General features: G+C 35.4%; 1 protein-coding gene and 1 long non-coding RNA gene across 4 annotated transcripts; both read left to right on the top strand.

Moving 5' to 3' along the window:
• The first annotated feature begins 17735 nt into the window (after positions 1-17735).
• On the top strand, positions 17736-41243 carry shcbp1 (SHC SH2-domain binding protein 1). The gene is made up of 13 exons (NM_199843.2): positions 17736-18043; positions 18533-18745; positions 18831-18946; positions 19058-19266; positions 21324-21419; positions 22149-22379; positions 22691-22868; positions 25504-25624; positions 29548-29679; positions 31409-31527; positions 31786-31872; positions 34733-34874; positions 40415-41243. Exons 1-13 carry the CDS (start codon positions 17866-17868, stop codon positions 40756-40758), a joined length of 2166 nt encoding a protein of 721 aa, NP_956137.2. The 5' UTR covers positions 17736-17865; the 3' UTR covers positions 40759-41243.
• A 14329-nt stretch (positions 41244-55572) lies between these two features.
• Positions 55573-66415, top strand: LOC141375110 (uncharacterized). 3 transcript variants are annotated; one of them, XR_012382604.1, is made up of 4 exons: positions 55573-55710; positions 56365-56571; positions 62790-62945; positions 64234-65334. It is a non-coding gene; the product is annotated as an uncharacterized lncRNA (long non-coding RNA). The 3 variants fall into 3 exon arrangements; XR_012382602.1 differs by lacking the exon at positions 62790-62945 and having other exon boundaries at positions 64234-66415; XR_012382603.1 differs by lacking the exon at positions 62790-62945 and having other exon boundaries at positions 64182-65531.
• The last annotated feature ends 5674 nt before the right edge of the window (positions 66416-72089 follow it).

Raw genomic sequence — 72089 nt, 5'->3', positions numbered from 1 at the left:
CACTCCTGCCATTGCCAAACCTCGGTTGCAATGGTGCCAACATGAAACTTGTATTGTTCTCTAATGAGTTCACCTTCATTGTCTTTACCTTTTCATCTAGAAAGGTTACAGCAAGGAGAGGCCCCAAAAAAGCATACCATACATACTGTTGTGGTACAGTTGACATATGCCCAGAGTGTGAATATGTGATGGTTTGGGGTGCAATATCATGGCATTCCCTATACGCCCAACACTTGTGCTAGATGGGTGCTTCACTGCCAAGGACTACCAAGGTATTCTGGAGGACCATGTGAACCCAGTGGTTCAAACATTGTATTCTAAAAGCCGTTCCATGTATCAGGATGATAATGCACTAATACACAAAGCAAGACTGTAACAGAGTAGTTTAATGAACATGAAAGTGAAGTTGAACATTTCCCATGGCCTGCACAGGCACCAGATCTACATCCCCAAACCAGAAAAAGTTTAAACAGTATGGAAAACGCAAATGAATATAAGAAATTCGTCATTTCCTAACTTACTTTGACTTGTATTACATTGCTGTCAGTATAAACAGTGCCAGAAGTGCCATCGACTTCTCTGGGCATGGAGGCATCTGGGATGGACCATCACATAGTGGAAATGTGTACAGTGGTCAGATAAATCAGTATTTTAGGATAAATGTACATGGTGTGTTCCAGACCAAAGAAAAAAGGGATCATCCCGTCCACTGGTGTCAAACTCAGTTCTTGGAGGGCTGCAGCTCTGCACGGTTTAGTTCCAACCCTAACTAAGGCCGTACTCACACTAAGTACAGTTGCCTCGAACAGGGCCAAAGCACGCTTGTCCCCTCTTCCGTCTCCCCCGACGGAGACACGTCATCGATGCTGCGCTGTTCAGTAAGCACTCTCGCTCAGCACAGTGGAGATTTCTCTAGTTATATGGTTTCAGTTGTTTGATATGCAGTGACATGCAGTCAAATATTTCACCAAACAGTCCTTAGGGATGCAGTGACACGCAGTCAGATGTTTCGGCGAACAGATCCGCCAGTTTTGGCGCTCATAAACAATCATAAAGCCCTTGTGCTGCAGGAATGAGGAGGTTTACTAAAGGTGTGCAGCTGTCCTGCAGTGAGGCGTTTGCGTATTTAATAAACTACGGCAGTTTGTGTTCATTAAACAGTAAGAATGATTAATAAATCCAAATGAAACAGTCACTTAAAAGTTACGTCTCGCTTTCAGTTTCAGGCTTTGGCGCGTTTTGCACTCACACTACAAGTGTACCGCGCCAAAGCCCAAATGAACCACGCTCAGGCCCACTTCTTCCAACTGGGCCAGGGCCGGCCAAGAGAACCGTGCCTGAGCCCGATTCTGTGCATTCACACTTCTCAAACGATCCGGGAAACAGGCCTGGGCACAGTTCAGAGTAGGCCCTAAACATACCTGATCCAACTCATCGAGTGCTTTAGACTTGTTTAGTACCTACAGACAGGTGTGTTGTAGCAAAGCTAGAACTAAAATCTGCAGGGCTGTGGCCTTTTAGGAATCGACTTTGACCCTAAATCAGACCATTTGGCCATTACCAGCAAAGTCTAAAATCCAGGGTTTGTCGTGTTATGGGGTTTTATCAGTGCCATTGGCAAATATAACTTGCGCTTCTGTGATGCCACCATTGATGCTGAAAAGTACATAGAGATTTTAGAGCACAATATGCTGCTGCCTTTTCCAGGAATGGCCTTGCATATTTCAGCAAGACAATGCAAAACCACATTCTGCACACATGATCCATGTACTGGACTGGCCTGTCTGCAGTCCTGATCTGTCCCCAATAGAGAATATGTGGTCACGAAGGCCCAGTACTGTTGCACACTTTAATTAGCACCTTTCAGAATGAATGGGACAAAATTACACCTACAACACTTTATCACTTGGTGTCTTCAGTCCCTAAACATCTTTCACAATGTTATTTTGTCTTGAATGAAATACAAGTCAAAGTAAATTTGGAAATCACGTCTTTCTTTTTTTATTTGCCTTTCCATGCTTTTTTATTTGGGGTTCTGATTACTATTGAGCCCCTTTGGGGTGTTTTGGAGGAGCAAGTCAGGAAACATTTTCTTTCACCAGCATTACGTAGTGACCTGGCCACTATCCTGCAAGAAGAATGGCTCAAAATCCCTCTGGCCACAAAAGAGTACTGAGCATCAGTAATTCCCCCTGGTTTACACTATTCTATGCATTAGGCAGATCTATGTCCTACAACAGAGGCAGCTGAGATGAACAGAGGACTCACCTCTCAAATTACTCTTTAAGAGTGTATCCAGGTCAAAGACCCCCAAAAGTAAAATTCTTGCCATGGCTGTACCAGATGTAGCATGGTTCGCTGACATCCAAACTTTTCCGGGAACCACAACATTGCTCCCTGGATGAATTTCTTCCTAATAAGAAGTAATAAAACATAAAATAAAAAACACATTTATAGGTGCAGACTCTCAATAGTAACCAAGGCTGTAGAGTGCAAAACAAATATAATACAGTTACATATGATGACGAGGGTGTTGTAGTTGAGGTTTGTTGTGAATCAGTACTGCTCCTCCCCTGGTGAATATTTTGTAGCAGTTCTTTTATTTCCCTAATTTCATTATGGATTTTAGGGATTTCTGATCATCCAGCAAAGGATACAGAAGTAGGAGATGGGAAACAAAAGGGAAAATGGATGGTGTGGTTAAAGAGAGAAACAATTATTTATTACAGTTATAAATAATCATACCAGTGAAGATGTAATTTTTCATCTACTGGACTTTCTGACGAAGTATTTTGATCTCATCGCCCTCTTCAGGCTTCTTCTGCAGTGTTGACCCCAGCAAAAATAATGGCATCATGAAGAACACAATATTTAATCAAACAAAGCATGGAATGCGTTTCAACTGGCATACAACATAGAACAACTAGTATGTATAAAAAAACACTTTTAAAAGTATGTTTACAAAGTGTGAATATATTTCGGCTTAGTCCCTTTATTAATCTGGGGTTGCCACAGCGGATTATATATATTGAGTGCCTTAGTGCTCCCATCAGTGCCGATATACAGCCATATAACACTGCTATAAGTGTGGTATTGCGTTTATACAACAGTTTGACGGCATAATTGTGTATATAAAAACAAAATAAAACATGGAGATTCTCAAAAACCCTTTTGTATGTGGAACTACTTTCTTCCGCGTTGGTTTCAAATCATAAGCTGACAGTTAAACAGCTGAGCAAGCATCTTTGAAACTTTAGATCTGTAGTGTCTGCTTTTTGCTGGCTGTATGTTGGCGGAGTAATACACAAAAGGTAAAGAGGCTGTACAGGTGCTGATATTACTTAAATATATCACAACTATCAGCCAATCAGATTCGAGAACCAGACAGAATATTGTACATGCAGACATGCAGTAAAGCATAATATTAGATCTAGAACATCACAAGAACAACCACAGTTCATCCTAAAGATTTGTCATCATTAACTTACCCACATGCTCTAAACTATGAACTATCGAAATATGAAACTGGTTTCCAATTGCATTCTTCCAAAGAGAGACAGTAACACAGGTTTGGAACATGGAGGTCAGTAAATAATGACAGACTTGTATTTTTAGGTGAACAATCCCTCAAGTTAAAGGCCTATTAACTCACCATTCTAGTGCACTCACGTCTCTCAGGAGAATCATCCAATAATCTGTTTTGTACTCTCTTTCTTTTCAACAATTTGACTTGATCTACTTCCTCCTCATCATCTTCAGGGACATAATGCTGATGGGTTGATTTTCTCTCTATAAATGATGATTACATAGTTGCATACTGTTGTAACATATCTCATTTTTTTATTATTTTACAGTACAAACACATAAATATAGTTGAAGTTATTAGCCCTCTTGTGATTTTAAATTTTTTTTTTTTTTCTAAATTATGTTTAACAGAGCAAGGACATTTTCACAGTTTTACCTATATATATTTTTTATTATGAAGACAGTTTTATGTTGGCTAGAGTAAAAGCAGTTTTTCATTCAAAAAACATTTTAAGGTCAATATTATTAGCCCCTTTAAGCTATATATTTTTCAATTGTCTACAGAACAAACCATTATTATACATGGTTGCTCTATAAACGAATTATTCTAGTTAAGCCTTTAAATGACACTAAGCTGTATAGAAGTGTCTTAAAATATCTAGTTAAATATAATTTACTGTCATCATGGCAATGATTAAAAAATTAGTTATTAGAAATGAGTTATAACATAAACTATTATGTTTAGAAATGTGTTGAAAAAATATCTCTGTTATACAGAAATGAAAAATAAGGGAGGGGGTTGATAATTAAGACTTTTCTGTTTTCTATCTCTTTATCTCTTGTGTCTGTGGCTGTTCCACTCTTCATACCTTCCTGATCTGTCTTTGTCTGTTCTCTCTCTGTCTCATTGTGTTGCCTTTATTTACCAATCTGAACATTTTTTTATCTCTGGCTCAGTTCGAAGACCATCACTTTTACTTTGCTGAGTTGACAGCTGAGGCAGTTTCATCTTAAAATGAATTAAAGAAAAATTTGCTATATATATATATATATATATATATATATATATATATATATATATATATATATATATATATATATATATATATATATATATATATATATATATATATATATACATGCATGCATGCATGCACGCACGCACGCACACACACTCTAGCATATCCCTTCTAGATTAACAATGGTACCTGTACCGGTCTGATTTAGCTCATGCTCAGTGACCTTCCCCTCACTCTCTGGGCCTGCTTCTGCCTCATCTTCAATGGAAGAATAAGTATTACACATTTAATTTAATATTATACATTAATATAAAATTTTAGATTATTTATATTACAATTTTTCTTACTATTTATAGGCCTACTATTGACATGGTTTTAATAAAATTATGTGCCATAGCCTAGATTACTAGTATCAGCTAGGCCTTGGTGATTGTAATGGAAAATATAGGCCTACTTAATTTGAAGACTTAAGTGTGACAAACACAGCTAAATGTTCTATATGAGCTTTGAATCCTTGTTTTTCTTTTTGATCTATATTTAGCAGCCTCCCTTCGTTCTTTTTTCTCTGTATTCTTTGTGAAGGCATTTTGTGGGGATTTTTTTTTTTTCGTCTACAAAGTGTGTCAACAACAGAAAATTGTTATTTTAGATCTGATTTTGATTAGACATTCAAATTCTAAGAACTTGGATATTTAGCACAAGTTGTAATGCAACGTATGAGGTGCCAGAGTTCCAAAAGTCAAGCGAACGCAGAGACTGAATGCACGCTAGAGGGACCGAGTTCACGCGAGCTAGACCAAGTACACGCGAGAGACCGAGTGGTAAGCAACCCGGTCAGGGTATATTCTGGGAAACTGTTTCCCAGTCACGTTTTGCAATCAGCAAATTCATGATGCACAACTCGCAAAGCAAAACTTACCTGCGTGCCTTCTTAACATACAGCTATTAATCCGCATTGAAAGCAAGAGAATAAAAACGTAAGAGGCACGGCAAGGATTTACATTTTTCAAATTGACCCTTCGCTAAGCCACGCCCAAAACCCGCCACCAACCAATCGTGGCTTAGCATTTTTAGCTACGCGCAGGGACTTTAGCCCCTTTCACACAGTGATACCGGTAAATATCTGGAAAATTTCCGGAAAGACTTTACTGGTATATTCAAAAAAGCGCTGTTCACACAGGCGAGGACGTTACGGAAATTATCCGGAAAAGAGCATTCACACATCCATTCCAAAATACCGGTAAATTCTGACCATCAATTCTGACCATTGTGATCATTCACCACAAATGAGCTTTAAACGGCTGCGCTTGTATTTGTAAACATTTGACTAAATTACAAACTCTGTGGGTGATCAATATTGTGAACAACTTTCACAGGATCATTTTCGCATGTGTGCGTGTGCAGGCGCTCACAGGCTGTTTCACAGGCACACGCAAAGCTTGAAGGTAAACAAGCAATGGCTTATCATAAGCATCTCATCGATGATTATTTACACAGTTGGCATTAAGAAGAACATATAAACGTGATCTGACTAACTTCTAGCAGCTAAATGTGTCTCGAAAAATATTCAAAGGCTTTTATTCTCAAACCACGCGGACGTAAATGCGTCTTACTGTTGTGATTGGCTAAAGCAGACGTCTCACGTCAGCACGTTCTAGACGTGCACGCGCTTATTACGGCAATCTTCCTTCTGCATTCACACAGCGCAGCATTCCAGCAAATTGCCGGTAATGTTACAACTTCTCTTTCCGGAAAATAGCCAGAACGAATTTACCGGTATTTTCAAAAAGGACCTGTTCACACATACAACCTTCCGGAAAATTGCCGGCAATTTTCCGGAAAGGTCTGTATGTGTGAAAGGGGCTTTTGTCAAGCATTTGAGCGAGTGCATATAGATTTTGTAAATCTGAGACCCGCTATCCTTTAAATTTGGACGGGATGGTGGAATTCTTGAGAAGCCCAAGTCTGCTGCCTGCAGATCTGGCCAAGTACACCCATCTCAAGCCCGCAGATTGCCCACCTGTAATTTCATTGGTTAGTGGAGACGTAATAACATCGATGCCACTACGTCGTGTCAGTTAACAGGAAATGCATTTACAACTTCTCGAAAATTGTTTTATTTTTAATAAAAAAAATACACAATTTTAATTAAAAATATTATCAAATCATGAATTTTATCGATTAAAAAAAACAGTTAGGTGAATTTCATTAGTATTTTTCCTGCAAAAATATTACTTCTTAAAAAGGATTCCTGAAAGATTACAATTACAGAAATTAACTAGTTTTACTTTTGGTGATAATTGTTTTTTGGCCACATTTAATTTTTCTACAAATACCACAATTGAACTATGATTAGTGCTGCCTAATATATGTGTGTGTGTGTGTGTGTGGGTGTGTGTGTGTGTGTGTGTACAGATGTACAGCAGTAAGACTGACAAGTTACCAAGAAAATAATAATAATTTAAGATACAGCAGTTTTTTGATTGTCTTTAATAAACAAAAACAATTAAATATTTTCATAGGGGAATTCCCCTCCAGCATTAAAGTGGTGCTCTGCTGAGCCGTATCCTGGAAAGTCGATGGTGGAGTAGAATCGTCGCAGGACTCTCTTCCTGCCATCCCCAACATACCCAAGTGGGCAGTCTTTAAAATGTCCCCACATTCAGAGCATTCGGTCAAGGAATATGGCACTCTGAACTCTTTTTTTTTTTTTTTTTTGTAGTCCTCAGAAAACCTACTCCAGTTGATGACACCTGAATAAAAATCAAGTACATTTAGCAAGACACAAACATAATTCAAAGTTTTACTAATAATACAGTACTGTTATTTGTGTTTGGCATACTCTATATTTTTTTATCATGTGTACACACACAGACAGATGGACAGAGATGAATAGAAACAAATATGGAATAGAACTTTCAAGAACTTTCCTTAGTCACTATTTATAAAGATTTGTTTATAAATAACTTACTGTCCAGCCAGATGTAGTGAGCCTGCTCCCTGAATTTAGCATTGCTAACTATTTCTTTGAAGATCCTGCACGTCAAGGAGAGGCGCAGGAAAGCCACATCACCATCCTCTGTGATGACTTTTAAAAGGATTTGCCGCAGGATATCAGGAGGCATCTGTACAAAATAGCCAATAATATTGCCAAATTGCTGCTTAACATATGCATATTAAAATAAACAATAATAACAAAAATAAAGACTCTCTTCAATGAATATGCTTTGCACCATTAATTTAAAAGTACTATGTACTAAAATGTGTTCTTCTAAACAATAACAAGTGCTTAAATAACAAGTGCTACAATGCTAAAGAACTGAACTGCTAAACTGAAGATTAGAAGTGAAATCAAGGCCATTACCACTTATTTTTTCTTTTTATCTGGATTATAAGCAAAGTCCCGCAAACACTTTTTTTGGCAAGACATTTGGACTAGAAGATTGAGCTGGTCCAGTGGAGGAGGCTGAGGGTCTGCTGTTTGTCCAATCAAGTTTTTTTCTTATATTTTAACTATTTTTACCATCAGTTCTAATTTCCAACAAACGAATAAATGAACAATAATAACGAAGTGTGGCCAAAACACTCAGTTATATCCAAATACACCTGCTATGCCCCATATGGTCTAAAAACTGACGGCTGGACAAATCTAAGCTTGTTTTTAATAAAACGAATATAAATATACATAAAATGAACAAAACTGCTAATAATAATAACATTAAACAAAAGCAAATTGTCATGACCAAACTGACAAAGCCCCCCCGAGATGAAGGCAAGGAGGCAGTGGTTTTTTTATTTTTGTAGGCTAGAAAGTAATATATTTTTGTAATATTTTAATCATTTAATTCTTTTTCATTTGTAAAAATATTTACCTATTGCTGTAGCTACATCCTATGTGTATTAAGCAATGTTTAAGGGAGGCGCGCACAACTAACGCACTCTGTGCTGGACTTTAGAACTTGTATCTGGTTCAGGCATAAATGCGCATGCAGTAGAAGTGCACTCTAACTCACATAGGAGAAAACTGGACTATGGATAGCACGAAGACACGCAGCCTAATTTATTTCATGCTTTGCTTAACTAATTCTTTAAATAAACCTCTTGAGCTATAAAGGGAAAAAATGCAGAAGAAATTTCATTAAAATAAAAAATAAAAAAATGTTAGCAGAGACGCAGCTGCCAGTCATTTTCACATTAGTTTTTCTGTTAGAGATTAATATTAAAGTAAGTAGCCTTATAAAAATCTATATACTATAAATAATATTATAATTTATTATATCCATTATTATTATTATTACTATTAATATTATTATTAAGCTATAAAATTGACAAAATGCAGAACCCTTAAAAATATTTGCTTTCATTTTGACATCGCTAAAGCACACGTTTGCAGTTATGTAAAGAAACATCCCATTCTACAGCAGCAGTCTCAAATTAGGACACTTAAGAATGCCTTTTGCATTTAAGGGTGCTTTCACACCTGTGAATCGATTTAGTTGTTCCGAAACAGAGATTACAATTGTTACATTGTTGCTCTTTGCTGTTGGAGCGGTTCGCTTTCACACTGCAAAGTTTCTAATCGGACCAAAAGAGCTAAAACAAGTCACGTGTGAGTAAACTCTCCTTACATTGGTCAGAGTGTCAGGGTTTATTTTGCAGCGTCCCGCTCAGCTGTCAGGAGAGGTGGTGGTTTGGTGGTGATTGACAGGGTGCACGTGCGACGTGTCTGAGGAGAGATGCGGTGGCGAGGGGTGAGAAGGGTGCGCGACGATGCCTATTTGAGGACCGGGAGGGAGACGCGAGATTACCGGGAGATCATCACTCGTTTGCGGGCATCCGGAGACTCGGGAAACTTCCCGCCATACTCATATTTCTCTCTTCATATAGCCGTAAGCCTATTACATATCCATAAAACACTGTGACATAACCATAATGGTGCCCACAAACCAGTTGAAGTAAATGCTTTCAAAACTAATATTTTCATGGACAGACACCACAGCTAAATGAGACTCTGTTCCAATAATATCCAAACCAAAGAGAAGTTTAGCCATTACAATGAGCACTGAACTTCAATTTCCCCACCTTTGGAACAAATACTTGCAACAACACACACAAAAAGCAAAAATAGCTGTTATATTTGTATCCACAAAGGATGACAACAAACTTGCTCCATCTTTGGAAGATATTGCATCTCTGAAGAAGATGCAAAATGAGGTCTACCAAGATAAAACAAACAGCTGGGTTGTTTCCCTTTCGTAGCCTTCACCAGAGGCTTCCAAATAACATGGCACAACGAAGTAGAGGAGGTGAAGCTAAAAGCAAGCGTTGGACAGTACAATTTACGTGTATTAGCCCAATAGCTATACATACTGAAGCTAAAGGGATAAGATCAGACTGTGGCAAAAACTTAGTTGAGGCATGCAAAGAAGTGAAAATAAGTACAGACACAAACGTCAAGGAAATACATTAAGTCATTTATTAAGTAATTTCACTTAGTTCATTATGATGCAATATACCATCTTTGTGTGATTTGATTGGACAGGACTGATTTTTCTAATCCCCATAGACAAGAAAAAATAAAGTAGTGACTGCAGGTAAAAGGAAAGTAGTGGAGTAAAAGTACAAATACTGCACTAAAATGTATTCAAGGAAAAGTAAAAGTACACATTTTTAAAACTACTTAATAAATTACAATTTCTGTGAAAAACTACTCAATTACAGTAATTTAAGTATTTGTAATTAGTTGCTTAACACCACTGATGTCGACATATGTGTCTCTGACATATATGTCTCTGACATATAGGTGACATATATAATTCTGGCATATAGGTGACATATATGTCTCTGACATATAGGTGACATATATGTCTCTGACATATAGGTGACATATATGTTTATGACATATAGGTGACATATATGTTTATGACATATAGGTGACATATATGTTTATGACATATAGGTGACATATGTTTCTGGTATATAGGTGACATGTATGTCTCTGACATATAGGTGACATATATGTTTATGACATATAGGTGACATGTGTTTCTGGCATATAGGTGACATATGTTTCTGACATATAGGAGACATATATGTATCTGACATATAGGTGACATATGTCTCTAACATATAGGTGACATATATGTCTCTGGCATATAGGTGACATATATGTCTTTGGCATATAGGTGACATATATGTCTCTGGCATATAGGTGACATATGTCTCTGACATATAGGTGACATATATGTCTCTGACATATAGGTGACATATATGTCTCTGACATATAGGTGACATATATGTCTCTGACATATAGGTGACATATATGTATCTGACATATAGGTGACATATATGTTTCTGACATATAGGTGACATATATGTCTCTGACATATAGGTGACATATATGTTTCTGACATATAGGTGACCTATATGTTTTTGACATATAGGTGACATATATGTCTGACATATAGGTGACATATATGTCTCTGACATATAGGTGACATATATGTTTTTGACATATAGGTGACATATATGTCTCTGACATATAGGTGACATATATGTATCTGACATATAGGTGACATATATGTTTCTGACATATAGGTGACATATATGTCTCTGACATATAGGTGACATATATGTTTTTGACATATAGGTGACCTATATGTTTTTGACATATAGGTGACATATATGTCTGACATATAGGTGACATATATGTCTCTGACATATAGGTGACATATATGTTTTTGACATATAGGTGACATATATGTCTGACATATAGGTGACATATATGTTTTTGACATATAGGTGACATATATGTCTCTGACATATAGATGACATATATGTCTCTGACATATAGGTGACATATATGTGTAATATACTATGTTCTTTACACCATGTTCTTTACACCATAGGGTTACATATATGTATCTGACATATAGGTGACATATATGTTTATGACATATAGGTGACATATATGTCTCTGACATATAGGTGACATATATGTTTCTGACATATAGGTGACATATATGTTTCTGACATATAGGTGACATATATGTTTCTGGCATATAGGTGACATATATGTTTCTGGCATATAGGTGACATATATGTATCTGACATATAGGTGACATATATGTCTCTGACATATAGGTGACATATATGTTTCTGGCATTTATGTTTCTGACATATATGTGTAATATACTATGTTCTTTACACCATGTTCTTTACACCATAGTTGCTTTACAACACTGATGTCAACATATATGTTTCTGACATATATGTGATATATGTTTATGACATATAGGTGACATATATGTTTCTGACATATAGGTGACATATATGTTTATGGCATATAGGTGACATATATGTTTATGGCATATAGGTGACATATATGTTTCTGGCATATAGGTGACATATATGTCTCTGACATATAGGTGACATATTTGTTTCTGGCATATAGGTGACATATGTCTCTGACATATAGGTGACTTATATGTCTCTGACATATAGTTGACATATATGTCTCTGGCATATAGGTGACATATATGTCTCTGGCATATAGGTGACATATATGTCTCTGGCATATAGGTGACATATATGTCTCTGGCATATAGGTGACATATGTCTCTGACATATAGGTGACATATATGTTTCTGGTATATAGGTGACATGTATGTCTCTGACATATAGGTGACATATATGTTTATGACATATAGGTGACATATATGTTTATGACATATAGGTGACATATATGTTTATGGCATATAGGTGACATATATGTTTCTGGCATATAGGTGACATGTGTTTCTGGCATATAGGTGACATATGTTTCTGACATATAGGAGACATATATGTATCTGACATATAGGTGACATATGTCTCTAACATATAGGTGACATATATGTCTCTGGCATATAGGTGACATATATGTCTCTGGCATATAGGTGACATATATGTCTCTGGCATATAGGTGACATATGTCTCTGGCATATAGGTGACATATATGTCTCTGACATATAGGTGACATATATGTATCTGACATATAGGTGACATATATGTTTCTGACATATAGGTGACATATATGTCTCTGACATATAGGTGACATATATGTCTCTGACATATAGGTGACTTATATGTTTTTGACATATAGGTGACCTATAAGTTTTTGACATATAGGTGACATATATGTCTGACATATAGGTGACATATATGTCTCTGACATATAGGTGACATATATGTTTTTGACATATAGGTGACATATATGTCTGACATATAGGTGACAAATATGTTTTTGACATATAGGTGACATATATGTTTTTGACATATAGGTGACATATATGTCTCTGACATATAGGTGACATATATGTCTCTGACATATAGGTGACATATATGTGTAATATACTATGTTCTTTACACCATGTTCTTTACACCATAGGGTTACATATATGTATCTGACATATAGGTGACATATATGTTTATGACATATAGGTGGCATATATGTCTCTGACATATAGGTGACATATATGTTTCTGACATATAGGTGACATATATGTTTCTGACATATAGGTGACATATATGTTTCTGGCATATAGGTGACATATATGTCTGACATATAGGTGACATATATGTTTTTGACATATAGGTGACATATATGTTTTTGACATATAGGTGACATATATGTCTCTGACATATAGGTGACATATATGTCTCTGACATATAGGTGACATATATGTGTAATATACTATGTTCTTTACACCATGTTCTTTACACCATAGGGTTACATATATGTATCTGACATATAGGTGACATATATGTTTATGACATATAGGTGGCATATATGTCTCTGACATATAGGTGACATATATGTTTCTGACATATAGGTGACATATATGTTTCTGACATATAGGTGACATATATGTTTCTGGCATATAGGTGACATATATGTCTCTGACATTTAGGTGACATATATGTCTCTGACATATAGGTGACATATATGTTTCTGGCATTTATGTTTCTGACATATATGTGTAATATACTATGTTCTTTACACCATGTTCTTTACACCATAGTTGCTTTACAACACTGATGTCAACATATATGTTTCTGACATATATGTGATATATGTTTATGACATATAGGTGACATATAGGTTTCTGACATATAGGTGACATATATGTTTATGACATATAGGTGACATATATGTTTATGGCATATAGGTGACATATATGTTTCTGGCATATAGGTGACATATGTTTCTGGCATATAGGTGACATATTTGTTTCTGGCATATAGGTGACATATGTCTCTGACATATAGGTGACTTATATGTCTCTGACATATAGTTGACATATATGTCTCTGGCATATAGGTGACATATTTTTCTGGCTTATAGGTGAAATATATGTCTCTGGCATATAAGTGAGAAGAAGTTCAGTGATTCCCAAAGTGGGCGTCAGGACCCCCTGAGGGGTCATGGGACAATGACAGGGGGTCCCTTGGTGATTTCCTAAAGTCAAATAAATTTTATTATACTATTAGAATTACCATATTTTATCCATAATGCACAGAAGAAAAGCTGTTAATAGTTATATAAAAAACAAAACATGCAAATAAAAAGCCGTCAGCCTTTCAGTTATTTTTTTCATAGGATTGAGTTTACGTTAGATTAACAGCACAGCTATACTGTCAGATGCATCAGATTGATTTTATAGCACCAGATTAAACTTTGACATCTTTATGGAAATCAAATACATAAAAAAACAGGCCACAACTGAATATTGAGAATGATCTCAGATTGGCGCTTTCCAAACTTAAACTAAGAATAGACTTAAATGTTGTGCCCACCAGTCTTTTTTGGTGAGGTTACTATTAAATTAAACAAATTAATGAATAACAATAAATATGATATGGCTGTAAGACTGTTGCACCTTTTTTGTGTTGTAAATATGCTTATGTTTATAAAGTCCTATTGTTGTGTGCGCCACATTTGTCTATTTATAACCACCTTCAAGAATTGCTGGATCGCGAGTCACTGGCATTGTTATTTTGGGGGTCACTGGCTGAAAAGTTTGGGAACTCCTGATATAGGTGACATATGTTTCTGGCATATAGGTGACATATATGTGTCTGGCATATAGGTGACATATATGTTTCTGGCATATACATTTTCTTAAAAAAATATATATATGTTCAACAAAATCCACAATGAGAGATGTGGATTTTGTCAGATGACTGCATTTTGGTTCGTTTCAACTGGTTCGGACCAAAGCCAGCAGTGTGGTGTGAAAACGACCCAAAAACGGCAGAAGATGCAACAATGTATCATTTATTACCCTTGGTCCTTACCAAATGAAGCGAACTACAGATATGAAAGCACCCTATAATCAATTTGCTGGCATCCGGGAGTCTCAGTGCATTTGCGAATACTCCCGCAACTTCCGGGAGACTTGGGATGTCTGGACTGGACTGTCTTAGCAACTGGATGAATGTAAAGCAGGATTGAGCAAAATTGTTTCTACTTTTCAATTAACGTTTATGGAGCAATAAAATATTGGCCCTGGCTTTCATCAGACAATATGTCTGATGTAAAAAAAAATTAAAATAAAAAAGGACGATAGCCTTCTGTTACTGAGAAAACCACAATATTTTGGATATTAGAAGCATGAATTTTAAAGATATCCTATCATGAGGGATTTATGGTAAAGTTCCAAAGAAACTTTTTTAAGGTAAATCCCAATTTAAAGTACGACTACAAAGCTCTAATTTAGGAAGTATTCCAAATGTTTTTTTATTTTTATTTTAATTTTTTTTTTTTGCAGATTTTTGCAGTCTGTTAGAATTTTAAACTCCATATTAGGTCATTACTTAGTTTTGTATAGCCCTTCTGCAGGCCTATTTCAATAAAATGTGAAAAATATATGATAATCAGATATAAATCAAATGGTGATAAAAATTTATACTATTAATTAGTAAATTATGAATAATAATAACAAGAATAGCAACATATGTGTATACTGTTTGTATGGAATGCATTTTTAAATTGTTCAAGACTGGTATTTTATACCCAGACACCAAAGATAAGCCTTTTGAGGTTTGGGGAGATGCATCACTGTGGATTCTCTTGTATTGCAAAAAAGAGAAGAGAGTCTTGGTTCTACCATTTCAAGCAAACATTTCATCTGGTAAGAAAATCCTGCATAACAGCTGTTTAAATCAAAAAGTTGTAGCATTTCACCATTGATATAAGGGGCTTGTTTTGAGTTTAATTATCGTGTTTTTTTCCTGTTTGATATAAAGACAGCCTTGGAGATTGCGCCGAGATGGTGCTGTAACAACTCTGACAGCAAACCTTTCTCCACTGCCATACAGATGCAGCAAGATGGTTCGGCCCTCATACCAGGAGTCAAAACAAGAATTTGTTGATTTGCGACCTCTAGGTGTAGGACAATAAATCTTGGACATTATTTAATTCATGTGTGCATACATATATAAAGGAGGAAGATGAGCAACAGAGACAGAACCCTCTTGTCCTGCTGCTTGTGGATGAACTAAACTGCTCTCAGGCGTTCGTTGTTGTGGGAGAAGTGGCACTAAACTCATAGATTTAAATTAGACATTGCCAATGTACTAAAAGCTACTACTATAATAATAATAATAAAATAATAATAATTATTATCATTATTTACTATTATATAGTGGTTGAGCCAACTTTTGGCAAAAAAAGCCAACAAATTGGTTATTTTTGTAACCCAAATTGTTGGGTTAACCTTAACAACCCAATGGGACATACGTGTTTTATATCCAAGGGACATATATGTGTTATACATGAGTATATATGTTTCTGGCATACAGTTGAATTCAGAATTATTCAAAATTATATATATATATATTTTTTTTATATTTCCCAAATGATGTTTAACAGAGCAAGGACATTTTCACAGTATGTCTGATAATATTTTTTTTCTTCTGGAGAAACTCTTATTTGTTTTATTTTGTCTAGCTATTTTTGAATTTATTAATTTTTTTTTACTAAATAAAATTTTAAACACCATTTTAAGGACAAATTTTAAGCAATTTTTTTTTCGATTGTCTACACTAACAAACCATCGTTATACAATAACTTTCCTAATTACCCTAACCTGCCAAGTTAACCTAATTAACCTAGTCATGCCTTTAGTTGTCACTTTAAGCATAGAAGTGTCTTGAAAAATATCTTGTCAAATATTATTTACTGTCATCATGACAAAGATAAAATAAATCAGTTATTAGAAATAAGTTATTAAAACTATTATGTTTAGAAATGTGTTGAAAAAAAAATCTGCTCTCCGTTAAACAGAAATTGGAAAGAAAAAAAATGAAAAGGGGGGCTAATAATACAGGGGGGCTAATAATTCTGACCTCAACTGCATGTGGAGAAATATGTTTCTGATATATATGTGGAGATTTAGCTTTCTGACATATATAGAACATATACGTTTCTGACATATCTGGACATATCCTGAAATATAAGGGACATGGAATTCAGACATTTTTGGGACTATTGTTTCTGACACGGACATATTTGTTTCTGGCATGTATGAGGACATATGTGTTTCAGACATATATGGGACATGTTTTTCTTGGCATACATGTGGGCTTATATGTTTCTGACACAATTTGGGACATTTAAATATGTGGAAATATATCTTTCTGATATGGGACATATTTGATTCTGCCATATATCTGGACATGTATGATTATGAAACATAAAGGACATGTTATGATTCAGACATTTTTGGGACTCGTTTGTAATTGTTTATTTAACTACTGAGTACTATTTATTTATTACATAGATGGTTGGGTAGAATGTGAGATAGCCTATGTTTAGGGTTACGTATTTATGCATAATTTATAGTAATTACAAGAGTATGGAACTTGTCTAATTACGTAATTAAAAGTGTTACAAAATATTTAACATGTTGAATATAAATGTTTATATTGTCAATGTCTATATTGTAAATACTTCATATAATTTATTTAACCTACTTTTGTACCGAAACAAAATGTTCAAGTTTAAAAGAACAAATAGCCTACATGATGACCTGTTCATAACGGGAGCTATAATAACTAAATAAACTATAAACTGCGCTTTGCCCCTTTAAGAGTGCGTCAGTTTGCCCCGCCCCGCCAGTTTATTGGGCGCTCCGCCTGGGCAGCGTTTGAAAATACAAGTGAAGGGAGGAGACAGACAAGACAGGCCAACAGAAACTGTTAAGCGAGTTATTAAGCGACATTTTAACAAACTTTAAACTTACTTTACTGTAATATATTGACATTTTAAGCTTCAGTGATGTCCGGGGAAGTTGAGTGTCCAAAGCCAGAGGAGGTAAGGGACTGCGAGACTGAAAACGGCGTTGAAATCATCATCAAACCAACCAGCGGAGATCCACAAAATAATAACGACCAGAATGTAAATCAGCAGACCATCTTTAATGACATCAGACAAAACCACAGTCGGGTTTCAAAAGGTTTGTGATATACACGCTTTGTAAATATTGTCGTTTGATTTGGTATGTTTTCTGTCAGGTTAAAATGTCAATGACTTAAATTTAAACATAGAGGTAAAATTGGCTTTATTTTTGTATTTTCAGACATTCTCCTTAATAATATAATTTCAGAAAAATATTCTTCGCAAATTCTAAATAGGGAACTCATATTAGCAGCCAGTGACTATCAGTACAACACTGCTCACAGTGAATTGGATCATGTTAATGTTGTTTAGAAGTCATACTTGCATGCTAATTCCGATCGAATATTCAACGTAACATTGTAAACAAAATATAGAGACTGCTAAATCAACGAATGTGCGAATTTGAAACCAACTTTACCTCTATAATTTAGACTTAATCTTTAGCCACACTTTTGACTTTTACATGTTTGTTTTTTTTGCACGTAGTAGGACGCAGTTTGTGTAAGATATGCCACTTTATTGATCCACCAATGTACATTGTTTTCAGAGTTATTTCAGGCAGTAGGTGAGGAGGATGAGAATGATGATGATGATGATGATGATGATGACAGTGGCACACATTATCTAAATGGTGACGATAGACCCTGCACTCATCTACAGCGAGCAGAGAGACCAGGAAATGGAGGACTGCCGGACACCTTTCAAACAGACAATCTTCTGTACTATGAAAGATTCAAGGCCTATCAAGATTACATGCTTGGTAACACTTCAGACACTTTTGATAGACATTCATAACAATAAATGACTTAAGAAGAGTATATTTATGAACCTAAAATGTCTGACAGGTGACAGTAAACCATCTGAAGTACAGTCTTTCACTGCTGAATACTTGGAGAAGATCGTGGAGCCATGTGATTGGCAAGGCATATGGCACACCGATGTATTTGATGTGCTGGTTGAAGTAAGCATATGAAATTTGTTTAATTAGTTTTATTTTTTTTACAATTAAAACATTGAAGCATCTACACAGTGGAATGTGGAGAAAGCTGAGTAATGTGTGTTGTTGTTGTAGGTTGTTGACGTTGATTGTAAAGCGCTGAAGGCAAAAGTAGAGCTGGTACTGCCGATGGCGTGTGAGACCAGAGGCTGTGATCTTACTGAAGAATCCATGAAGGCTCTGCTGGAGGCTACACTTCATAAAGTACCTCTTATGGAGCTTTCGGTTGTCTATGATGAGTCTGGAGACTTTGATCAGACTGCTTTGGCCCTGGAACACCTTAGGTAATCCAACTTTTTTTTTTTTTTTTTTAAGGTGAATTTTTAATTTTTTTGACCAGTCTTACTGTTTACTTTATATTGACAGACCAGTATACATGATACGAGAATGAGCAATACCTAAAAATAGTAATTAAAAATGTTTAATGTATGTAATAATTATGGTTTGGTACTATTTCAGATGTCACGATTTTTTATCTGTTGGTTGAAATGAATTCTTGATTCAGTTTATGATCTTTGACTGACTTTAATTTTTGTGCATTAAGCATGAATAGCTATTGCTCTTCTAAAAAAACTAAATTAAACAAAACAGTGAACATAAGTTTACAAATGGTAAAAAAGAAATTAAGATAATTTAACCTTTATAAAACTGTAACATTATAAAAATATAATAAACTTTATTTCAAGTACATATATGTGACTTATATATTCTTAATATTTGGTACATTTCAGGCATTTCCCCATTTATTTTCCTTTGTTAATCACTGACAGAGTTGACAAACACATTGCAGTAACACAATAACAAATAATAAAAAAGATTTTTCCTTTAGCTTAAGATGCTAACCTCAAACCAGAATAATACAAAAAACAGATGTTTCTCCTACATTTTTATTTGGCTTATTATAGTAAAGATGAAAATTAGACGTACAAACTATATTTATGGATGTATTGAACTAATTTGTATTATTCTTTAAAACTGTTTCATTAATATTTTGTTTTATATTTGGAACAATAAAATAAGAGATTTTGTCTCAGGAACATGAAATGCATCCTTAATTCTAGAGTCGATATATTCCTAAAAGCTGGAACGATTATGTAAAAGCAAAGCGTGCAGGACTGAAAAAATGGCACACCTCAGTGCACACATCTCTAATACTGCTTTAGAGTGGTATTTGAGGCTAAGCATCTACCCATCTATAATCACATTTTAAGAACTTGTGTTATCAAACTGTCAAGGTAATTTTCCATTTGCAGTAAGTTAATCTATTTGGGGATCACATCAAATTTATGTAAAACATAAGTGTTGCACATTTTAATGGAGCAAAGATGTTTGTGTATTTTGTAAAACAGTTGCACCTTCTTAACTTTACAAGCATCTAAATAAAATATTCAAATAGAACCTTTTATCAATGTTTACATTTTAAATAAGTGGCAAGAGGAATGGGATGCATTGAGAAATAATAAATTGTATGAAATACAACCTGAAATCTCAAACAGAGTTTCAAGACATTTTAATACTAGATTTGATTAAGGGATTTTTACCAGATATCATATTGGATATACAAGCTTAACCCATGCCTTTTGGCTCAGGTGAAGACCCCACTCAATGTTGGTACTGCAATGTTGGTAACTCCCCTTTCTGTAAAACACATTTTATTAGACTGTCCAGCTTTTAATGATTCCAGAAGTTTTTTTTTTTTAATGAATTAATTATCTTAAGGACATCTTTAACGAAGTGACACCCTACATTTTTATTTTTATCATGTATTAACACGAAAAAAAAAAAAACTTTAATTTATGTATTCATTTGTTTGTTGTTTTAATTGTATATTTCTATTGAAATGGTCCTGCCATAAAAATAGCCTTGTTTGCTGACTTGACATTAAATAAAACAAATACATTACATTTCACTCAACATAGACTATCAAAAATAAGTTTAATTGTCAATGTAAAGAGCAACGCGCATTACATGTACCAAATTTTATTAAAATATATAAGATTTTAAAATGTTTAATCAAATAAACGTGGTACATTTTTAATACATGTTCATTGTTGTTTATTTGTGCATAATACCTTAACTAATGTACTTGTATATTTTTTTATATTTTATGTAGCCAAAAGCAGATTTTAAATCTCTAAAGGAATAAAAATTCAGTTTTTCCCAATTTATATACCTAAAAAGTGATGCTGCTACATACCAGTTTGCTTTGTGATTTTGAGGAGGTTCCTCTGTTTAACTGAACTGACTGGATGAGCATGTTTTACATACATTCTTTTTCACATTTACCCCCGCCACCCTCTTTCTCCCCTTCTCCATCCACTTTTGCATTTAATTCCTACAGGTTTTTTTATAAACATATCTGGAGGAAGTGGGATGAGGAAGATGAAGATGATGACTTTGATTATTTTGTTCGATGTGTGGAGCCTCGTCTCAGGCTGTGAGTGTCCTCTGTTTGTCCCATTTCTTACCCTGAAGCATAATGTTGTGCACTAAAGTATTAGATGCTTTGAGTTGCTTTAGAAAGGAGTTCCAACCACAAGGTGGCAGTATGTACCCAGTGATGAACCGTTCATCACATGGCATCACTATAAATTGTTTTAAACAATGCAAATACATTTACTTTGCCAATAATTTATAGCAGCATTAGGAAATGAGTTGTTTAAATTAAACAAGGTACATCTAGATTTTAACAACCATGATGTCATCTGACAAAATAAATGAGTCCTATAGTTCCTCTTTGACTTTTTAAACATACGTTTGATAGCAGTTTGTTTAGGTGCCATTGGTGATGCTCAAATTACATGTTGTTTGTTTTAATTTGAATGCTAAATGCAGATTTGCTATCACATATTTAAAAAATGTAATGTCAATGTTTTTCTAATTCATTTGTTATTGCAAACAATTCATCAGGGTTGTTTTTTTCTACCTCCCTGACACATGCCTGACATATCAATCACTCATTTACATGTAGATTCAATCCTGTTAGAAGGCAACCTGACATCTATTGGTTTCTTTTCAATTTGCCAAAAATCACCAAAAAAATTATTTTTCATGTCTCTTGTAATGCAGAAATTGCATGTAGCCACTTTAAATAAGATCAGGATTTTATCTCTCTCTCTCTCCTCACTCCTTTCTCATCTCTGCCCCCATATATTTTTTTCCACAGCTACTATGACATTTTGGAGGATCGTGTTCCAGCTGGTCTTGTAGCAGAGTATCATTCATTGCTGGCGCTGTGCTCGGAGAAGTTTCAGGAGTTCTCCAGCCTGAGAAGTGACCTTAACAGTGACTCCGAATCTGAACAAGACAACGTGTCTATGGTTGAAGGGCTGCGCATGTACGAGCAGCTGGAAGCACTTAAGCGCAAGCTGCGTATTATTGAAAACCCGCTGCTCAGGTTATTATTACTGCTGTTTGTCTGTGTTTGAGATTGAGAGGTGTCACACATTTGCGCTTTCGCTCTTCAACCTCAGGTTAATCAGGACAGCAACCTAATGGGCATAAATGTGATTTAATATTGCTGTCAGGCATTCGTGCCTTTTGAAGTATTGACCTCTTTACATTTTCCAAACCTGGATCAATACACACTGCTTCATAATTAATCATCCGCCTTGCCTAGTTACTACATCCCAGATCCGCAGAGATCAAAGAGGTGTCAATCTCAACCGCTGGGTTTGAGCAAGTGTGCCTTTGGTTTGCCCACTGCAGGTACGTTCTGGGCTACAAGGTGAATTCTGGTCAGCAGTCATGCCGGGCCAAAGGGCCACGTCCTGCCGGCGGCCGAGTAGTCCACTTGGTATCTGCCTCAGCTACAGTTCACCAGCTTCAAAGCTTAATAACTGACAAACTGATGCCCTGCTACTCGAGTGAAGAGTTTGAAGTTCAGGTGTGTATGACCCTTTCTTATTTTCAAGGTATAGTTGCATGCTGGTCAGAAGACCTTGTACTCACCTTTTCAGGATAATGGTTTTCATCTGTTCTGTACTCGACCAAACTGATAGTTGGCCGTGGGGCTGTCTTTGAGCATCGGTCAGCTTAGTTTTGTGGTGTGTTATGAACTATCTGCACTAGTTGGACAACGCATCAAACTTCTTTTGAACTCTTTTCAAGCCAGTGAGAGAGATAGACCTCTCACAATCTGTTCAGTTTAGTAGAGGAATTTGTTTTATGTAATTTTATCTGTGCATTTTACAGTGGTGTAAAATAAGAAAATTACAAATACTTTGATTACTGCAATTGAGCAGTTTTTTCCTCAGGAATTGTACTGCATTAATTAGTTTAAACTATGTACTTTGACTTGCATTAGTTGTTTTAGCGCTGTATTGTACTTTTACTGCACTATTTTCCTTTAGTCTGTAGTCACAATACGTTTATGTATTATTTTTTTATTTATATTCAGTCTTTTGATTTCCATCAAATTGCTCATAGAAAAATGCATCAAACTGACAATACACTGATGCTGGATAAATTCAGCAGACACGTACAAAGTAGGGCTGCACATTGTTGTAAAAATCTTACATTACGATATTTTATTTTGATGCGGTTTATATTGCTATATGAATACAATTTCGGCAGATGACTTGAGTAGCTCTATTTGGAATGAACACATTAACTTTGATTAATTGGAATAATCTTGTAGAGGAGTGAATCAAAGAAATCACAAGAATGCATAAATAAAAGTGAAATAAGTAGTCAAATATTTAGGTTTAGTAATACGATACGATATTTTCATGATATTTTGCCCCTGGTAATGATAGATCATGATATCAGCAATATACCGCTATTTTGTCCTGCCCCTGTTGAATAATAATTAAACTATAATGTAAACACTGTACATTCTTTGTTGCTGATCAACAATAATAATCCCAACTCCACATTGCAGATGCTGTGATGTGACTATTGCGAATGCACACATTGCGATATCGATGCTGAAACGATGTGTTGAGCAGTCCTATGTGAAAGCATGAAAAATGTCCAAGAAGATGAAAAATTATTACACGCAGTGGCCGAGAGACTGTTTAGGCTGCATGTTTCTGATGAGAAGATGAGGGATGCCTATTGTATAATCACTGAAATCATGAAATTGTCTTCAAAGCTGAATTGTCAGCTTGGTTTGCAGTACCAAATGTTGGACACTTGTAGCTTGTTAGTTAAATGCATCAACCCGCTATCTGTCAGCTTATTATTGGTGCATGTATTAATGTAATACGCTCTTGCATTAAAATAATCTCACATTTTAATTTATAGTCCATAAATGCCAAATAATTTATATTGCACTTAGAAATACCCTTAAAAGTAAGTGGCACTGATGTAAGCTACATTTTTAATTTGCAGTGTGTAAAGTGGAATGATTTTCACAGCGTAATACTCACTACTCTTGAGTGCTTTTAGATGGGCTACTTTTTAATCATACTTTGAGTATTTAGAACAGATTTGTTTACTCTGTGCACAACATTTTTTGGTCATGGTACTTGAGTATGATTTTTCAGTTCTCTTGCCACTATTGGCATACAGTATGTGAATATTCATAACTTATGTAAATAATATTTATGTTTTTCTTAAATCTCTTAATTTCTCTTTTTTTAAAACAGGATTCATCCGAATCTTTCAAATTTTCTCATTTCTTTTATTTGACTTTCACAGACCAAACAATATTATTTTTTTCTAGCATACATGCTATTGGCTGTCTTGCTGCATCTTGGTTATTGGTTTGTGTCAGAGCCTTAAATGGGGATTTTGGGATTGGTTTATTGACATCTGGACTGTGCAAGAATAGGAAAACCTCTTATTTTTAAGCCATGACAAGACTTATGAGTGGAAATATGGTATTTGTTTGGGAAAAGGTCACTCCTGCTGTTCTGAGAGCTGAATCTGAATGGAGGACGGTCGGATCGTTTAAATAAAGTAGTTTTAGACACAAATCCTGCCCAAACGGTGAAATTAATGTCCCTCGCCTTCTCTCCCACCACGTCTGATCACTGTCTTTTAATTTCCTGGGTTTACCTCTTAAAGGTTAATATCTGCCTGAGAGCACCGGCCGCCTCAGAGCTCTTAGAAAAAAATCAAATCATCGATTTCTCTCATGCTAGTATAATTTTATGACCGCCAAGACTCTATGAATATTTTTGCCAGTAAACTCTCAGGTTCGCTTCTCTCTTCTGTTTGGATGGTAAGATTAAAGATCAGTTTGTGCATAAAGAAGGACTGTATGATCGCTAACGTGTCAGGGTGCTGTAATGCAGGATTTGTAAAGCACTATGTTCATGCACTAGCTCATGTTTGATCTCTCTTGTTCTGTGAGCCAGTTTATCCCTCAAGAACTTGTTAAAATGGTGCAGATATGTGTGCTTGGATGTCTTTGCTCAACCCCACTGAGACCCATTCGCTTAAATTTCTGCGTCGGGCTGTTTTTTTTTTTTTTACAGAGTGTGATTTGAAATTCAATTTTTAATGCTTTTTATTTATTTTGAAGTCCTAAGGTGATTTGAGTTAGACTAATGTGGTGTGTGTTTTGATCCCAGTTTCACAGTGACCCAGTACTTGCGGTCAATGGGTGCTTTGAGGGGGATGTGGTCATTGTCTGTCCTGGCCTTTACAGCATCACCAGCTCCATCAGTATTGTTGACTCCATCGAGATTGAAGGTAATAGCATGACTCATTGGATGCACATCTATGTCCTTCTTTTCCTTTTATGATTGTTGAGTTGGTGTGAATAAATTATTTATTTATTTTTAAAAGAAAGTTTTCTCCTGTAATTTAGTCTGCTAAATAAGCATGCAAAGGCAGCTATACTGATGTATTTATTTATTACAGATTTAGGGATCAAATTAACATAAGTTTAAATTAATATCATTGGTTTAAATACACTTTGACAAAAATCAACACTGCAGAACAAGTTTAGCAAAAAAGGAAATAAAAACATTTATTTTGAAATATGTAAATATGTGATGCATGAGATGGTGGCTCTGTAGTTAGCACTGTCGCCTCACAGCATGAAGGTCGCTGGTTCGAGTCCCGGCTGGGCCAGTTGGCATTTCTGTGTGAAGTTGTCATGTTCTCCCGGTGTTGCCGAGAGTTTGCTCCGGTTTCCCCCACAGTCCAAAGACATGCGGTGAATTGGGTAAAAACACTGGCTGTTTCACAGTACTGGGTTACGGCTGGTAGGGTATCTGCTGTGTAAAACATATGCTGGAGTAGTTGGCAGTTCATTTCGCCGTGGCGACCCCTGATAAATAAGGGACTAAGCCGAAGGAAAATTAAATGCTTGAGAACATTTATTCAACATTGTTATATAATGTTTTATTAATTATACATTTTTTGAGATCAATTAACAGACTGTTGCTGCACGTTTAATGAAACTTATAACCCTTTAAGTTGATAAACAATGCAGTGTACCTGCTCCATCAGATATGATAAACAAAATGCATATAAATGACTTTAGCTGGTAAAAAGTCTGTTTGATTTTGGTGAAATGTTAATAATTCAATGAGACATGAACATGTCTGACCATATGAAAAACCACACAAACAATATATTTCTTTCGCAAAAAGAAGCAGAGTTGCAGAATGGAGATAAGAGGTTTCTAATTTTATAATCAATTCTCTATTCTAACTCCATTTCATAGCATTTTGTTCATAAAAGTTTAATGAACTATCACTTCAAAATTTAGTGACATCAGTGGTTTCTAAATGATTTGGCCAGTTTTAGCTTGCAGTGAAGAAAAGGCATTGACCTTTATCGTCTGATTGATTGGACTGTATTTCATTTTCCCCCCCGATTCAACTCTATCTGCAACTCAGAGGAAATCACCTGCGCTTTGTACTATTCTTTTCCCTTTAATAAAGCTTTTTTCTATACCATGCTTCATAACAGTAAGTCAATAGTCTGGCACCAGGCCTTGTTTGTCAAAATGGTTCCCTGGGCGTGAATAAAGCGAACACTGCAATCGGTACATGGTATTACGAAGCCTGCTCAAGGTAATTGAGCTCGATAGCACAATAACCACCTTCCAATGATGAGGGGCGGAAATTAATGCATGAGGAATGTGGAAGCAGGCGAGCATAGAGAGCACAGGGTCAGGGTCGAGCTTCTTTATGCAAATGGACGACCTGCAAAGTCAGATAGTGATGAAGTCAAATGAGGAAGAGGAAAGAAGGCCTGGAGGACGCTGTGTAAATATGGAGTTTTTTTGTCTGCTTGGCAGTACCTCCTGCAGCGTCAGGGAAGCCCTGAAAGAGGAGATAACACACAGGCGGCTGCTGGCTCTACTACAGGAGAAGAGCAACTCAATTAGACCACTGCCAGATTACCATAAAAGAGCTGGGCTTGCTGCACTAAAGTTCTTTGATATTTTGTGAGAACGTCACATGTCTCTGTCTTAGGTCACGACTTTATCAACAAGATTAATTGAAGGAGCTGTAAATAGATTTTTGCTTTTGTTTTTTGTTTTTTAAGTAAAGAGAAGTCATGCATCATAGGTTGTAGCTTTTGTATCCAAAGTTCTGAACATGTATACTGTGAATGAAAGTGTCGTTTTCACCCCATGTGTTAAAGAATAAAATTGGCACTTCCTGGAAAACTAGCATGATATATTAGTAATAATAAAGATTCTTTTCCCTTCATAATGGCAATTCAGAGGGGCAGATGATATATCCAACAGCATATTTGTGTGACCTTTTGTGTGGGAACACAATTTATGTGAGACTTTTTAGGAGGTAAATATTAAAAATCATTTTAATGGGCTTCAGCTCATAATATAAGATGGCTTGCATTGGAATTGGTCCAGTGGTTAATCTAGTTAGCCAATCACATCATCTGCTCAAGCAAATTCCCGTGGGTTTTTAATTTTATTTGGTAATCTGCATTAAGAAATTTGTTTAAAATAAAAATTCACTTGTAGTTTACGCACAGATCATCTTATCGAATAGTTTTAATATACTCTGCTTTGCCCCTTATGTTTTTAATGCATAATAAGAAATGGTGATCTCTTTTTTTTTTTTTTTTTTTTTTTTTTTTACAAGATAAAAAATATGCTAGAAAATTATGTTTTCACCAGTCATTACCACTGTTAATTAAGCTTTTTTGTCTTAAATTATATTTATGTTAACGTTGCATTTAATTACAGAAAACTGTCTGCTTTGACTATTAAAAAACAAACAAACAAAGAAAAAAACACTAATACCCGGTTTCTACTTGCTTTTGCATGCATTGCTCATTTCTGATTACAAGTTTTAAAAGTTAGTTAGAATTATGGATTGGATTGTTTTTTTTTGTACTGTAAACTCGTGGTCAAATGCATTCTAAAAGCCACAATAGACCAGCTACAGTCCTACCACATGATCATAATGGGACATTGTGAAAAAAGATCACCAAAATGTGAAAACACAGGGATTACAATTAAAACTGCAGTTGCTGTGCGTTCCCTGCATTGCATGTTTATTCAATAGTATGATGAAATAAGGTGGAAAGGTCCTCAACAACATCAGAACTTGAGCGGACAAGACTTGAATAAGTTAATACTTGTTAATAGCAGTGTTTGATATCTTTCTGTTTATTGACTGGCATTTTCTTTTGGAGACACATTGTGAAATTAATTGTACATGTGTTAATTTATATGTATATATTATGCAGTTTCTCTTGACCACTATATAGGTTTACTCCTATATAATGACTTCAGTTTCTTATAACCCATTAAATGTTAAATCAGTTCATGGAGACCTACAGCTGTGTTACATTGTTGAGCGCAGGAAGTACGTTGTATGCTTCCCCATTCAAAGCATCCCACTGCTGTCAATTACGGTGTGATCTTCAGCAAATCCACTGTTGTTACCTGCAGACGCAGAAGCGAGGATGGTGCTGTGACCTTATTGGTCTATATTCAGCCCTTGGCATTTGAAAGAAGTGTATGAAAGCTGACCAGGGGGCTGGAGTTCATCTGGGCATTGTTAGAAAACTCTGGGAGAAACCTGCTTCAGGACCATCTGTCAAAGAGCAGTGCGTAATGAAGCCAGGCTGTCAAACTCTGCGGCTTTGAACCGCTACTCTCGCTGACCTGCCACCACTATCTCAAACTGAAATGGTGCTAAGCTGACCTCTCAGTCATCAGTCTGCGGGCTGCTATAGACTCAACACACTTGTTGATGGCCATTTAGGCACATTGTTACCCAGAAACCATGTGTCTAGACTGAGAGACAGTCTAATTTCCATAGAGAATTAGGCCCTTTATGGGAGAGGCTTTGCTGTAATGAGATGTTCTCTGCTGGATGGTATGTCTAGTGGTAAATGACAGTGATCCATCAGGGTTAAGGGGCTGTCAATTTCCTTTCTGCATTTTTATTTTTTTGTCATGCAGGTTCAGAAAATGTTTTATTCAAAGAGTGCGGATTTAACTGGTTCTTGTTACTGTCAAAACTGCCATTACCGACCTGTTTTATAACAAGCGTATTTTTGAGATTATTTATTTATATAAGACTAAAATCACTGCTTGGATGTTCTGTACTTTTTGCTTTTGATAAAATTCATAAAACACTTTTTCCAGTGGCATTTCTCTCCTTATCTTCCCTCAGGATACGGTCTGCCAGACGAAGTGGTGATCGAGAAGCGTAACAAGGGTGATGCTTTTGTGGAGTCAACGGGAGCAAACGTCAAACTCTCAAATATAAAGTTCATACAGCGCGATGCCATTGAAGGCATCTTATGTAAGTTTCAAAGGAAATTGTCCTGTCCTTTTCCCCCCTTTCTAGCTATTTGTTGAAAAACCTTTAGGGACTGCTGCTGTTGAATGGACAGCAGCGTGTCCACCAGAGACCTGACGTGCACTTTTGCTCAGACATTCATTTGGCCTCTACAGCAGTACGGTAACAAGAGAGTCATCTCATGTTTTCCTTGTCATTTCATCGGTGAGCCGTTCTGGCATGTCTAGTCTAGGGAGCTTTTAAATCTGTACCCCTGTGCAGCTACACTAAAGGTTTGGTTCCAGCGGGATTTCTGATCTGGTCAGGGCAACAAGGCTGTTTATTATCCACTGGATATCCTTCTTGCTTTCAAAACAATATGTTCCCAACTGTATTAGGGTGGGGTGATGTAGCCAAGAATAAATCTACTGCTATTTTGTTTCGAGTTATGCATTTGTTCTGCAGAAACTTAAAAGATGCCCTTTAATATCATGTTGAATTTTTGCTATCACTGTCTTGGATTTTGTTTTGATGATTAATTGTCATACAGATGATTGCAATTATTAGGTCATTTAATTGGATTTCTTTGTATTTAAAATATATAATAAAATATTCATTATTTAAATGACAGGTATGGTGTAAAAATATAATATATAATATAATATAATATAATATAACAATTCTTACAAGGACACAAAATAATCCTAAACTGACAAAAAGTTAACACAGTTTTTAAAACGATAAAAAAGAATAAATGATTGCAATTAATAGGTTGTTTAAAGTTTTTGATTTCTTTGTGTTTAAAATAAATAATAAAATATGCCTTTGATTTAAATTACACGTATGGTGTGAATATATAATATAATATAATTAGTATGACTTGTTACAAACAGCGACAAAAATAATCTTAAACTGACCCTAAAAAACATGTTTTTTTTAATTAACAGTTTTTAAAATGATAAAAAAATAATAAATGATTGCAATTAATAGGTCGTTTAAAGTTTTTGATTTCTTTGTGTTTAAAATAACTGATAAAATATGCCTTTATGATTTTAATTAAAGTTATGGTGTGAATATAATATAATCTAATATAGCATACTAATTATATTATATTATATTATATTATATTACAAACAACAACACAGGATAATCTTAATAAATGACCGTAAACAATTACAGGTATGGTGTGAATGTAATGTAATTAGTATGATATATTAACCTGACCCTAAAAATAAATCAGGGCAGCGTGATTTGAAGATAACACAAAGTTTTTAAAATGCTAAAAAATAATAATATAAATTAATGTTAGTTTTTCTTTTAAGTAGTAGTTTTGAACACACTGTAAATGTGACAGTAACAAAATGACTTTGTTTCAAACGATATCTATTCCATCTGAATGACTTGCCTCTTAGATTTGTATGTATATGTATAATAAAAATAAATCCATGGATGTTTTGTGTAGTTATTAATTACATTTTTGAGATTACACAATATTATTGTTTAGTTAATCGATACTATTTAAACTGATTCACAGATAAAGTCTATTCAAATGCCAGTCAATGTCATTGCATGTCTAATTTTGAATAACTCGGTGACCAAATGAAAAAATATTTTAATCTTTATCCAACATATATTCAATATAGACCAGCACTATTCTTAATCTTCACATGAGCAGAAACCTTTCCTCCTTCTTGCATGTCCTGTCACCATACTTCAAGGTCTTTTTGATTCGTCACCCTTTATCTTTCATCAGGTGTTCGCCAGGGGAAGCTGGAAATGGAAAATTGTGTGATGCAGTGTGAGACCACAGGTGTGATTGTGCGATCTGCAGCACAGCTCACCATGAACATGTGTGACCTGTATGGCTCCAAGGTAAGCCGTGCAAGCACACGGTACCTCACGTGAATCATAAAATGACTTCTTCACTTATTCAGTGGGCATGATCATCTGAATGTCTTGCTCCATTATTTATCTGTTACAATAGGCATTGCAGCGTGAGATACAGGTGTGAAAGATCTTGCCAGCAGTCTTGTTTGACTTGAATAACCACCGGCCACTTTACTACAGAGCCACTTTTCATTGACCAATAACATTATCTATTCTAATGGTCTCTGTGTGTGCTTGCTTCAGGGGGCCGGTGTGGAGATTTACCCCGGGAGTGTGTGCAGTCTGGTTGGCAATGGCATCCATCACTGCAAGGAGGGGATCCTGATTAAGGTGAGGAAGATGGATGAGCTTCAGCTCTTCTAAATGCCTATAGATTAGCCCGTCTGAGTCCCGGTTACCGCTAATAGTTGCCCAGGCAACAGCAAGTATCTTACCTGACCTGACAGAGCTGCACTGTAGGGCTGTCTTAGTATCGTTTTAATGATCTAGTGGATTAATGCATTTAGAAGACCTCCGGGGAAGTTGGCCCCTTTAGTGCGTTAGTGGAGTGGGACTTCAGTAGGCGCCATGGGGCGTCTTTGATGTTAATGGCTCTAAGCTGTGCCATCAGAGGTCACTATGCTCACACCGTTCAGAGGAAATGTGAGAAAAGCCAACGAGCACCCTGTGGTTGTAAACACAAATCTTGGTTCAAAAATTTGCTCATCAGCTTTGAGAAATGGTTTTTTGAATTATTGTGTGATGACTTATTTCTGCCACAAAATAAAATAAAAAGTGTAACGATTCTGGCATTTTTCTTGCAGTTTTGGGTATTTTTAAAATTCTCCTAGGGCTAGTTGTATTAGCAGAAGTTAAAACGTAGCCTAGTTGTGATTTTACAGGGACACTTGCGTACTACTAAATACATTTTTAAACATTTTTTTCAGTTTATGAAAGAAGTTTAACTTTTTTTAATTATCTTAATGTGTATATGTATTTTGCATGCATTTATGGCTCATGATGCAGGTATGTAAAATGACGGCAGAGTAAAATGACAGCGGTGAAATGCGCCAGACAAACAAACTGTGTGCAAATATTGCAAAAAGACATTTACTTACACTAACAGAACAACGAATATGATTCACATAGACAGTCAGCTCAGTGAAATACTCCTGTCACGGATGTCTGTACGCAAAAAGACTTTAATAAGCTAAACCAACCAAAGCAAATGATTTGCAGCTCCGAGTGCTGCGGAGATCATACGTGCATCAGTGTTTTCATAGCGAATGTGTAAAGGTGTTTTTCAGACTGAAAGAGAGGTTTTCTGTTACAGAACTAAGTATTAGATTATTTCTATCCTTTTCTTTTCAAATCAGTTTATATTTAAAAAAAAAAACTTATTATTTTTAAATATTTAAAAATGTTCACGATTATCTCTTCTTAAGTGTATCACAATGATACTTATACTAATTAATTATACAAGTAATATTAATTATTCGCCTTCATAATCGTGTTCAACTCCTTTCTCTGTCCTATATAATTAGTAATTTTATAATCTTTTTATGCCAGTGGCCAGTGCTCTGGAGCAGAGGGTCTTTTAACCACCTCTGTATTATTGCTCTCTTGTTTAGGAAAGCCTTTTCCACACCACACCAGCCATCTCAGTCCCCAAAGTTTTTTCAATAACAGGGGACATTGTAAATGTATAAAGATCTCAAGCTTATGCCAGAAAACATAAATATGCTGATATATTTTTTTAAATGTCAAACTCAGCACAGTCACAGTTTTAGTATTTTATATTAGTGAGTCTTATTTAGTTAGTGTTATCATCATCATTATTACTACTACTATTATTATTATTATTTATGTGTTGTTCAAAATGTCAATGTAGTTATTGCAGAAAATGCATTATTTTGAAAAAATGTGCAGTATTTAAGAAAAAATGAAAGTGCTCTTCACCTTTAAATTTGTTTCAAATAATTTAGTTAAAAATCATGACTAAAACATGAATCTTGAGTTTAGTATTATGAATCGTATCGAATTATGAGTCTGGTGAATCGTTACATCACTAGTTCACAGCAACAGCTCAAAGTTATCATTTCATTGGCTTTATGTTGTTCCAATCCCATAAAAAATCTTTCATCATTTGAACACAAGTGAAGTTATTTAAATCAAATATCCATCTGTTATGTCTTTCTCTCCATTTTTTAAATTTATCTCTCGAAATTAAAAATGATCATAAAATGTGATCGTATCTCATCGGTAGACTTGAACAAAACTGCTTGATTCACTTGATTTATTTTTTGATTTTAAAGCATTTTGAGTGAATAGGCTTGGGTGGTGGAACAAATTTCTCATATTTTGTCAAAAATGTATTCATTTGGGTGAAACTGGGTCTCAGTGGTTAGCACTGTTGCCTCACAGCAAGACGGTCACTGGTTCGAGTCCCAGCTGGCTCAATTGGCATTTCTGTGTAAGGTTTGCATGTTCTCCCCATGTTGGTTTGTGTTTCCTCCGGGTGCTCCAGTTTCCCCAAAGTCCAAAGACATATGCTGTAGGTGAATTGGGTAAGCTAAATTGTCCATAGTTTGTGTGTGTATAACTGTTTCCCAGTAATGGGTTGCAGCTGGAAAGGCATCCGCTGTGTAAAGCATATGCTGGGTAAGTTGGTGGTTCATTCTGCTGTGGTGAACCCAAATTAATAAGGAACTAAGCCGAAGGAAAATTAATGAATGTATTCGTGTTGTGAAGTTTCATGATGTGAATACATGATGACAATTTTATTTCTAGCATTTATGACATTTGTATCTTATGAATATTTATGCTTAATACTTATGAAACTTGCAATTTTAAGAGAGCGAAGTGAGATATGAAAATTGTAATTAGCCTTTTATTTTTTTTCTGTGGTGAAGATAAGCTTCCATAGCTTTCTCTACCCTTTGTTATTGTTTCACCTAAGAGCAAATTAGACTCACACACAGGTAGTGGCATCCCAAAAGGATTTTTCCGTAATTAACTCAAGCGGAATAATTGGATTTTATCTATCTTCCCAAAGCTCTGTGTATTTGTGTACACCCTGCAACTTCCCAACCTCAGTCTTTTATTCTCCCTCACGTTTCTGAGGCCAAGAAGAGATGTGAGGGTGTTTGTGTGCATGTTGATTTGTGTAGGCATGCTGCATGTTTACCACCCCCTGCTTCCCCTTTGGCAGGATTTTGCAGACGAGTTGGATGTCACGCCTAAAATCACCATGGTGAATAACGTGATCCACAACAATCAGGGCTATGGTGTTATCTTGGTCAAGCCAGGTGACTCTACAGTGGAGGATCTTCCTGCAGAGCTCAATGCCACAGGTGCACTTTTCTTCTTTTCTTGTTGGTTTACCAGCAGCATGCCATAGTCTCAAATTAACAGCAGTTAGCTGAAGAAGTAGAAACCATGTTGGCTTTGTGCAGACAAATTGCTTCAGGCATTAAAGAGAGAGTTTCCCCAAAATCATAATTCCTTACTTTTATGATTTAGAATGCAAAGTGACAGTAAAAAAACAAAACAATTGATGATCAACTTAACCTTACATGTCTTTAAACTTGAAACATTAACTAATGGAACCTTATTGTTAAATTAGTTAATTATTTCACTATCATGAATAAACAATACAGTTATTGCTTTATATATTGTTCTTTGAGTGTATATAGAAATATACAAAAGCCTTATGTGTATATGTTGTTTTAAGGTAAATTGTAGAATCACATTAGTAATTCACATTAAAGGGGTAGTTTGCCAAATATTGTGTAATGTCCTGTTACACATTTGAACTTGCACATGCTATTGTGTTGTTACGTGTGTGTAGTTACACCAGTAATACACAAGTAAATACTATGCAGTGTGTACATACACCGAAGTTACATACTACTTATACCTGTGAACTTACACAGTAACTAGATATGTAAGCAACACTTAATAAAAAGCGGGACCCTTTTAAATATAGTAAAAGGCTATATTTCTAACAAAGGGCTAGGAGAATTGGATCATATTGGAAAAAAAAACTTTTTTTTTTTTTTAAATTCAGCAATAAAAGGAAGAAAATCAAACTATTTTTAACAAGATGTGATGAGGTTGTTTACACAAGATGCTGTATTGGACACACAAGACTCACTCATGGATATTTACTGAAAGAAGTTCCCTCAAAATGTCAATATTGCAACAGAAACCAATCTGTTAAACATATTTTTTGCAGTTACTTCTGTTAGTAAATATTCCCTATTTTTTTCCCTATTTTTTTAGCTGTTTTGATCTAAAACATTAAAATGCATTAATATTTTAAGTTAAGGTGGCATGGTGGCTTTGTGGTTAGCACTGGTCACCTCACCTCACAGCAAGAAGGTCGCTGGTTCAAGTCCCAGCAGGGCCAGATGACATTTCTGTATGGAGCATATTCCGTCAATGTTTGTGTGGGGTTCCTCCGGGTGCTCTGGTTTACCCTACAGTCTAAACACATGCACTATAGGGGGATTGAATAAATTAAATTGGCCATAGGATATGACTGCATATGTGAATAAGTGTGTCTCCCAGTACTGGGTTGCAGCTGGAAGGGCTTCCGTGCTAAAACATATGCTTAAATAGTTGGCGGTTCACTTCGCTGTGGTAAACTTTGAAATGGAGACTAAGCCGAAGGAAAATTAATGAATGAGAGTTTAAAGTAATATTATGAGTTAATATTTCTATATTTTAGCAGCATTTTGGTTCATGACATTTAGTGGTGACTGTAAAACTATTATTTACTGATAATAATTTTTTCAGTAAGACCATTAGGTCACTGTTTAACATAAGAAATGGATAAACCGCTTTACTTCAGACATGATTCTTTTGACTTCTATGGTTTACATGCAGTGTTGTCTTCATATTTTTTAAATGAATTCTTATTCTATGGATGAAGTAAAGCTGTCCTCATGTTTGTTTCCATGGTAAAATGTAACTGCATCTGAGTTTGTAACAACATGACACGTTCATATATTACTCATATTATTTATGTTGGATTTTGAAATGAAGCAATTCTTATTATTTATCGAAAAATATAGGAAAATGTATTATATGCAGGCTGAAGCACAGAACATCAATAATACATGCAGATGTCCAGGGCTTCCATGTTAGAGCTGAATATTTTTCATGTCCTTGGTTTCTTGTTAGGGGAATACTGTAACCTTGATGTTTTTTCGCTTTCACACATCTCATCTTCTTTGGCACAAATTAAATAGGCCACGATCACTCTCCCCATTACTGTAAATGGTTCTGTGCATGCCTGCGTACACCACGCGTCTATATAGAAAAAAACCCGCAGGACTCAGTCTGACTATGCCAAAAGTGCTCTACTTTCTCCCGCGGTAATATCTGTGAGAATATATTCGCTTGCATAAAATTATGTTCAAAATACCCCCCTGGGGCTGTTGGAAGGCCTGTCCGTAATGACTGCCATCCCCACGGTACTTTTCTTCAGCAGGATTGACTTTTTCCCTCTTTCTCAGCCAGCGCCGGTTTGAGTAAAGGAAAGAATGGAAGTGCGCTTGACATTCAGTGAAGGGCAGCTGTGAACGCAGTGTGCTTAATTTCTGAATTATGCTCCGCAGATGCCGTCTCGGCTTTAAAATAAAAGTAGACCCTACTTCTCCCTCAGGTTCCTTTATGTTGCCGTTTCACACAGTCTGCCGGTGTTAAATGGACGCCCTGGCAATGTCACTTTCAATGCTGAAATACTTCTCTTATATGAAAAGCAGTGCAGTTTGAATGGTTTCAGATGGCATTTTTTGTGTTTTTGTTTTTGGGAAATAAATTCAGAACTGTTTTCTCCTTGAAATGTTTTTAAAATAATATGATTCACTTGTTGTTATTATTATGTAGATGTGTTTAGGTGGATCCTTAACATTTCACTATACAGTATCTGCAGAAAGTAGAGCAAATTAAATGAGCAGTTAGATTCTGTTTTTCCATATCATTATATTTTGTTGAATTCGCTTTTTAGATATACTTTTTTATGTCCCTCTTTATACACTCAGTTCATTATACAAGTAATTTTGTAACTATATGTCAACTAGTAGTGTGTGCAGCCATGCATGATCTTACAGTGGCTTTTGCTGACTATTCATTTACATCTAGCAGGTCTGGTTGCAAATTCAGTGAAGCGGGTAATGATGATTCTCTCTGGCCAGTCAGTGATCTGTAGTGTTTACATGCCCTACTTTAGTTTCATTACGCCTTGCTTAGATTCTCAACCAAGGTGGTACTGTAAAAAGTTCCAGGTACTGTATATGGTGGAAATATACACACAGAAATTGAGAAATAGACTAGCACTTAGGGGGACTGTATCTTATTGCTGAATAGTAACAATAAAATAAAATGATTATTAAATGATCTTTTGTAGGTGCATCAGAATAATTCTGACATGTAGCTGCTATTGATAGACTGTCTAAAGTGGACAATCAAAATGAAATAATGCCACTTCTTTTTCTTGTACTGTAGGAAATTGAAGTCTTTATCTAGTATCACAGTGTAGGTATTGTTTGTCTTTAATGTTTTGTTTGCTGGGAACAGCAGGGTTTACTTTTAGTGCAAAAACCCCTCATTTATGGGAGAGTCCTACATGTTTCAACACATCCTTTTATTGTACCCTATCATTTTCTGAATGACTACAACCATTCCTGTTGCTTCCTGCTGGAATGCTGAATGAGAGAGTGTTTTTGTCATGTGTCTATCTGTGTTGCCTACTTTCCATACATGAATTTAATGAATATTCTCAAAAATTAATATTGTGCAGGGCTGGGGAATATTGCAAAAAAATGTTCACAGTAGCATGTTTCATATAGTTCAATATCGATAATTATTTTAAATAATGATATAATTATCAGTATATTATTTATTTGAACTATACGTTTAGGAATATTATAATACATTTTTTTTAGCCTCTTTTTTTAATTTACCAACATTACTAAGTTAAATAGTTTTAATAGTCAAAAACAAAAATATTTAAACAAAATATCTCATCTCTTCATAATAAAATAAACATCAGTGTTAAAGAGACTCTTAAACTTGATAGATAAAATGTTTATGCACTATGCTAAAAAATCTTTCATATGGGGTGTTCGTGGCTAGGATGCACAAGAAAAGAAACCAAAAAGCCACTCTGGCAACATCTTTACATCCTTTTTTTTTTTTTTTTTTTTTTTTTTACAATCTCCTCACTGCTGCTTTACGGTACTCAATTTCTCATTTGTTGTTGAAGTGACAAGCGCGTACGCGTGAATATCTTGAACATTTACAATAGACTAGGCGCTCACAATCCCCTGGCATCTCTCGTTACTAGATGACCATCAATTATTTTTTTAGAGGATGACAAACGGACAAACCATTGCTGCAGCTCCGACACAAGTTTATGTAGAAAAAAAAAAAAACTGTTGCAATGTTTGGATGCACTGTGTTTGTCTGAGGTGATTAGTCTGCCGTTATTCCTGAAATGCGTATATTCCATACAAAGCGTGAAGGACATTGGCAAGTTCTACTTTCATTAATTGCGGTGCGCTCAGGGCATTCTACAGCTGGAAAATGAACGTGGTTCACGTGTGTACCAGTTGCACAACACATGCGCATCGCCCACATATGAGCATCGTGCGAGTTGCATGCCTCCATTGGGAATGAGAAACTGAAACCCTAAGCTTATTAGCACTGCTTCCAAGGTGTGCTCCTGTTAAAATACTCTGTGTGGTTGGTTTCGTCTGATCAGTGCTCAATAGAACAGCTCTCTGTATTTCTGTTCATCATAGGTCATGGAAATTCAGCTTTTTAATCAGGGAAAAGGCAAAGAATTTGACATTTGGCTTTAGCCTCATTTACTCTACCAGCAGCTCGCAGTTACAAAGCAACAAGTGACTATTCATTTCAATGGAGAGCTGGTGACTTCTGACGATCTCCAACTACATGAGTGATAGCGACTGGGTGTAGGTGTGTTTAGCGACAAGACGTTAAACTTTATGCAAATGAAGAGCATTTTTGAGGATAGCTCAAGTGATCCATTTTCTTACTAGCTGTTTGTATTCTCTGCACTGTACTCTAATGCAGATAAATAGCTGCAATGACAGAGCACAAGAAATTAAAATTATAGTTAGTCTTACAAAACTCATGCGCCGTCTCATTCATAAATGTTATATAAGCAATCTCAAGGAGGGAATGCCCATTAGCGACTTCTATCACCACCCAGGCCGAAACATCGCTACAAAGTTGCTGGCTGTGTGAATGATGCTTTAACCTGAGGGAGAATAAAGGCCAGAAACAAGGTTTCCACTCTATTCTCCAAACTCGTACATTATCACAAAGGTTTTAAAAGAGATTACAGGGAAAGTTTACCCATCATTTACTCACCATCCACTTGTTCAAAAACTTATTTGATTTTTTTTTTCATTTTGATGTTTTCATTTGAAGACATTTTAAGACATCAGCTTTAACTATTGATATCCGCAATATTTTATCCCTACTATGGGTACCGTAGTGGGGGACTACCAGTTTTAAGCTTTTTTTTTTTTTAATTAAACAGATAAATGATACAAGTTTTGGGAGCAATTAAAGAGTAAGTTCATCCAAAAATGAAAATATACTCCTTATTTACTCTCCCTATTTAGGTTTTAGGTTTCAAACCTTCATGAGGCTCTTCTGATCAAATCAAAAGTATGTATTAAGTAATATTTTGAAGAAAGCTGAGAACCTGTAGCTATTTTTAAAATTGCATCTTTTATAGTTTATAGTTTCTTTTTGAGGTTTAATTTTTTAGATAAAACAACAACAACACAAAACAAATAATTTCAAAACCATATCTGTTCTTAACGCTGTTGTTTCTTTTGTGTTTTATCAGATGAGAAAGAGGAAGTATATGAAGACATGGGAGTAAAACCAGATGCAGATATGAACGACGATGATGATGTTGGGGTTAATGTTCCCATCATTGTGGTAGAGGAAGAATGCCCATCCATCAAATATAGCTGCACAATTCCTCCAGACTGTGAAGGAAATGATGCCATCAAACAAGAGTTAGTTGCCACCTCGGCCAGAAAACTTGGACGTCAGAAGAGCCGGATGAAAGCATTAGGTGACATGCAGGCTGATGAGAATCTACTCTCACAGGAAATGTTCATTTCCATTCATGGAAATCAATTTAAGCACAATGGAAAGGGAAGCTTTGGTACCTTCCATTACTGAAGCATCTCAATGCAGGCCTGCACACACACTTTACCCTTTAATTATTTATTGTGTAATTCCCCAATTTTGCTTCGTTTACTTTGAGCTAGTATTAACTACTGTGTGAATGTAATGAAAGATGAATTAAACGCGCTAACATTTCTAGCCTTTTAAACATTCTATTTTTAATATTTGTCTTTTTTAAAACTATTTTGAACACTAAAATACAAGGACACATAATTACACCAAAAGAGTGTTTACATTTTCTGTTCACACCATGTTCTACTTCAGAACAAGCATGTTCATAGACACAAATAGTTTGTTTGTTTTTCTTCAGGGTTCATACAGTTTATGCTTTGTCCACACATTAATTTAATGGTTCATACAGTCACTAATAAGCACACAAATATTTCTGGTCCCTACAAAGTCCTTTGGACCTTTCCCCCTTGATTGTCTTTATTTATTTTTTATTTTTTGAAGTAATAAAGATGCTTTATTGTTCTAAATGGCAGTGTAATGTAGTTTTGTTAAAGAAGCATGGCAGATTAAGAGAGTTACTGCTTGTGCGGTGCGTTGGGGTTCCTTTTGTCACACAAATTTGACTTTTCATTAATTAAAAAATAATAATTTTGCTTAATTCCCAGAAAATTAAAGATAAACAACATTACAATGAAGACATTTGTTTAATTCCATAATCCTGCATGTTGTTCTGTAAATTAAAGAAAAAGAAGAGCTCTAACTTTTCCTTTAATGAGCTGCAACTTGACCTGTGTTTGCCAAACAACTGCTGTGAGACTAATGTCATGAGAGGACAGGGAGAGAACTACTAAAGCATAATTTATTTTTAAGAACATTAATATAAAATATAACAATGCAAATTAATTGCAGGAAATTAGATGGGGAACAATTAAAGAATGTTAATTATTTGTCAAATTATCCATTCTCTTGTATCATGTCAGTTTCAGCATTGTTATTGTCCAGTGGTCACATTAAACTGCTGTCCAAAAATGGCAACCGGTTTGTACAGCGAATGCCTATTTTTGTCTAAAAGAGTTATTGACGGTAATTTTCTTACTATAGGTCAAAGTCTTTAAGTAGAATTGAAGTATATATATATATATATATATATATATATATATATATATATATATATATATATATATATATATATATATATATATATATATATATATAATTTTTTTTTTTTTTTTTTATACGTATACACACACACACATTTTCTTTTTGAAGGGGGTAAAAAGGAGCTGGAAATAATTGATTTCTGTTTCTCCTTCTACTGATTCTTCTGGCATATTTTAGATGCAGCAGAAATGGAAGAGGAAAAGAAGTGACAGGCTTCTTTTGTGGCGATTGTTTTATCTTCAAAGAAGGTGTCAGTGTCTGGACAGACTAAAGCAAGTGCTAGCAGCCATGGAGGACTCTAGAAAGCATCACATTTTGAAGCAGTGTCCTTCAGATCAGCGAGCGTTTCGGGGAACAATGGCAGGATCTATTGTTTCAGATAAGGGCGACTGTCAAAGCCACTGAAGGAGCAGTTAGTTTGAGTGTGTCCCCTATGACGGTAAACATTCGCACACTCCTTGTTTATCCTCCTTTGTCTTTTGCCTAAATACTAAGGTGACCTGCAATATCTAGCAGTTGCTCATTAATTTATGTCAATGAGCATTTCACCTTCTGAATTCTGTGATGCTGCATGCGACTGCTGGAGTAACAAGCTGCTCATGTACACTTTAAGCACAAGATAGCGGTGAACATGGACTTGTTAATTAGAACTGCTGTCTGTTAATTAAATGTCAGAGAGCATCGTCCTTCTCTTGAGGTTAAAGTTTTCTAGGATACACTGTTATTTAAAACTCCTTAGTGGAATAAGGGGGTGTTTTAGAAAGTAAAACTGAAATAAGTTGGCCATGTTTGTGCAGAACTCTTAACATGGACAAGCACATGGGGTTGAACTGATCTAAGGACACGAGCTGTGAGAAAGTCAAAAATAAAATTGAATCTTTAAACTTTTTTGCATTTGAATCCTTGGGTAATGTTTAACAATTTAAGTTAACTTTAGTCTGTCTAAAATATTAATATTAAATCAAACAGGCTAATTGTAGTTATAAGCTTTATAGCTACTGACTTTGTACAACAGTACATTACATTTTAAATTAATATTCTCTCATATCTTTGTTACAGTATTATTCATTAATTAATTTGGTTGCACATTGCAGGGATCACCAATAATGGTCCTGGAGGGCCGGTGACGGTGTCCCTGCAGAGTTTAGCTCTAACTTGCCTCAACACACCTGCCAGGCAGTAACAAGTAATGCAATAGTTAAAGTTAAGTAAAAATATTAGAGTTACTTTTTAGTGTGATTAATGAGCTTTTAAGAATAAATTGCTGAATTATAATGTACATCGTCACATTGAATCAAGGAAATGTGCTTCCTGCAGTAACAGGTAAAGATGGCAGGCCAGAGCCTTACATTTCTGTAATGGAAGTTTTTTTTTTAATTATTATTATTTTGAACACATTGATGAAAAATAAATGTTTTTATTTATCAACAGACAGTGATTTTACTTGACTAAAAAGACCAAAACTATATTAAATTAACAAACACATTGCCTTAAACTTTCATTAATCTGTAAATATGGCATGTATAACTCTGGGGTCCTAAAACTAAAATATATATATAATAGAGAGAGAGATAGAGTTTTTTTTTAAGTAAATGAAGGTTATACAGTGCTTTGTTCATTGCAGAGCTAAAAAAAAAAAAGTAAAAAAGTAACTCAAAAGTACTGCATCACTTATTATAAAAAGTAACTAAGTTACACAACTAGTTACTTTTTGGGAAGTAACTTGATATTGTAAAGCATTACTTTAAAAGAAACTTTCCTCAACTCTTGAGCACATAACAAAAGTGTCCACTACTTGCTCATGTGAGCTTCCCTCGTTCACTTGATGAAGTTGAACACACTTTAAAATGGTGATGGGGATTCCAGTGAGGGAACAAGGGAAGAAAAGTTTACAAGTGTGTGTCTAAAAACAGAGTAGAACACAAATAAGACCTTAATTAGTTTCTTCAGGTGTGTTTGATTGGGGTTTGAGTTAAACTATGCACTATAAGACACTGAACAAGTTTGGTAATCCCTGCTTTACTTGAAGTGTTCATAAGACACTTATGATGACATATGATAAGAATCTATATGATGACATAACCTGTCATGAATATAAATGAGATTTCATGACTGCTTATGAAAACTGCCCTTAAGTGTAATTCGTTCATTGAAGTTCATAGTGAATTTTTAAACTAATTTCGAGAGGATCACATGATTATGATTGACCACGGCTGGCCCCATATTAACTATCATGTTGATGAATCCAAACTCACTATAAATAACCAGATTTTCTTACCTTTGTTATCTTTGTCTTGAAGAATTCACCCATCCACCCCTACTCCTCCACCTCTTTGATTAACTATAGGGCAGCTCAGTGGTTAGCACTGTTGCCTCATAGCAAGAATATCGCTGGTTCAATCTCCGAGCTGGCCCTGTTGGCATTTCTGTGTGGAGTTTACATGTTCTCCCTGTGCTTGCGTGGGTTTTCCCCAGGTTCTCCTGTTTCCTCACACGGACATGTGCTATAGGTGAGCTGAATAAACCAAATTGGTACAGTATATAAGCATTTAGTACTAAGCTTTCAATGCACAAATTCTAATCAAAGAACAGGCCGAAAAAATGAAACCAGGGGAGCTCTCAAAACCTACCTGAGCTCAGACTACCCTCTCGCTCTACGAAATGAAAGGGAGCCGAGGGCTCTCTCCCGGGACAGCATGCCTTATTACCAATCAACAGCTAAGTGTGAACTCTTGAATGTCATTTTAAATCCAAAGATGATACTGTTTAAGATGTTTTCATGACAGCTTGACATAAACCAATACATCATAACTTGTCAGTGTCTTTGTCATGATGACTTTACCAATACACCATAACCTGTCATAAATGTGTCATTAACATGATTGTCATGATGACAATGTCATGAATCTGTAAAAGTGTCATTAATATTTTTGTTGACCTCAACTACCTGATATATATATATATATATATATATATATATATATATATATATATATATATATATTAAAAATAACTTGATGGTAGTATTGATGTTTTCACTGAGAGATTTTAATGACGAATTCAGTTTGATCAATGACACAATTATAATGGCCTCATGACAATCATGATTATGACAGATTTATTACAAGTAATCTTGTCTTGGTAATATTGGTAATAATACTTTATTGCCATAAAGACAAACCAAACAATCATCTATGCAAAATTACATAACTTAGCAAATAACTCTATAATTACATTAAGATTATAAAGTTGTCATGACAGTCTTTTGGACACTCCTTTCAAGTATTACCAACATTTTTATCTGACTAGATGTGCTAAAAAATGGAAATTCCGAACTCATTAATGTGAACTTCTTCTATCACTGCATAATATAAAATGAACTGATCCCCTTTAGTCCTGTTATCAGAACTAGTGCGAGAGTGTAGAGTATGCGCAAAATACAAGACATTATTTTCTCCTTCAGTTTGTGGTGCGATCAGTTTTGAGCTTTGAGAAAACCTGTCACGGATTGTGTCCAATTATCTCCAGGCCAAAGTGAATGAGTGGTTTGAGTCCTCCCCGGGCTCCTTCATTTAAATCTCCATATTGGCTCAAGCGTCCAGTCACAGGCTGCCATTGCCAAATCTGCAAAGGAGCCACTCAAGATAAGTGACTTCACTCCATTATTATGAGTCAGAGCACAAGACAAAGCAATAACATCATCGAAGGTTTTAAATCCGGAAACCTCCCACTGGCATCCTAATCCACCAGCCATCAAGTCTGAATATAATGCATTTCCAGCTCGAAATCTGAACAGCTAGAGATAATGCTAAATCGATGCCTTCACGAGGAGCTCAAGTCGCTCTTCTCTGTTCTCCATCACCGTTCGCTCTCTATTTTTAGATCGGTGGGGTCAGGTTTAAGGTGTCGGGACTGAACGTGTTGTGGATCAATGAAGTCTGGAGGATCACTTTGCCAGAGTTTCCGAGCTTTAATGACTGCAATATCTCACACCATCTGTCACTCTGTGCGGGACGAGGTGGGAGGTCCGAATCTGTTGTTCAGGATTAAAGGCCATAATTGTCAGCTCCAATTCTGCATTTCTTGCCAGTGTGTTTTGGATGCTGTTGACATGCACGCCCCCTCAACACCACCTCTCTTCATCATTTCTGAGGAGGGACAGCAGCCGGGAATACTGGAAAAATGTGTATACTTCCATTACTGCTCATGCTGTGAGTTCAATGAGTTTGGCTCTGAAATCTACAGCAGCCGTCCTGTCGCCAATTACTGTTTTTTTTTTACCCCAAGAAGGCTGTCTTGACTGTAGCGAAGTTCTCGGTTTCTTCCGTCTGACCCCTTTTAAAGTTTTTCAAAATAAATGGCTTTGTCAGTCTGTCAAATTCCAGCTCCTAATATTTTGTAATGAAGAGCACTTGTATAACTTATCTTTAACTGATTTTCTGTCAAGTCAGTGTCAGCTTATAGTCAGTGTCAGGTGAAAAATTTGACAAGAATATTGAAGGGCTCCTGGGGGATTTGATGTCTGTGCTGCTGCATTTGGAATTGAAGCTGTGACTTTTTGTGACAGGGGCTGCAAATGTGATACGATCATTTAATATTTATCTAAAAAGAAAGAAAAAAGTGCTAAATATGAATCATGCCTGCTTTTGAAGATCAACTGATATTTGCATCCACTTGAGTATTTGTTATACTCTCATCTTTCTAGTCTGTCAAAAAGACTTTGACTGAAACGTCAAAAAATGTATCAGTTCTGCATTGGAAAATGAGATGAGCCTTGTGTAACTACGGTAGATAAAATTTACACTGATTTTTTTGGGATATTAAATGATATGTCCTTTATTTTTTTATTCTCATCCCTCCATTCTCTCTCTCTGAAGAAACCAAATAAGATTTTTACACACATCAAATAATAGCAGAAATCAATGTTGCGTCTCATTCTCTTTGAAGATCTGGCCTCTCAATGTTGCAACATTTTTTTACCAGGTTTATTCTGCATTCTGTTGTTCTGTTTGTTGTGATGGAGCCATAGAGGGAAAATGCATTGCACAAATACAGTTAGTGAAATAATGATGCTAAATTCTATGCAGTGTCATTTCACATCAAAATGAGCATTCTGGCATCATTTACTCTCCCTCCAGTTGTTCAATACTTGTTTGAGTTTCTCTCTTTGTTAAACTTCTAAGACAATATTGACAATAAGAATAAAGGAAAACGAACGATAGCTGTTGATTTTAGACATTGGCTGATGTAAATGTCTGAGTAAAAAATATATATAAAATTTTGTTCCTCTTTGAACACAATGTATTTTATATTGAGAAACATTTATACTATTTCGGAGCAGTAAATATTTCAGGCTAAAAAATTCAAATAAATTATTGAATTCTGCTGTCTCCATTTCTGTCTCGATTTATTTACAATTTAAAACACCATCTTTGGATATTTTTTTTTGCTGAATTTACTGTTTTCATAAAAATGAGGGAAGGGACTAATGTCTTCAAGAAGAGATGAACAGGCTCACATGATCCCATCCACATCAATGGGATAGCCGTCGAACCTGTATCATCCTTCAAATTCCTGGGGAACCACATCTCAAAGGACCTTTCCTGGACCACTAACACCTCCAGCCTGGTCAAGAATGCTCACCAGCGCCTATTTTTCTCAAGGCAACTTAAGAAGAACCAGCTGTCATCAGCCATCTTGGTAAGCTTCTACCGCTGCACAATAGAAAGCATCCTAACCAACTGCGTCACATTCTGGTATGGAAGCTGCTCTGTTGCTGAGCGTAAGGCACTGCAGCGGGTGGTGAAAACTACATTTTTTACATTTACATTTAGTCATTTAGCAGACGCTTTTATCCAAAGCGACTAACAAATGAGGACAAGGAAGCAATTTACACAACTACAAGAGCAACAATGAATAAGTGCTGTAGGCAAGTTTCAGGTGTGTAAAGTCTAAGGCCGTACTCATACTAGGTACAGTTGCCTCGAACCGGGCCAAAGCACGCTTGTCCCTCCTCTTGTCTCCCCCAACAGCCCGCACTCACACCACAAACAGGCCTCGGCATGCTTACGTCATCGCTGCTGCGCTGTTCAGTGAGAAGCGCTCTCTCACTCAGCAGCACAGTGGAGATTTCTCTAGTTATATTGTTTCAGTCGTTTGATATGCAGTCAAATATTTTGCCAAACAATTCTTAGGGATGCGGTGACACACAGTCAGATATTTCACCTAACAGATCCGCCACTTTTGGCGCTCATAAACAATCATAAAGCTTTCGTGCTGCAGGAATGAGGAGGTCTGCTGAAGCCGTGCAGCTGTCGTGCAGTGAGGAGTTCTCGTCTTTAATAAACTACAGCAGTTTGCGTTCACTGAACAGTAAGAATGATTAATAAATCCATATGAAACAACCCCTTAAAAGTCACGTCTCACTTTCAGTTTAAGGCTTTGGCGAGTTTTGCACTCACACACAAGCGTACCGTGCCAAAGCCCAAGTGAACCGCGCTCAGGCACATCTCTTCCAACTGGGCCAGGGCCGGCCAAGTGAACCGTACCTGAGCCCGATTCAGCGCACTCACACTTCTCAAACGATCCGGGAAATGGGCCTGGGCACGGTACGGATAGCATAGTGTGAGTAGGCCCTAAGAAGCAAAGCATTAGTAATGTAAGTTTTTTTTCCTTTTTTTTTGAGTAGAGTTAGTGGTATAGCCAGAGAGGGAATTGCAGATTTGGAAGGAAAGTGGAGATTAAATAGTTGTGTTTTTAGTCGTTTCTGGAAGACAGCAAGTAACTCTGCCATTTTGATGCAGTTAGGGAGTTTTATTCCACCAACTGGGCATTCCACCAACTACCCAAAGCATCACAGGGACCACACAGCCAGCCATAGAGGACATCCAGAAGAAACACTTTCTGCGCTGAGCACGCAGTATTCTTAAGGATTCCTCTCACCCCGCTCACAGACTGTTTTCTCTCCTGCATTCTGGCAGGCGCTTCAGACTTCCCCCGACAAAAACCACCAGCTTTTTCCCCAGAGCTGTCTCCCTCTTAAACTCTGCCCCTCACTGACTCTTTTGCTCCCCCAATACACCCCCACTCTCCTCTAACTGATACTTCTCACAATCACTGCACTGTTTAACATTTGCACATTTAAAATTTGCACATATTCATTGCAATGATTCATTTATTTGAAATGTACATACCCACTGCACATGGACATTTGTAATGATGCAATCACACACTGTACATATACATCTGTAATTATGTTTATCTATCTGCACACTTCTAATTATTAATAGCAACCTGTAAATATATTAATTTATTATAAATCTCTGTTCATAGCTAATACAACCTGTATATAATGTTCATAGTACATCTATCTGTAATATCACCATAGTTTTATAATTGCACTTTATAGCTTATACCTGTATCCTGCACTTGCTACTATTGCACTGCTGGTTAGACCTCAACTGCATTTCATTGCATTGTACATGTACATGTGTAATGACAATAAAGTTGAATCTTATCTAATTAAAAAAAAAAAAGGTTATTTTCTCATGCCTAGTAGATATCAATATTTTACTTTCTTAATGTGGATGTCAGTATAGCTTTCGGCTTCCAACGTTCTTCAAACCATATTTTGTGAACAACAGAAAAAGTGTTTCATACTAGTTTAGAATCAAGCTTGAGGAAATAGGGAGTACTTTAAAAAATTAATTTTTTGCATTTTTAATAGTTGTTTGAATGAGCGTTTTAGTCTGAAAGCAGTCAGATTGAATGCATTTTTAATCTTGTGGAATTTAAAAGTAACATAAAAGAAACATTTGTTGTCATGACTTTATTGTCATACCTTTTTTCACTTTACTATATATATATATATATATATATATATATATATATATATATAGATAGATAGATAGATAGATAGATAGATAGATAGATAGATAGATAGATAAATATATATATACATATACATATACATAGTCTCTAAGTGCTGTCTGAAATGGTCTTCTAAAAGCATTTATCTCAGGCTTCCACGTGTGTACAGTAATTTCACTTTTATGGCAATGAATAGGTCCTTTTCATTGCCTTTAAAGTGAAATAACTGAACATAAAGGGGAGGCAGAGAAAATTTCAGGCGGCACTTAAAGATTTTTGCATCTGAACTCTTCATGTCCACTTTTATTAAATTTTAAGTACACATTTTCTATTGACCATTAGAGTAGTAACGATATTTAACGCTGTTGTTTGGTGAAGCAAATGCATTTCTTTACGTTGATCAGAATAGAACTGCTAGGGCTTTGCTGTGACTCATCGTTCATAATATGAATTATTGATAGGATATCAAACACAACAGAATGGCTTAGACAAGCATGTCACAAATAACTCACGATATTGGTGACAACCTGAGAGCACATTAGTTGAATATCAACACTTGACAAATCACTAAAAGTGTCAAGTCTAACAACAGCACAAATAAAAGCAGCAATGTGAAGCAATAATAGCAACACCGTAATCTGCATAATTTATTCATTCTACACCTGCACAAAAATGCTCAGTGTTCATATTCTGCAACAAGAACGCATAAAAAACGGAAACGCTTGCTTTGTGGTTATTTTAGACTTTGCTGTTTCTACTTTTAATGGTACTTTAATGACACTTCGCATGGAAGAAACAGTCAACCCAAAGACTTTTCTCAAGAATAATATGAAGAAAAAGCAAACACTTTAAAGTTTCTTCTCAGAGATGCAAAGAAGTCCCACAGAGTTTAAAATACAGGCAATTAATCTGCAAGCTAACCTTTCTGCAAAGATCAGCTCTTTAAGTGGTCTCAGTATAAAGTTCCTACTTTTTATATTCCCTTTCTATACCTCATTTAATTACATACTTTTGTTTTCTTGGACTAAACATGTTTTCACAGAGGACTTTTGTTCTCTTTTGTACACATTCCTCAATTATTGTTTGTTAACACCAAATCTGTTATGCTATATACTCTTTTATACAGTTATCAACCAGCAGGACACATTTTCATGATCTCGCCTAGGGTCCTACATATCCACAGGCCAGCTCTACCACAATTATAGTAAAACATTTGCTTTACCAGTGAAAAAGACATGCCTGCAGAGCTGCTGATAAAAGTCCAGGTTTTCTGGTTGGGTTGTTTGTGTGTTTGGAGTTTGTCCACAGCCCATGTGGTGTAAGGAAACTGTGAGCTGTGGGATTCTCGTTCAAGGCCTTTTTGTCTCAGGCGGGGTTAAGCATTATTATAAAATAATAACATCAGGACTGTACAATTTGTTTTACAGTGTTGTTTTAATACTGTTGTTTGATTTTCTTTAGCTTATACAAAACAACATGTGCTACTTGAAGTTGCTCTTGATTATTGAATGCTTGTTTGTTCGGCTGAAGAAATAGGGCTCATTTTTTAGGTAAGTTTTCCAAATTACAAATAAAATGGTTTTGCACTTGAATAATTTGATATTTCTTGTTATCAAGGGATTAAAATAAATGATTGAAAAAGTTCAAATTTGTTTTAATATCATTATTGAAGACACTGTGGTCAAACACTGAGTCAAACAAAATCTCATTTTTAGTGTATTCCTATCGGGGATCATAAACACATGGAAGATTGAAAGCAGCTTTTAGAAAAATATATGAAAGTGGCCAAAAGGGGATTTTGGATTATTACTCAAAAAAAAAAAAAAAAAAAAAAATTAATAAAATAGCTTGAAGACAAATGCTGTGGAAAAAAAACAAGGCAAGAAATGAACATATTTCTTAGTGTTTGTAGAACTGGTGGATTACAGAGCTGAAAATGACTTAATATAAAAAAATATGAAGAGTTCAGATGCAAAAACCTCTAAATGCCATCTGAAATGAAAATGTAAAGTCTGAGAAAATGCTAATTTTAGTAGAAAATATCAAATGTCATTTAGTTTTTTGCATCTAAACTCTTCATATATTCCCTCACGCTTTGAGTTTACTCACAAATATTGTAACAAACATTTCCCCTAATGTAAAATCATGTTAATGTCTGTTTATCAGTACGTTTACATGAACACCAATACAATTTGAAAACAATTATTACAATGGTCTGATTAAGAGTCTAAAATGTAAACACTGATTTTTGATTACCTTATTTTACTAAAGTCATAATCCAACTAAACAGAAATCGAATGTGGAGTTTTCCTATTTAAGTTGCATTATTGAAGTGCAGTGCAGACATCGTTCTCTAATTTTGTCAAAATTGAGTTATTGACATCTTCCAATTAAATGACAGCTTATGTACATTTTGAGATTTTTTTAGAAGTTGTTAACATTTTGAGGCTTTTTATTTAAAAAATAAACAAACAAACAAATGAACTTAAGCTTGACTCTATAAGGTTCTTTCTGTGAGGCAATCAGCATTTTAGTTGCTCGCACGAAGGCCAGTCAGTATCAGCTTTGTCATTTTTTCGGACTGGTCCATTGACAATGGGAAAGACCAGAAAGAAACACAAACTCAATCATTCACTCATTTTCTTTTAGGTTTAGTCCCTTTATCAATCAGGGGTGAACACAGCGGAATGAACAGCCAATTTATCCAGCATATGTTAATTACAGCGGTTGCCCTTCTAGCTTCAACCTATTAATGGGAAACACCCATACACTTTCATTTACACACATACAACAAAAAATCAGTCGACTACATACTGCACCACACAAAATTGAGAAGAAACCTGAAAATGAAAAGATGTGGAAATGTGATTTAGAAGCATTTTTTGACATTGAGATAAAATGTTACATTTTACATTGTTGAAAAAAACACACTAAAGAATGAAAAAAAAAGAAATAAATGAATAGAAAAGAACTTTAAAAATGTACCATATTAAATGTGAAATATTTATATTTGTGTATATAGTCATATAAACATTTTTCAGTGTTCATTAAACTTTGTTAAACAACTCATTTGCACATTGTTTTCTTTTAAAGTCTTTTTAAATTTGATATCAAGCCTTAAAGTGGAAATACTTAATTTAATTCACAGGGCAAATAATTCAATAAATTTAATTTAATATTTCATATAAGCATATAATTCAATAAATATGACCATATTAGTTACATAAAATTAACATCTGCAAAGGACAAAACATTCAGCATATGCATCATTGTATGCTTAATTTGTAAAAGAAAAAAATCCATATTAAAACATAAAATAAATGTTATAGAAAACAACAAATTAACTTTCTTAAACATCACATATTGTTACAAAACCAATTTTTATTAATTTAATTAAATAATATGCAGACTGATTGTATTTCTAGAAATGTATTGCTTCAATTAATGATCTGTCAGACAAAACCTTATAATTCCAAGTGAAAAATTACTTTTTAGAATTACAAGCTTCTATCAGCATTTGCCCTGTTTGTTTCATCTTTATTTAATAGAACTTTGATAATTTACATTTAGAGTACATTTAGGGTCTCTGTCGTGTTCATTTATGAAAGAGAACTGTTAAATACTGTTTTCTATATGAAATGCGAAAACTTTAAAGCTCAATATCTCAAAATCATTCAGAATGCAGACAAGAACTTATAGGGCTCTATTTTGACAGTCCATGCGCAAAACGGCAAGCACAGGGCGCAAACGCATTCAGGGCGTGTCATAATCCATATTTTCTAATATAAGGATGGGAAAATCCACTTTGCGCCGTTGCGCATGGTCTAAAAGGGTTGAGTTTATTTTCTTAATGAGTTAAAGGTGTGTTTTGAGAATAAACCAATCAGAGTCTCATCTCCCATTTCCTTTAAGAGCCAGCTGCGTCATAAGCGCATTTGCTATTTACATGACGTAAAGTAAGTTCACTTTCGCTTTTGCTCTTGTGGATAGGGAAACCTTACCGCACAGACATCAATTAGCCTATAAATAATTAAATTTGCTTGTTAAGGGCAGTGGTTTTTAAATTTATGTAGGCTAGAAATTAATTTGTTTTGTAACATTTTAATTATTTATATTTATATCCTATATATATCCTTATTATATATATCCTTAATATATTAAATCTTTTTCATATGTAAAGATATTTGCGTATTGCTCTTCATCTTGTGTGTAGTGTGTAAGCCAGGCGCACTTTGCGCCAGACAATAGACGGACTTTGTTCTGGTTTAAAGAACAGACTATTTACAGTTTCTCAAAACAGCAATGCGCCAAAACACGCCTGCTTTTTTAGACCAGAACGCCTATGGGCGCACATATGAGCGCAAATGCATTTGCTATTTAAACAGTGTGGCGCAATGCCTCAAAATGACCCTTGTGCCGAGCTGAAAGTAGCAAATAGCAATTGCGTTGCGCTTTGCGCCTCATTGCGCTGGGTGTATGATAGGGCCCTTAATTTCAAGGCAACAACATGAAAACACCTCATAAATATATACATTAGATGTCGCCCAGCCTGTTGTTGTCTATTAGAAGGAATGCGTCAATAGAGCCGGCCTTTTAGTACAGGGTAGGGTTCCTTTAAAATGAATGCGGGACCAAGCTGCAGTGGAGGACTGTGGCCATCCAGAGCCAGAGAATCACACATATACACATATATCTATGATCGGGAGTTTTCTCTGAGGTTAGTATGCAAATCTTTTTTTAATTACTAAACTTACAATTTTACATCACTTTTCTACATTGATGGATAAGTGATTGCACAGGCATTCCTGACAAAAAGCTTGTGTTTGTGTGTATGGATTTGTACCATCCACCTTCCCTGTTAAATTTGATCTAATCATGTCCTGAAACGAGGCAGTGGCGCAGTAGGTAGTGCTGTCACCTCACAGCAAGAAGGTTGCTGGTTCGAACCTCGGCTCAGTTGGCGTTTCTGTGTGGAGTTTGCATATGTTCTCCCTGCCTTCGTGTGGGTTTCCTCCGGGTGCTCCGGTTTCCCCCACAGTCCAAAGACATTTAGAATTGGGTTGGCTAAATTGTCCGTAGTGTATGAGAGTGTGTGATTGTGTGTGTGAATGTTTCCCAGAGATGGGTTGCGGCTGGAAGGCCATCCGCTGTGTAAAAACTTGCTGGATAAGTTGGCGGTTCATCCTGCTGTGGCGACCCCGGATTAATAAAGGGACTAAGCCGACAAGAAAATGAATGAATGAATGTCCTGAAACACACCGCCTCTCCTGCTTTCACTTCTCATACTGGTGGAGGGAGCGATTCGTTTGTGAATGAATCTCCGTTATGATGGACTCCTTCCCTAGCCGACAGTAATACAAGTTTCTGGCACCGCACTGACTGCAGCATCTCGTTGTCATATTTCTTTTGCATTGTTTGCTGATTTTATTCAACAATAGCATAAGCCGAGTGTTTAGCGTGAGTTGGTGCTACTTTACCTCATGATGAATGCTGTGACTGTATTATCATCACATTAGCACAAAAGTTCATAACATACAAAAACATAAAAAAATAAATCTTACATATGAAATGTTCTGCCTTTGTGCTTTGTTTTCTTTGTTTGTTCGTTACTACACCTGTAGACAGCGCTAAAGTCCAGCATCTTCACGTAGTAACACTGTCTTAACTAGTGCGGTTGAATGACACTTGTCCTGGGAGCACTGTAAAAATATGGCGGCGCTATTGACGCATGCTCAGGGTCCCTATGTGATATATATCTATGAAAACACCTAACCTAATCAAACTCCCGTTTTGCGGTACTTTTCGCTACGTTTTGCGACAGGACGCACACACGGCAGTTATCAGGCGTTACTGACAAACAAATGAAGTGGCTTCAAGCAAAAGAACACATTTTTGTTGCGAGTGGAAAACGACTTTTCTCTCATCCAGCACCTCCGAGTTTGTTGCAAGGGCATTCAATGAAAAGTTAGTGAATAAAACCCAATATATCTGACTGAAGAAGTGGCTTGTCTCTTCAGTATTTGTATCCACCGTCGTCTGTTGTAGTGTGAGAAATTAACTGTAGTGTTTTATGGACAAAAAATCTTAACATAAACCGTTTGATAAATGCCTTTAGAGGTGATAACTGCAAAAATGAACTTGGCTCTATTGAATTAGGCCTATGATAAACACAAATAAAGTGTAAAAATGAAACTCAGGTTTTCTTTACACAATGCTTTAGTCCAAATTTCTAAAATGAATGAATCAATAGGAATTTTCTAATATTGCCTTGCTTTTAGAAATACTATCTCCAAATTAAGTGAGTTTTTAAGCTCAAATAATCTGTCAGATGGGCAAGCAAAGAAAAATCCTATTCATAATTTATTATTTGTTAATATTAATTATTTCTGAGAAGACAATATTTGTTTTGCTTGTCTAGAAAATGTTAAATGAAGAAACATTTTTCTATATTTTGTGTTTATGTTATGTTTATGTTTCCCTTTGAAACCTTTCTTTTTTCTCCCACAAATTGCAAGCAAGGGAACATTGTAGCACCAACGCTTTTCTGATTGTTACAGACTGTCTCCTTCCAGGGTTTTCTGTTTTCACTGATATTTCCCTCTATTTGCCCTCATTAAGGTGTCAGCACTCTGAGTCCTCCACCATCTGCTGCATCTAGACTCAAAGGCCTGAGGTGGATGACAGACACAGTGCCTTCTGAGGTCAGAAAACCATCACCTTCTGTTTGGACAGACGCAACACTGAAATACGAGCTTTGAGAAAAATTAAAGCTGGTACCAGTGAGGACACCTTGGTTCAGTCTGATGCATGTTGTTCTCCTTAAAGGTAAGGCTTTAGCAGAGCATGTTTATTTTGGTACGCATATTAACAAGCGAAGTTGTGCCACATAGCAGAAGTTTAGGTCTAAGAAGAGTTTCAGTGCTGAAGCATTTAAAAAATGATTTATTTATAAATTTTGCTGTTCATGGTTCACTGAAGGCAGCAAAAAGTAAGGTGCAAGTGCAGTGTGAATGTATTAGCAACTTATTTACTTTTATAACTAATACTTAGTGTTGGTTAAGTTACTTGAAAAAAAATCGATTACAAATTAATGATTACTTATGATTAATGATTGAAATTGTAATTTGATTACATTACCAATTACTTCATGTAACAAGTAATCAGATTACTAATGACTTTACTTTGAGGTAACTTTTAAAACATAAAAAATAAAAAGAAACTGCTTCTTTTCAATAATTTAATATTCACTGAAAAACATTACAATGGGTTTAATACAGCAGCTTGACAAATTCAAAATCAATTCAAATATAAAGAGATCTCCCACGACTTAAAGTTCTCTCCTCATTTACCTCACTTGTGCCAAGCTGTTTTGTTTGCCTTTTTTCCTTTTGAACACAAAAGAAGACATTTTGAATAAAACTAGATACATGTAAGATGTGATATGTGAACTGCCCCATATGCAGCTGCTTTTCTTCACATTTTTAAAAGGTACTCTCACTCTGCTGCTGTGTTTTTGGTCACCAGTGTCCTCCTTGGTGACACATATTGTCATAGAATACTTCTGTTTAAGTGCTTGAATGAGTTGGCGGTTGAGTTTAAAGCAGTGGAAAGTTCTTTAAAGACTGGACATAGATTGCATTTCACAGCAATAGTTTTGTTTTTACGCTCAATGAAATCAAAGTAATGTCTGTATTTCCACTTGAAGCACCTCTCAACAGCAACCATTTCAGTACTATTTCAGCTCGTGTTCTCCAGCAGTTTAAAAGCGAATGCTCATTAACTGACGTTGGGCAGAAAATGTGGCAGAATATGGTTTTTAAAATGTATATTTTTAACGCAAGTAACGCAATTACACAGACTTTAGTAATTGCAATCAAATTACACACATTTAAAATGGATTTTGTAACATTACTGCATTCCCCAAAAATGTAATTAGGATACAGTAACCCGTTACTGTGGAATGCATTACACCCAACTCGGCTAATATTATTGCAAATTTAGTTTAATACAGTCAATCAGTAAATAAATAAATAATAAATAATAATACTGAAATAAAATAAAGATAATATGTTCTGTGTAGACTAATTATTACATAGACATGCACTACAGGTCATAACATGGAGGTGGATATAAATACAAACAGTTGAGGTCAAAATTATTAGCCCTCGTGAATTATTAGCCCCTCTGTTTCTTTTTCCCCCAATTCCTGTTTATTGGAGAATTTTTTTTATTTTAATTATGTCATCAAATATCTAAACATACTAGTTTTAATAAGTCATTTCTAGTAACTGATTTATTTTATCTTTGCCTTGATGACTGGAAATAATATTTTATTAGATGTTTTTCAAGACACTTCTATACAGCCTAAAGTGACTTTTAAAGGCTTAACTAGGCTAATTAGGTTAACTAGGCAGGTTAGGGTAATTGGGCAAGTTATTGTATAGTGATGGTTTGTTCTGTATACTATAGAGAAAAATATATTAGCTTAAAGGGGCTAATAATTTTGACCTTAAAATGGATTTAAAAAAATTAAGACTTTCTCCAGAAGAAAAAATATTATCAGACATTCTGTGAAAATTTCCTTGCTCGATTTAACATCATTTAGGAAATATTTAAAAGAGGAAAAAAATATAAAGGGGGCAAATAATTCTGACTTCAACTGTATATTTATACACTGTCAGAATTAAAGGTTCAGATCATGTGGGGTTGTCTTTTGAAAAAGGGCACTTGTTATTAAATGATAGATTTCACATGTTGTCACACCATTAGGGAAACACCCCCCAGGCAGAACACCAGCCATGGGCTGAACGATTTCTCTTTTTTTAGCCAAAACAGATAATAGTTTTTGCAATAAGGTTAGGTGCTACTAACCAAGGAGGAGACACCTGTGCTGTGCTTTTATATAATTCCTTCAGAGAAAGAACAGCCAAAGGATACATTTATTGTTTTGTGCCAAATGGTAAAATAACTGATGCATAGTAATCCATTGTACCTATAACTGGCAGTGTGTGTGTATGCTTTTTATTGATTCTCCACGTATGAGCGGGCACAGCCATTTGAATCTCTTTGGTTCAAGACTTCCGGTCTTATTCAATTCCATTAGTTTTTAGACATTAAAAACAGCTCGTTCTGTTGCTTGATGTTGCAAACTGATATTTTCCTATTATATTATTCTGCTTTGTCTGTATAGTCATGCAAACAGTTGTTTGTAGAGCAAGCAGTTTGATCGTTTTCTACAGTTTATTATTCCTAGTCATATCTCCTTTAGGCAACTGTATTGGAAGTTCAAAAACAATGACAAAAACAAGCGCATTTCCGCATTGAAGATTAAGGTCAATACAGTTTCTATTCTAATTTGCAGGTCAAGTGGAATTAAAGTAAAAATTTAAATGCAAAGTCAAAGTATAAATAGCAGAAGTGAGCGAATAGATTAGACACCAAATATAAAAGCAGACAAGTACATGCTATAACACCATCACTAATGATTATATTGCTGAGGAATATCCAAAAGATAATGTTAGATAAAAAGAACTTGAGCTCTGGCAGGAACATGACAATTTTAAATGACTGAAAAATGGTTGGGATGCACTATATGAATCACAACAATTTATAGTTTGTGAGTATAGGTTCTGTTCTGTTGATATGTGATCCTAATTGTAAATATAAAACAGATGCACGTATGACTGCTTTGTGCTGCGTTTTGATAGAAATCCCATTGTAGCTGTCATTAAGGCCTATATTGTTTTGCCCACCAGGTCTTCGCACAGGTCACATGGCTGAAAACTATCAATAGATACACTTTAGGTACTAATATGTACCCTTAAAATTTTGCCAACACCAAGTAAATGAAAAAAAAAACATGTTACCAGAGGCTTTTCTATTGCTATTTTAACTGTTTGTGTGCACTCCAGCTGTTCATGCTGAGTATCTGTTAGTGTCAGTGTATTGTATGACAGACTGACCATGAAAATCCCTTAGTGTCTTATTAATGTTGACTATGAGCTGTTTGTTTGTTTGCTGGGCACAGAACAGTGTGGCACCTCAGCCAACTTGTGTATCTCTCTGCACAGAATACAAAGAAAAGATTTGATTCAAGCAATAGGATTCAGTTTGCCAGTACTTTACTGAATGTGGTTAATATGATGCTTATTCTGTAAAATTTGTATTTTATAGGAACTCGTCAAAATGACCAAAAAAGTCACGTGAAATGTGAAAAGATTGCTAATCTAAAACCATGGCCAAGTTATATAGAACCAAATCAACAGCAATTATTCACTTTGAAAGTCCTTTCTAAAATAATAAAAGAAAAAATGCCTCAAATTTCTGTCACATAATTTCGACTGCTATTTTGGCTGTAAAATATAATATTTTTGTCATGAACATACTGAGCTTTGCAAACATTTAGAAAAATTCCTTCTTGCATGTTGTTTTTATAATTACTTCTTCTTGACATCATAACATCACACAGTCATGTTTATCTGCATAAACCTGTTCGTTTCCCACAATAATCTACAAGCTCACATTCAGATCTGCTTCTGTCCAATGGATTAAACCATGTATCTGCATTTTATATATTTGATACAAAAGAAAAGATCTTTCACTTCCATTATTTTGATTAAACAGCTGTCTTAAACTGCTCTAGGTGCCCCATACCTTTTATAGTGCACTGTGTGTATTTCGTAGCGGTGTCTAAACAAGTCAACAACTTTTCTCTTCTACAATCATTTTTTTTCAGTATAGCCACAGCACACTTGGATTTTGATTGTATATTTGATAACCACTTGCTGAAGCAATATTTGAGGACTGACTTTCTTTAGGGATTAACTCTAAGGTGAGAGGGCCACAAAACTTTAAGTGAGATATAATTTTTTGGAAGATATCTTAAAAATATTTGTTATTGGCTAATCTTAAAGTAGTTACAATCAATGCTTGCCTGAGAGCGATTTGCACCCATTCATCTTCTATGTCCTCGTTAAGTCTTAGTTGGGAAAGTTAAAAATATGTACACTTTTAATTGCATCCATGCTATGCATTAAAATATTGCTTATAGCGTATAAGAGTTCAGACGTTAAATTCTTGAAGTGCCATCTTAAATATTGTTAGTGCTTAATTTTTCAACCCTATTTCACTTCAATTCGTAACCTTAATATAGTGGCAAATTTTTATGAATTTGTATGATCTCATTTGTACATTTTAGTATGATTTGCAAATTCCCCAATGACAGTTGGGTTAAGAGGTGTCGTTTGGTCGGTAGAAATTTAAAAAATGATATATAGTCTAGTTCCAAATTAGCAATAATGTATATAACTGAAACTGTTTATAACGTGCTGTATATAAGTTTGACACCCAGTGGTTGAACTAAGTATTGCATTCCAGGATCAAAACAAATTCAAGCGCAGGTTGTCAGATTGAGGATCAACAGCAGATAGTCTGACGATCGAGCCTAAAGGCTGATTTACGTCCTGTTCTAAATAAAAGAAACGGCACTTGATAGAAGAAATATTTACCATATTAAAAGGAGTTTTTGTTCTAACCAACACCTAAAATATATATATTAGAAACGGCTTCTTTTTTTTTTTTGCAGCTGAACTACAGAAAACTGAAAATGATCCCCTTTAGATACACCTGATGTGCTTTATTCAGAGTTAAATGCTAACATTGTGAGTTTGAATGCTACTTCAGATGACATTTATAGCTATATACTGAAAGCAGCAGCAGATGGTTCACCTTAGTTAAAATAAACTGTTTGAAATTGAATTTTAGACCCAAAACCAACACATATCAGTGACTCAACATGTACATTTAATAACAGTAAAGAGGTTTAATATGCATTATTCGTTTTTAAACCATTTTGTGAGTGAGTGCATATTCTGTGCTTCTGAATGGCTGTATTTAAGTTCCTGTCATGTTTCGTCTGATGCAAACAGCCAACTGCTTGTCATGTAGCATGTTGTAAGGACACAGAGTAAGGTTACAACGTGACCTACTCACCTAATGTTCATGTTCGTAATATTTATATTATTTGCTAATTAATAAGCTCATGTGGAACTCTGAATCTGCATCTTATTTTGGAGTCGGCTACTGTCCACCAAAGGTCACATTTCAGTCACAGACGCAAATTTAAGAGCCTTTCTGAATGAATGAATGAATGAATAAATGAATGAATGAATGAATGAATGAATGAATGAATGAATGAATGAATGAATGAAACATCATAACCCCCTACCCCATCTCCGCTGCGCTCTTCACTCACCGATAGCGCACGCCACCCGTCTGCACCTAAAATCATATTTATCACCCATAATCAACAGCTTCAGTGTCTGAATCTTTAGTTCTGACTATTTTTCTAATATAGTTCTTACTAAATGCCCATAGACCATACAGGAATCATTCATTCTTTCATCTTTGGACTGTGGGGGCAACCGGAGCACACGAAGGAAACCCATGCGAACACTGTGAGAACATGCAAACTCCACACAGAAATGCCAACTAATCCAGCCGAGGTTTGAACCAGCGACTTACTTGCTGTGAGGCGCTACCCACTGTGCTACCACACTGCCCATTTTGAAATTAGTGACAGCTTATTATGTGTATGTGTATCATGCATATACTGAATATTGCTGCAGATGTAAATGCATTATAAACAATACAGTACTGTTTCTGCAGTATTAGATTTATTATACAAGGTTAATAATGTTCAGATGACTTCCTCCCCCACTGCTGTGAGAAGTCTGTAAAAAGTTTGAGCTATGAAAGCCATCTTGACTAAAAAAAAATAGTTTCACATATTCTCATCTGCCAGGCTGAGCAAACTGTGAGCTGACAGGCGTAGTGTCTGTTTAACTATTCCACTTGTCTCTCCTGACCCCCAGTGAAACCAGAGCAGATGTCTCCCTTCTTTCAGAGCTTATTGACACTGGATGGTCAAATAGCATGTTGAGCAGCGAGTGCCTATACCTGCATTAATTAGCCTTAGAGTTCGACTCTGGCCTCTGCTAACCCTTATGCTGGTCTTATGCCAGTCTCTCTGTCTTTACCTCCAGGCGGTGGACTGTGAGTGGGAAGAACAGCTCTGACACTAGAAAGCAGTGTGGCTCAGTGAAAGGTGTAATTATCATTATGAACATATGGATTCTTCTTCTGACACGTGTATCTGGCAATAAACAGACCTCTTTTACACGTGCAGTGCTGCTGGACATGTGAGAGTTCCCTATTCTGTTTCTTCTACTCGAGATACATTTTTAATGCTGCTGGCTAATTACACTATAGCATTGTTATATGGTCAGAATTATAAAATACACAGTGGTTTGATGTGCCAATGAAATAAAACATATGCAGTCTGTAGATTAAATACTTTTTTCCTAAAGTGCCTGTATAGCCATTGATTAGCATTTTTCAAAAAGTCAAAGACAGCATTAAAAATATTGTTAATGTTTTGTATTTTTTGAAGTAAGAATTATTAGCCCCCTGAATTATTAGCCCCCCGTTTATTTTTTTTTTCACCAATCTCTGTTTAATGGAGAGAAGATTTTCACAACACATTTCTAAACATGATAGTTTTATTAACTCGTTTCTAATAACTGATTTATTTTGTCTTTGGCATAATGACAGTAAATAATAATTGACTAGATATTTTTCAAGACATTTCTGTACAGCTTAAAGTGACATTTAAAGACTTAACTAGGTTCATTTATAGATATAAATAAAATAATCGTTCATTAATCATAAACGAGGTAAATTGTTAAATTAATTGAGATTTAGATTTATGATCTAATATAATATAATATAATATAATATAATATAATATAATATAATATAATATAATATAATATAATATAATATAATGAAACATAATGTAATGTAATATAATATAATTTAATTTAAAGTTGGAAATTTCAGAATCATTATGGCGCCTGTCATGATGCAATGTTTATATATATATATATATATATATATATAAAAAAGACAAATAAGGTCTGAAAATAGTTTTCTGTCCTTTACATATGAAATGCTACCTTAAATATTTAACTTTTGTATGAGTAAATGTAATTCTGTTTGGAAAAATATTTAAAATACAAAAAAAATTAATAATATTCAAATCTTTGAATTCTATTTTCGATTATAATCTTTGAATTGATACTTTTTTGACACAAGGATTTAGAACTACTGTAATCATATAATCAGATATTTGGAAGATAGAAAGCAAAGTTCAGTGCATAATGCTGGTCTCAGGATGATTAAGCAGGACACACAGACATCCTCCTTGTGCTCAACCATCTGCATCATTTTTTCTCATCTCTTCGTAGTGCACAGACACAAGTTAGCAGAAATAAACTGGTGCTGGGGCACAGTTTATCACAACAACATACCTCCTGCTCTCTTTCTCCCTCTGTCTGTTTCTCCCTCTCTCTTTTCCCCGCTCTCTCTCTCTGAAGCTCAGGCTGCCTGTGGTGGTGTTTGCCATTTGATGTTACTCCTCTGTTGTAGCGTCGGAGAGGAGAATTCTCCTTCCCTGCCGGGGCATCAGACTCTGTGTGTGTGGAGGAAAACTCCAGCTGAGATGCCGGCTCCTTGTGAAGAACGCTGGGAAAGCAACACACGCAGAAGGAAAGAGAGCAGCGAGAGGTTTCCGTTTCAGAGATGCAAATGTAGACACTGCGTTAGGGTTTCAGAGAAAGAGAAAAAGAGACTTTGAAACTACTTTTCAAGCATAGAGGAAAGGGTTTTTTATTAATTTATTATTTTTTTTGCTTACATGGAGCATTTCTATTCTATTGAGAGGCCAGATATACAGGACAAGAGAAGTTGATTGGAAGATGATCTTCACACAAAAATGAATATACTCATCCATTACTTGTTTAAAACCTTTATGAGTTGAAGACAAAAGAAAATATTTTGAAAAATACTGGAAACCTGTAACCATTGACTTGCATCGTATTTGTTTTTACTACCATAGAGGTCAATGGTTAGTTCTTTTTTAGCCTTTTTCAAATATCTTCTTTGTGTTCAACAAAAGAAGGAAACTCAAAATGGTGTGGAACTACTTGAGGCTAAGTAAATAGTGAGTACATTTTCTTTTTTGTTGAATTATCCCTTTAATTTCTGTTTTTTTCGTAAATAAATTTGCATCACTCAACTACATAACTCTCATAAACTCCATTCTAATTTGTGGTTCCATCTGGTTTAATCAAGATATTTGGACATGTCTATTTTTAGATCAGTTTACTCAGTTCGCTTCGAGTTATGCTACATGAAGTATGGGCTGTTTGTGCAACATACTGTACTGCTGTATTTCATCAATCAGATCACATCGCTTCTGGTTCTGTATGCTCTTCACTGGCTGTTTTACACAAGATGCCTTCAGGAACTTCCACAAATGAGCATAACTGATGTCCATCGGATATGCTCGTTGACTTTTAAAACTCATGGCACCAAATTGAATAATGCGCCCTTATACATATTGTATTAGGAGGGTATGTAGGCTAGTGGAACATAAATGTTATATAATATATTGCTAATGTACATATTACATATATGGATTTTTTTTCTTCTGGATATTTTGTGACTTACATAAATTGTAAAATACTTAAAATAAGACTAAGGCATCATTTGAAAGCAGAAAGTGTAACTTTATTTATATATACCCAATAGAGAAACAAAACTGTCTTTGTAAAATAATAACAACACAACACTATAAAAAGGGACTAGTTTAATTTACTTTAAAGATGTGAGTAAACCTGTTGCCTTTAAATTACTGACTAAAAGGTATGGTAGGTGCTGTCGCCTCACAGCAAGAAGGTTGCTGGTTCGAGCCTCTGCTGGGTCAGTTGGCGTTTCTGTGTGGAGTTTGCATGTTCTCCCTGCGTTCGTGTGGGTTTTCTCCGGGTGCTCCGGTTTCTCCCTCAGTCCAAAGACATGCGGTACCGGTGAATTGGGTAGGCTAAATTTTCCATAGTGTATGAGTGTGAATGAGTGTGTATGTGTTTCCCAGAGATGGGTTGCGACTGGAAGGGCATCCGCTGTGTAAAAACTTGCTAGATAAGTTGACGGTTCATTCCGCAGTGGCAACCCCGGATTAATAAAGGGACTAAGCTGAAAAGAAAATGAATGAATTAATAATATGATAAAAAAAGTTCAGTCAACTTAACAGTTCCAATTTACAATGGGTTTAATACCTTTTTAAGTAAAGTCAGCTTGTCATTTTTAGGGCTATGGTTTTACTCAAATTTTTAAGTAAATTAAAATAATCACTTTTTTATTTTACATTGAATACAGTATGCTTTCTTTCTATATTTCCTTGAACTCAAGGCATAGTCATTAATTCAAACAAAACTCTGTGTTTTTTTTTTTTTAACCGCACAATTTTAATTAAATATCTAAATGAAACAGATTTTGTGTAGGACTATTGCACAGGCTGCTCTTTTAAGCATCATCGCCCACCTTAAATTATATACATGAAGAGGAAATGTCTATACTGCAGACTGCCATGTTCCCTTTTAATTACTGAATTCTTACGCTTCACATAACAAACCCACATCTTTCTTAATGTCCCAGCCTTTGGGAAGCGGTGAAATCACATGCTGAACAACGTATACCCTGCTGGAGTAGAAATAACATTTCCACTGTGTGAACATGTTAAAATATAATATTATAAGTTACATAAACCTTGAAAAAAAAAGTTATTCATCCCTAGCACCCTTACATGAATTGCTTCTTGTTTTTTTTTAATATGACTGAAGTAACACAGGGCTCGAAATATTATTTTTTTTTTAACTTGGTAGCACCGGTGCTTCCAACTTCAAAAATTTTAGAGCACCAGAAAAAATTTAGGAGCACCCTCCAAAAATTAATAAGCACCACTGCAAATTGTATATTAACAGTTATATATATATATATATATATATATATATATATATATATATATATATATATATATATATATATATATATATATATATATATATATATATATATATATATATATAAACATAAACAACTATCTTGCTCTGTATTGACTTATTGATATTTGTGCAATAATTTCAAAATGAATGTCTAAATGTTAAGGATGATGATGACGACAATAATACTAACAAAGAATTACATTTTTCATTATCATGCTGCCTTGAATGTGCTTGAGTTATCTGTATAAAAGGTTCTGCTGTTACATTATGAAAAATAAATCTATGGTTTGCATTAAACAAAAATGAAGCAATGCATTAAGAAATATACTTTTTGCAGTACTGCATTTAAATGCATGTCAATTTTATAAACAAATAATATTTCTGATTCTAAAACATAAACGTTTTTTAAATTTAAATATTTTAACATTTTCTTTCCCCATATCCAGTCCTCTGCAATCCATTCAAACAGAAAACTGACAAACACTGAGTTATTTAACCCTTTAAGGTGCGCTACTTTAAAAAAATAAAAAATAAAAATTGGCGCTTGGATTGAATAATTTACTGAGACAACTCTGATAAATAATATCATAACCTATGATAAAGATAACAAATGAAACGTCAACCAGGTGCTTACTATGCAAGAGTTAATAAACATTTATTTACTTGTTTATTTAAATTTAAATAAATTAATTAATTTAATTTATTTATTTGTTGCATTGATATTTGAATGTGAAGCCTGCTAAAAAGATGAAAATCATCATCATCATTTTCATCTGCTTATTCGAGTCACGGGGGCAGCAGTCTTAGGAGAGAACTCCAAACTCCCCAGACATTTCTTCTAGCTCCTCCGGGGAGATCCCAAGGCTTTCCCAGGCCAGCTAAGAGACATAGTCCCTTCAGCGTGTCCTGGGTCTTCCCCGAGGCCTTCTCCCGGTGGGACATACCTGGAACACCTCCCTAGGTAGGCGTCCTGGAGGCATTTGAAACAGATGCCCGAGCCACCTCAGCTAAATTCTCTCGATGTGGAGGAGCAGCAGCTCTACTCCGAGCTCCTCCTGGGTGACAGAGCTCCTCACCCTGTCTTTAAGGGTGCACCCTGCCACCATGCGAAAGGAAACTGTTCAAATAAAGTGAGCGGTTTTCCAAAAATGAAATACATAAATAAGAGCCAAAATATGTAGTATATACTACAAAAAGCCTTATTCATAACACTGCCAATGTCAATGAAAAGTATTATATTAGCATACCCTCTTCAAAAAGATTCCATTAGGAAATGCTAGTTAATGTATTTAGCATGGACTAAGAATGAACAATGCTTGTAACGCATTCATTAATCATTGTTCACTCCATTTACCAATGCATTATTAAAATCCAAAATTGTTAACATTAACATTAATGTGTTGTGAGTTAACAAGAACTAACAATGAAAAACAACTGTATTTCCATTAGCTACCAATAAAGATGAATACATACATGTATTGTTCATGTAAATTCACTATTCTTTACTATTGTAAAGTGTTACCCACTATTATTGTTATATTTTCTTAACAATGATAATAAAATTATAATGATTATTAATGAAAATATTTGTATGATATTATTAATCACTTCAAGACAAAAGTATAAATGTGTTCTTTTATTATTTATGCGCAATAAGCATTAAAAGTTCAGTAATTCTGGAAATTTCTGGAAAACACACAGACAAGAACGACATTATTAATTATACAGTGGTGGACATGGTAGATAATAGTGTTTACTATGCAAAGTTAATTAAGATTGATTCCCATAGCACATGTTCAGATACATGTATAACTTCACTGTAAGTCTTATTAGACTAAAATTCACTCTATAGATGAAATGTTAATGCTTGTTACAAACGCTGCAGAAGAAAAGTAACCACAAAAAATGGGCAAAATATATTTAGAACTGACCATGGGGCTCCAAAACAGTGGGATAGCAGAAGCCTGAAAGTGAGATCCATTATCCAAACGTCCAACTTTAATATGCCTCCGAAACCTTTTTGCTTGTTGAAAAATAGCGCAACACTAAGAGCAAGCTGATTTAAAATGAAGGCTGCCCTTTCTCTTTCCTCCATTTTCTTGTTTACGCAGACAAACTAAAATAGATTTTATAGCTTTTGGTAGCAGCAGGAGGCAAAAAAAAAAGCCTTGAATTCACATCAGCTTCTCAAAATCGTGGTCAATTGAGAGAGCTATATTATTGACAAAGCTAAAATGCTTAGAAATATTTCTCTAAATGATTGTTAGCTTCTTGTATCTGGAAAGTAAAGTACTGTTAATAACAGTAATCCCCCTCCATACAATTTCTTTTTGAAAGGGAATTATCGTTGGAAGTGCACAGATCTCCATATGCATGCATGGCGTTTTACAAGCACAATCCTATCTCTTTAATGAATTCATTAGATTTCCTTCAGAAGGAGCAGTGGTCAGCAGGTCCCAGATGATTCTATTCAGAAACAAGCCAGAGAACATTCGCCAATATCTCCTGTCTGCAAGTGCGGCCGCACAGATGCGCATGGGCTGATTTGTTTTCTTGTCACTGCTGAAGATAACATATCACTGTACTGCTCAGATAATTACTCTTCTGTGAGTGTGAGGGGGATAAAGATGTTTAATCTTCTAAGACTCATTACTCACTGCAATGTTAATGGGAATTACAGAGAAGAAGCGAATGGAGGCTGGGGACTTCAAAGATCAGCCGTTGGATGTCGAGTGTTGGATTTGAATATGTGTGTGTGTGTTTTATGAAAGCCTGGCGAAGATGTTTTAGGTATTTAATTTTTGTTTGATCCATTATAGCTATTTGAGATGCATGGTAAAGGGATCTTTTTTTTTTTTTTTTTTTTTTAACACTTTCAACTTTCTTTAAAAAATTATGTTGATGCTGGAGCACATTAAAGATCTGTAAAGTTACAAAGTACAAAGTCCTCTCCAAAGGGGGTTTTTCATATGAGAACTGTTTCTGAAGTCCTGCAGTATACTGAGTTTTCTTTTGGTGATGTATATAATTATACATACATAATTACTAAAGGTGCAAGGCTTAATAAAGTTGCATTAGTAGTTTACTGAGGCTATGTGTAATGCAATAATGGTGTGGCCAAAGACTGAAAAGTTTTGCCTTGTGGTCCGTGTTTACACATCCACAAAAACGGCCAAATATTACATATGCTGGACCAGGATTTGTTGTTGTCGTCGTCAGCTTTTTAGCAAAGAGCTAATTTAAGGAAGTAATGATGTGCATGTAAAATTAGGCAACAGAGGCAGGTATTCAAAGGCATGGGTAAAAGTAATGGACGCTGAAATGTATGCAGTCAGTTTGACCACTATGATAATTCAAGGTTGAAATTCTCAGAACTCTTGGTAACACTTTAGTTTAGGTACCAATTCACACCATTTGCTGCTGTTCTATTACCTGACTTATTAAAGTATTTACTGTTATTAGCACTTATAAAGCATGATTTTATCTTACATTCCTAATCAAACCCAATACCTAAATCTAACTACTACCTTACTAACTATTAATAAGCAGCTAATTAGTAGTTTATTAAGCTTAAAGTCTTATTATAGGGATTGTTAATGGTCTGTTATTAGCATGAATTGTAAATTAAAATAAAGTGTGACCGAACTCTTTTGTGTTTCATAATTGTAATAAAATAATAATGTTAGAAAGAAATAATAAAGTCAGTGTATTATGTGTTTTTTTTATTAAGTTATTAAGCTATTAAATTACAATATTTTAAATAGTGTCAAACAGTCAAAATGACTAACTCTGTAGTTCTAGTTTAATTCAATAGCAAACAAACACATCACAATGGCAGAGTACATGTTAGTGTTGTTGTTGCTCACACTTAGGCTAGTGCATGGTTTAGCATTAATGCTAAAGCATTAAGGGCATGTCCAATTTCACTATTGCTATTTTAAGGGTTGTGCTTATTCTCTTAATGAGTTATGGGTGCGTTTTGAGCATAACATGCATTAAACCAATCAAAGTCTCATCTCACATTCCCTTTAAGAATCAATTGCGTTGAAAAAAAAAAACTGAATGGAAAAACTGAATGCTTCAAGAAAATAGCATGAACATAGTAAAACAGACCATCTGCAGTGTGAGGATAAAGAATGAGGTTCCTCTATTTAACATGAAAATTAGGGTTACCCTGGTCTGAAAATTGCTAAAAATCACACAAATCATGTCTTGCCCTTTATTACTCCGGGTGTATGATAGGTCCCAAAGTGTGGATTTATATCACATTAAAACCAACAGCTCTCGCCCCTTGCTTGCAGGTACTGTTTAGATACAAATTGTGGTCTGAAAATTTTAATGCATTCCCAATGTATTCCCAATGTGGATTGTTTTGAAAACATTGTTCACAAAACACTGTAAATGTGAAGCATGTTTAAACACAGGGGAAAAACTTTTCAGTTTTTGGCTACAGTGTTGTTGTGTAAACGCAGCCTAAAATAAAACATTTTACTAAAAGCAAGGGACAGCAAAAGGCAGAAATTCTCATTTTGAGTTCTTTTTGAAGCAACCATGTACTATTTTAGGATCCGGTTTCACGTGAATCCAGAAAGCAGCAGCTAAATTAGCAGTTTTTCCCTTTTAAAAGCCAAGTGTTAAGTTCAAGACTGCTTGTGTCAGCTCGTGGACATCAGCAACACAGGGAATATTCAGAAAGTATCCAGTCTCCTCGTAACCTGAAGCAAGTAAATAACGAGACACATTTCTGACTCAGCAGGAAAAAATACTTTGGCTGCTTCTCATATGTTTGAGGCCCAGCAGCTGGAAGTGAGACAAATCGTCCTGGTCAATAGACAGTGACTGAGGTGGCCGTTGTTTCATTGTAGTTTTAGATTGTTATTTCTCTAATGCTCTATTTTTAGCAAAGTCACTTATTTGCACTCTGCGGGGGGATATGGGAAGAGATGGATGGGACTCTGGCATGATGAATATGCCATACACATTATGTGTCACTCCTTATCTTTTCACCTATCAGTCTGCATGTCTCCATAGGCCCACAACGGTGTTTGAACACGGCTGAGAGACACTGGAGCCTGTGAAATGACCGAAAGCCACATTCAGAGCCGATGTTTGTTTTTGTCGCCCACTGGCTCCAAACCATCAGTCTGACATTCTTTAGATTGTCAAGGACATTTGAATAAATCTCAGCAATTGCTTCTCACTTGAGGTGCTGTCATAGCCCAAGTGCAGCCGAAGGTCTTCCTTTTGTGTGTGTGTGTGTGTGTTTGTGTGTGTGTGTGTGTGTGTGTGTTTATGTCTTCTGCTTATAAAATAAGCAGATTTGAAGAAGGTGGTTTGTTAATTGCTTATAGGAAGGCATGTCACACTCAGAAGTAGCACTACTGAAATTCCATGATTCTTGAACAATAATTATATATGCCAACAAGTTTTCAAAGTGGAAGA

This window comes from Danio rerio, chromosome 7 (assembly GCF_049306965.1).
Source record: "Danio rerio strain Tuebingen ecotype United States chromosome 7, GRCz12tu, whole genome shotgun sequence".
NCBI classification, from domain to species: domain Eukaryota; kingdom Metazoa; phylum Chordata; class Actinopteri; order Cypriniformes; family Danionidae; genus Danio; species Danio rerio.
Note: the sequence above shows the minus strand (reverse complement) of the source record. Positions and strands in the feature narration are given on the sequence as shown.

What these genes read in the sequence shown, in the direction of transcription:
- shcbp1 (NM_199843.2), top strand. Translation starts at nt 17,866, where the DNA reads ATGTCCGGGGAAGTTGAGTGTCCAAAGCCAGAGGAGGTAAGGGACTGC. An exon ending in CCACAGTCGGGTTTCAAAAG is followed by an intron (nt 18,044 to 18,532) that starts GTTTGTGATATA and finishes CATTGTTTTCAG; the next exon opens with AGTTATTTCAGGCAGTAGGT. An exon ending in TATTTGATGTGCTGGTTGAA is followed by an intron (nt 18,947 to 19,057) that starts GTAAGCATATGA and finishes TTGTTGTTGTAG; the next exon opens with GTTGTTGACGTTGATTGTAA.